Below are 72,089 nucleotides of genomic sequence, written 5' to 3'. Positions count from 1 at the left end.
AAAACTTTATAGAAAAGATGTAAGAATTGCGATATATAAACTCGCAACTGGGCGTTATAAAGTCAGAATTGCGAGATATAAACTCGCAATTGTGATATAAAAGTAGCAATTTTCTTTAAAATGTTTTATTCTGTGGCGGAGGAAACAAGCTTCCTTAGTTTAGTGGCCTCACACTGAATTGCATAAAAAAAATACCATTTTCATTTAGTTCCTTCTGGAATTTCCCTAAATATCCGTTGAAAAGCCTTTTGTTTACTTTACAGCATAAATAGCTCTTCAATTTTCTTTGAATTTTCTTGTTTTCAAGCACAAACTTAATGATAATTTTTTTCAAGAAACAGTGCTTGATATCTAAGTAATTTTGTTGGTCGTCAAACACAACCCCTAGTTCTCGCGCATGCGTCCCGTGAACTCACTCAGAGCAAAAAGTATTCTCATCGCTTGATAAACTTAAGGTTGAGCCACTGTAGTCACTTGGACTATTTTAACGATGTCTTTACTAACTTTCTGTCGACTATCGATTACAGAGAAGCCTATGGAGGAGTGAGACAGCTCTCAGATTTCATCAAAAATATCTTCATTTGTGTCTGAAGATGAACGAAAGTCTTACGGGGTTGAACAACATGAGGGAGAGTAATTACTGACAGAGTTTTCATTTTTTGGGTGAACTAACCCTTTAACTCTTTCTTCGCCACTGATGGAATTTTCCGGCAATCCGTGTTTTCACTGTTAGACGGTAGGGGGCGCTATTACACATCTTCTGAAAGAGTACTGAATCTCTGGATCAAAACACAGGTTAAGAAGCAGCAGAAACGAGCGACAGAAGCATTGCTGACGCACATGTAAAATAACACGATTCAACAGCATATAAATCAAAACTGCGTAACGTTACTGAATGAAATGTTCAACCCATGAAGAGGAAACGACTGTGAAGCTTTTGAGGGACTCGATCGACTCCATCTCTGTTTGATCATCGCTCTGAATCCCATCCGGAAATCAGATAAAGTAACAAGTATAAGTACTAAAAGTATGCTGTACTATACTTCACATATATAGCATACAGCAGTGTGTTGTGCAGCACGGCTCCCCCGTGGCTCCTCGTGTTTCTGGGACTCTCCAGAGACTTCATTAAAAGGATGTGCATGGAGGGCAAAGTCGATTTACTCTCGTCAGAAGCTTTCTAGTGTCCCGAGCCCCTTCTGCAGATCTCAAAATATCAACAGAGTTAGCTTTATGGCCAGAGAGGTTTGAGAGTTTCTGCCCAATTAAAATCGGCATTAAACAGAAGTTGCAATCTTCTTTTCTTCCCTATTGTGTCTGTCATATATATACAGTACTGGGCAAAAGTCTTAGGCATGTTAATACCCCCCCAAAAATGGTTTTAAGTCAGTTATTTATATCTTTTGCTGTAGTGTGTCAGTAGGAAATATCAGTTTACATGATATTAACATGCCTAAGACTTTTGCACAGTACTGTATATATATATCTGAGTGAAACGCTTCAAGAACAAGAACAAATGTGGGCGGGGCTTGATTTTGTCTGTGGGGAATTGATTGGATGGTTGTGGTTTGCTATTGGCGGATCTCATTTGATTGACAGGTTCTGAAGACAGAAGAGAAGAGATGTTGCAAGAGTTTGAAGCACATGAATATAACACAATAATGATGTGCACGGATAAATAATCCTGCAATATTCCATTAAAAAAAGATTTGTCCATTTTGATTCACTTTACGTTTGTCTTTATATGGCATTTCGTGACATATATACAAAACTCTTGAGACCACACAGAAAATGCAACTGGACAAATGGATGTTTGACCTCCAATAGAACAAATCTCTCATTGTCAAAATGTTGAGTCAGATTAGGAGTGACAGTCTTTATTTTACAAGAAATATTTATAGGCTACATAAAACCCTGAAGATCAGTTTAGCTCGATTTAAAAGGCCATGGCCTCATATTACGCTACTGTGTTTTATTGTTTCTAAATAGACTTGATCTTCTTAGGTATTCATATAAAGTGTGATTGTAGTGCACGTTTGCAAAGACACCGAAACACATGATCAACGACAGCATCTAATAAATAAAAAACCCTTTATGTACGACTTTAGGATGTGAATGTTTCAAACATGCATGTGTAACACTGTTCGTGGATGAGCGCTTGCACTTCTTTTACTCACTCCACTGCTGAATACTTGATGCAAGTAAATCTCTCCAAACAGATTTAGTGCTACATAAGCAATTCTAGAACAAACACAAGCGCTCAGGAGTTAATTTGCAAGCTAATAAGGAAGGCATTGCAGATTCCTTGTATCATCATAAAGCCGAATGGATTTTTGGCTTCCAGCGAACAAAAAGAGGACAGAAGCGGCTGATAAATGAACGCAGGATCTGCTCTTTCAACACTTCGTACGCATTAAACCCGAAGCAGGACAGAGGATCCTGATCCATTTGGATGAAAAAGCGCATGAGATATTTCAGACCATAACGGGATCGTTCCCATTTTAAAAGTGTGAGGGGACATTAATTTGATGGTCTAATTGAGGTTATGCAAATCTGCATTTTTAAATGTGAAGCCGATCATGCAGAACAAGTCTTTCCTGCAGTTTTCTTTCATTAAATGCTTCTTTTTTTTTTCACTGCGGAGGATGTTTTAATCTGCAGTGTTTTACCTTAAAAGATCATGCAAATGATTCCTGACGATATGAGCCGCTTAAATGAAATACCGTGAGAAAGAAGAATCGCTTTTTAGTGAAGTTTGCCGCGCACAATTAAAAGTCTCTGCAGAACGATGTGAAGTATCATTAGCATGGGCAGTCGTGCTTTAAATTGAAAATTCATCCTCCCAAGTCATTATTAAAGAGACGCTTCTGCAGAGGGAGACTTTCCGTAACATTCGCCCATGAATATTTAAAAGGAGAGGTGGCCTATTATTTGTTATAACGTGTCAGACTGTAATACAACACGCGACAATTATGTCCCTCCTGAGAGCAATTAAATGGGGAAAATGGATTGGAGAAAGACATGCTCAGATCTACAGTGAAGGATAAAGACCAGTGCGTGCACGAGTTAAAGTAACACACCTACAGTATAGTCAGACATGAGGAAAAATAGTAATTAGTGTCTGTATGTAACCTGTATTATTTGCATCTCCACATAAACACACAGCAGAGACACACAAACACATTAGATCAGGGGTTTACAGTAGATACAATGCTGAACGCAAATAATGAAATATGCATGCATTGTAAAATAATTAGACAGAGGTCAAATGTCTGATTTTTTAAGCAAAATAAGTACAGTAAAAATTGTGAAATATTATTCTAATGTAAATCAGCTGTTTTCTATGTGAATATATAGTAAAGTGTAATTTATTCCTGTGATCAAAGCTGAATGTTCAGCATCATTACTCCAGTCTTCAGTGTCACATGATCCTTCACAAATCACTCTAATATGAGGATTTGATGCTCAAGAAACATTTATGATTATTATCAGTGTTGAAAACAGTTCAGATTTCAGTGTAAATTGTGATACATTTTATTTCTCAGGATGCTTTGATGAATAGAAAGTTTAAAAAGAACAGCGTTTATTTGAAATAGAATCTTTTGTAACATTATAAATGTCTGTACTGTCACTTTTGATCATTTTAATGTGTCCTTGATGAATAAAAGAATAGCTTTCTATAAAATGATTGTTTTCTTCCTTGCATACAGCTTAAGATCCATGTAAATATTGCATAAATATGAATGTCATATGACTGTCGGCTGAATAACGATGACACTCTTTATGGCAGAGTTTAATTCTGTCTGCATCATTGATCATTACTTTCTTCTTTACCACGGTGAAGCTGCTTTGAAGCGATCTGTGATGTATAAAGCGTGTAGAAACTCTCAGGATGACTGTTCTTCAGTCGGTCAGGGTCACAGAGACATGTCTCACTGGTTCTTCTGTACAGCTGATGTCAGCAGGGGGAGATGTGGCTCCTTCTGCATACCGTAGTTTTACCGCAGTAAGATTTCTCCTCCAGAGAGTGCATGCGAACGCTGACTGAATGACTGAGGGATGGTCTTGTTTTATGATGCTTGTCTGTTATTAAACATAAATTGATTAGCTAACAGTAGGTATGAAGTCAAACATTAGGATGCTACATTGTTGTCACATGACCTGAATACTCAAGTTTAATCTCAGTGAGCAGCATCCAGTAATCTCAGAGAAATGTATTCATTTTGCATAAAAAAAAAAAAATATTACTGTTATTTGATCAAATAATAAGACAAAGATGAAAAATGTCTGGTTCCATCACACTAGAAATGTGGTCATGGTGCACTGCATTGTGGGAAACTATTCTGTGCACATTTTGGTCATCTGGATAGTTACGTAAGAAACGATAAGAGTAAGATGATATTAAGATGACACTAGCCCTTATTATTGCAATTCATGTCTGGTGACGCAAGTAATGAGAGGTTTTAATTAGACAGCTTTCACCGCGAGTAAACACTGATCACGAGTGACACAGCCGACCGTACACTGCCATTAAACCAGGAGACGATCATCTCACACATGATGGACCAGTGAAGAACTGACAGCAGTATTACAATAAACACAGTTCAACTGTCTGTCTGTCTGTCTGTCTATCTATCTATCTATCTATCTTATCTTTCATTTCTCTGCAGGAACAGATGATCGAGAGCTTTGACAGCGTCTGCTCGTCCTCCTGCACACACACACACACACCCACACACACACACACACACACTCTGGCTTTCCATCATCTCTCTCCTGACAGCATATTAACCTCTTTACAATAAGGTTCATTAGTTAACTACATCAGTTAGCATGAACTAATAATGAACTGCACTTATAGCCTACAGAATTTATTAATCTTTGTTAATGTTAATTTTAACATTTACTACTTTATTAAAATCTTGTTAATATTAGTTAATGCACTGCGAACTAACATGAACAAACAATGAACAGCTGTATTTTTATTAACTAACGTTAACAAAGATTAACAAATTTACAGTAACAAATGTATTGCTCATTATAAGTTCATGTTAGTTAATGTATTAACTAATGTTAACTAATGAACACTTGTAAAGTGTTACGGAGATCTAGAGTCCAATTCGACTGGTTAAATTCAGCTAAATATGGTGTATTTTTAACCAGACCTCAGTTCATGGGAGAAGAGCATGTTAATAACCCGCTGTCGTCTGCTCGTGTTTCTGAGGAATTATTGTAATTTGTTAGTTATTGTCTCTGAATGCAAGACTCGTCTTCGTCATCAGTGTCTCTAATAACTGACCTGATAACTGTGTCACAATACTCTTATTCATCGGTCAGTTATTAATCTTAATCATCGGTCAGTTATTACTCTTATTCATCGGTCAGTTATTAATCTTTCACTGCCCAGAGCGCCGGAGATGACGGATGTGTAGATGTGTCTCCTGAATCTTTAAAAACCGACTATCTTTGCTGTTATGCAGGTCAGCTGAAGTCCATCTGTGATTGCATATATATGATTTATATTTAATATCAGCGGGTCTCTACTGGATCGCAGCACAATAAAAGGTTCTGAAGGCTGTTCTGATAGAGGACAGGTTTCTCCTGGACATTTCGCACCAGCGTATAATCTGGATCCTGACGCAGAATCAGTCTGAGTAAACTGTTTATATCATCGTTTTATTTATTCTTTATAGATGTTTGATTCTGTCAGTGTTCTGTGATCTCATAATCAAACCAATCAAATCACTCACCTGTCAATCAATCAATCAATCAATCAATCAATCAATCAATCAATCAATCAGTCCATCCGTCCGTCCGTCCGTCCGTCATTCCATCTATCTATCTATCTATCTATCTATCTATCTATCTATCTATCTATCTATCTATCTATCTATCTATCGTCTGTCATTCTATCCATCCATCCGTCCGTCCATCCATCCATCCATCCGTCATTCTATCTATCTATCTATCTATCTATCTATCTATCTATCTATCTATCTATCTATCTATCTATCTATCTATCTATCTATCTATCTATCTATCTATCTATCGTCTGTCATTCTATCCATCCATCCGTCCGTCCATCCATCCATCCGTCATTCTATCTATCTATCTATCTATCTATCTATCTATCTATCTATCTATCTATCTATCTATCTATCTATCTATCTATCTATCGTCTGTCATTCTATCCATCCATCCGTCCATCCATCCATCCATCCGTCATTCTATCTATCTATCTATCTATCTATCTATCTATCTATCTATCTATCTATCTATCTATCTATCTATCTATCTATCTATCTATCTATCTATCTATCCATCCATCCATCGTCTGTCATTCTATCTATCATCCATCCATCCATCCATCCATCCATCTATCTATCGTCTGTCATTCTATCCATCCATCCATCCATCCATGCATCCATCGTCTGTCATTCCATCCATCCATCCATCCATCCATCCATCCATCCATCCATCCATCCATCTATCGTCTGTCATTCTATCCATCCATCCATCCATCCATCTATCGTCTGTCATTCTATCCATCCATCCATCCATCCATCCATCCATCCTTCTATCGTTTGTCATTCTATCCATCCATCCATCCATCGTCTGTCATTCTATCCATCCATCCATCCATCCATCCATCTATCGTCTGTCATTCTATCCATCCATCCATCCATCCATCTATCGTCTGTCATTCTATCTATCATCCATCCATCCATCCATCCATCCATCCATCCATCCATCTATCTATCGTCTGTCATTCTATCCATCCATCCATCCATCCATCCATCTATCGTCTGTCATTCTATCTATCATCCATCCATCCATCCATCCATCCATCCATCCATCTATCTATCGTCTGTCATTCTATCCATCCATCCATCCATCTATCTATCGTCTGTCATTCTATCCATCCATCCATCCATCCATCTATCGTCTGTCATTCTATCCATCCATCCATCCATCCATCCATCTATCGTCTGTCATTCTATCCATCCATCCATCCATCCTTCTATCGTTTGTCATTCTATCCATCCATCCATCCATCCATCCATCGTCTGTCATTCTATCCATCCATCCATCCATCCATCCATCCATCTATCGTCTGTCATTCTATCTATCATCCATCCATCCATCTATCTATCGTCTGTCATTCTATCCATCCATCCATCCATCTATCTATCGTCTGTCATTCTATCCATCCATCCATCCATCCTTCTATCGTTTGTCATTCTATCCATCCATCCATCCTTCTATCGTTTGTCATTCTATCCATCCATCCATCCATCCATCTATCGTCTGTCATTCTATCTATCATCCATCCATCCACCCATCCATCTATCGTCTGTCATTCTATCCATCCATCCATCCATCTATCTATCGTCTGTCATTCTATCCATCCATCCATCCATCCTTCTATCGTTTGTCATTCTATCCATCCATCCATCCATCCATCCATCCATCCATCTATCGTCTGTCATTCTATCTATCATCCATCCATCCATCCATCCATCCATCCATCCATCGTCTGTCATTCTATCCATCCATCCATCCATCCATCCATCCATCTATCGTCTGTCATTCTATCCATCCATCCATCCATCCATCCATCTATCGTCTGTCATTCTATCTATCATCCATCCATCCATCCATCCATCCATCCATCTATCGTCTGTCATTCTATCCATCCATCCATCCATCCATCCATCCATCTATCGTTTGTCATTCTATCCATCCATCCATCCATCCATCTATCGTCTGTCATTCTATCTATCATCCATCCATCCATCCATCCATCCATCGTCTGTCATTCTATCCATCCATCCATCCATCCATCCATCTATCGTCTGTCATTCTATCCATCCATCCATCCATCCATCTATCGTCTGTCATTCTATCTATCATCCATCCATCCATCCATCCATCCATCTATCGTCTGTCATTCTATCCATCCATCCATCCATCCATCCATCTATCGTTTGTCATTCTATCCATCCATCCATCCATCCATCGTCTGTCATTCTATCCATCCATCCATCCATCCTTCTATTGTCTGTCATTCTATCCATCCATCCATCCATCCATCTATCGTCTGTCATTCTATCTATCATCCATCCATCCATCCATCCATCCATCTATCGTCTGTCATTCTATCCATCCATCCATCCATCTATCGTTTGTCATTCTATCCATCCATCCATCCATCCATCTATCGTCTGTCATTCTATCCATCCATCCATCCATCCATCTATCGTCTGTCATTCTATCTATCATCCATCCATCCATCCATCCATCCATCCATCCATCCATCGTCTGTCATTCTATCCATCCATCCATCCATCCATCTATCGTCTGTCATTCTATCCATCCATCCATCCATCCATCCATCTATCGTCTGTCATTCTATCTATCATCCATCCATCCATCCATCCATCCATCTATCGTCTGTCATTCTATCCATCCATCCATCTATCGTTTGTCATTCTATCCATCCATCCATCCATCCATCCATCCATCGTCTGTCATTCTATCCATCCATCCATCCATCCTTCTATTGTTTGTCATTCTATCTATCATCCATCCATCCATCCATCCATCCATCGTCTGTCATTCTATCCATCCATCCATCCATCCATCCATCGTTTGTCATTCTATCCATCCATCCATCCATCCATCCATCCATCCATCTATCGTCTGTCATTCTATCTATCATCCATCCATCCATCCATCCATCCATCTATCGTCTGTCATTCTATCCATCCATCCATCCATCCATCTATCGTCTGTCATTCTATCTATCATCCATCCATCCATCCATCCATCCATCGTCTGTCATTCTATCCATCCATCCATCCATCCATCCATCTATCGTCTGTCATTCTATCCATCCATCCATCCATCTATCGTCTGTCATTCTATCTATCATCCATCCATCCATCCATCCATCCATCCATCTATCGTCTGTCATTCTATCCATCCATCCATCCATCCATCCATCGTCTGTCATTCTATCCATCCATCCATCCATCCATCCATCCATCGTCTGTCATTCTATCTATCATCCATCCATCCATCCATCCATCTATCGTTTGTCATTCTATCCATCCATCCATCCATCCATCCATCGTCTGTCATTCTATCCATCCATCCTTCTATTGTTTGTCATTCTATCTATCATCCATCCATCCATCCATCCATCGTCTGTCATTCTATCCATCCATCCATCCATCGTCTGTCATTCTATCCATCCATCCATCCATCCATCTATCGTCTGTCATTCCATCCATCCATCCATCCATCCATCCATCGTCTGTCATTCTATCCATCCATCCATCCATCCATCTATCGTCTGTCATTCTATCCATCCATCCATCCATCCATCCATCCATCGTCTGTCATTCTATCCATCCATCCATCGTCTGTCATTCTATCCATCCATCCATCCATCTATCGTCTGTCATTCTATCCATCCATCCATCGTCTGTCATTCTATCCATCCATCCATCCATCGTCTGTCATTCTATCCATCCATCCATCCATCCATCCATCCATCCATCCATCTATCGTCTGTCATTCTATCCATCCATCCATCCATCCATCCATCTATCTATCTATCGTCTGTCATTCTATCCATCCATCCATCATCTGTCATTCTATCCATCCATCCATCCATCGTCTGTCATTCTATCCATCCATCCATCCATCCATCCATCTATCGTCTGTCATTCTATCCATCCATCCATCCATCGTCTGTCATTCTATCCATCCATCCATCCATCCATCTATCTATCTATCGTCTGTCATTCTATCCATCCATCCATCCATCCATCCATCCATCCATCCATCCATCTATCTATCTATCTATCGTCTGTCATTCTATCCATCCATCCATCCATCCATCCATCTATCTATCTATCTATCTATCTATCGTCTGTCATTCTATCCATCCATCTATCTATCTATCTATCGGCTGTCATTCTATCCATCCATCCATCCATCCATCCATCCATCCATCCATCCATCCATCTATCTATCTATCTATCTATCTATCTATCTATCTATCTATCTATCTATCTATCTATCTATCTATCTATCTATCTATCTATCTATCTATCTATCTATCTATCCATCCATCTATCTATCTATCTAGTGCAGTGCTGAAAGTTTAGACTCAGTTCAGAGTGATTTATATCTCAGTCCTCATGAACAACACTGACAATCCTGAGGGCAGTTCCCTGCTCCAACATTCATGAACATGTTTTATTAATCAGGGCAAAGCTTTAAAAATTCCCTTTAGTTACTCAGATTTTGTGCTGAAATTAATCAGCATATTTATCATTAAATGCGTCCTAGAAGACAATAATCTCTTCACAGTGCAGAAGAATCTAATGTCGGCTGTGGAAAAGCAGAGGATTCAACATGTAATTTCACTCTGGATGTGATTAACAATCAGAAAATGGGAAAGAGAAACTCCTCATGAATCTCGAACAGACTGACCCCGACTAATTTCAGGTTTAGGCTTGAATGATTCTGTCTGTCAGTCGTCTTATGAGATAAATGTGAAGGTTTGAGGGATTCTGGTAATCTGCAGCAAAAGCATTAAAAAATAAATTACAGTTACAGATACGACGACTAACCTCTATTACCCTGATTTGCATTTTTCCCCGTTGGGAAGATTGACGGCGTAAATCATTCAGGTGTCGTCTCACTCATAATTAGATCAAGCACTGAATGCTCGATGAAAAGCACAGAGAAAGACACTGAGAAATGAGCCAGATATGCGTGAGATGAAGAGGGGTCAAAGGGCAGCTTTTGCAACTCACATTTACATTCAAGAGATGGAAGGAAATGACAGATTCCTGAGACACGAGACAAAACATATCCTGTATTTTATACCAGCAACAGCCAGAAGGTTCTTTTAATAAATGTTCTCTATATTTTATAAAAATGATCAAATATCATAAATCACTGCACTACAAAAAAATGATGTATTTCTGTCTTTGCTTTCCAGCACAAATATCTAAACATTCTTAAATCAAGATACATTTACTGGAGAAACAATATGACTGAAGATATTAAGACTTGCTATAAGTGATTAAAACTTGATCAAATATCTGCCAATCTTAATTCAAAGAGAAAATAAGATTATTTTTCTGACCACATTTTCATTTATTTATTTTAAGCATAAACAAATTTTTCAGTAAACGAGTCTTAATATCTTCAGTCATTTTGCTTCTTCTCCAGTAAATGTGTCTTGATTTAAGAATGTTTAGATATTTGTGCTGGAAAACGAGACAGAAACACTGAGGAAGAACATTGTTACTGTCTCACAGTAAAAATCAATACAAAAATATATTCAGAAATATGAATATGTATCTTAAAAGAATATTATTCTACTGTGCCTTGACTGAAAGAAGAAAACACATGGTTTATTCAGTTTGTGCGTCTACCATGTAAAACTCAGATAAATATTAAAGTCATTCTTCATTATATATATATATATATATATATATACAGTGCTATGCATAAGTGAATACACCCATGCTAAAGTTGACTAAAAAGAGGAATAAAAAATCATATTTTGGAAATTGAACTTAATGCCTTAATTTAAAAAATTAGGAAAAATCCAACCTTTAAGGACACCAATTTTCTTTGTGAATGAATAATGTATCGTAAATAAATAAATGTTCTTCCTTAAAATACAGGGTGCATAAGTGAGTACACCCCTATGTTAAATTCCCATAGAGGCAGGCAGATTTTTATTTTTAAGTATTTAAAAAAAAATAAAAATTTAGGATACTATGCATCCTGATAAAGTTCCCTTGGCCTTTGGAATTAAAATAGCCCCACATCATCACATAGCCTTCACCATACCTAGAGATTGGCATGGTTTTATTTCAGTTAGCCTAATAGCTAGTTTGATTTGCATTGAGAGATGATCTTATGGAAAGTACCCCATGCCAATCTCTAGGTATGGTGAAGGCTATGTGATGATGTGGGGCTATTTTAATTCCAAAGGCCAAGGGAACTTTATCAGGATGCATAGTATCCTAACATTTTTTTTTTTTAAATACTTAAAAATAAAAATCTGCCTGCCTCTATGGGAATTTAACATAGGGGTGTACTCACTTATGCACCATGTATTTTAAGGAAGAACATTTATTTATTTACGATACATTATTCATTCACAAAGAAAATTGGTGTCCTTAAAGGTTGGATTTGTCCTAATTTTTTAAATTAAGGCATTAAGTTCAATTTCCAAAATATGATTTTTTATTCCTCTTTTTAGTCAACTTTAGCATGGGTGTATTCACTTATGCATTGCACTGTATATATATGTGTGTGTGTGTGTGTGTGTGTGTGTCATTTTTATTAGTTATTGCTTTTTTATTGTTTTCTTATTAGTTATTTATTGTTTTTTTAAATGTCTATAAAGCATTTATTATTGTTTTTATTTCAACTTTACTGAATGAGAAAATGAGAAATGTTGCTGAGATAAAATATTTATTTATTCATTTATTTTGGCTTCTACATCTAATACATGTGTGATTAAACAGAAAATATAATTTGTCAACACTGCAAAATTCTCTGTCTGACTCTGGTGACGTAAAACTTATAACTTAAAAACAGTGATTTATTGAAATGAATATAAGATATTTTAGTTTCTGACAGTAACAGCACATTTTGTTTGAAAAAGAAAGAAGCAGGAGGTTCATTATATCACTCATGTATTTCTTCCATTTCTCTGAAGCAGTTGTGACGGATCAGCTGGAAATATCAACTATTAGCCTGCAACTATTATTATGACGTGGACGATGAGATATTAAGATAAATCAGGAGCAGCGTGTGCTGGAAAAAACCTCAGAAGACATCTCAGCAAGAGCACTTCATTAGAAGAAAGCACACAACTGCCTGCGGATAGAGAGATGAGATCGTGTTCATGCGGCCCTGCAGGTCGAACTGATCAAAATGACCTTATTTCAGCACGACTGCTGCGGCGGGGGTCCTCATTCCCGCGCGGCTTTATGGAGCGTGCTTTTTCATTTTAGCCCCAAAAAAATGTCATTTACAGTGTTTAATCGATTGATTTGTCCAATGTTTTTGAACTGACAAAATGTAAAAAAAAATATATATATATATATATAGGCCTATATATATATATATATATTATCTCTTCGGTGGTAAGTAAAACTCAAAAAGCCTATGCAAAAAAAAATTTTTTTTTTAAATAATAATAGAAAATAAAATAAAAGAAGTTGAGACTTTTACAGTGCAGCATAAAAACTTTAAGGGCCCTATCTTACACCCGGAGCAATGCAGCGCCAAGCGCGACGCAAGTGTGTTTTGCTTGTTTCAGCCCGACGCACTTTTCATTTTCACGTCCTGCACCGCAATGTTTAAATAGCAAATGCATTTGCGCCCATTTGTGGCCCATGAGCTGCTGGTCTGAGAACAAGTGTGTGTTCTGGCGCATTTTTGGAGCGTTGCTGTTTTGAGGAACTGAATTAGACTGAGACATTGACCGACTGAAACCTGCTCTAAAGTGGCGCAGTATTTTTTTGTTATTTAAAGACCGTGTTAGTAATGTGCGCCTATAGGCGGGTCCACAACACACACACTCTGCTTATTAAACACACAGGGCAAACACACACAGCAGCAGCACACAAACATGCCAAATATTAAAATTAAAAGGATTACAATGTAAAAGATTATTATTGTGTGCATAAAGATATGGTGAATCCGGTTTGTTCCGTAGATGTTCTGCTTGCGCACTTTGACCTCGTGCACGAGCAGATCCGTTTGCGCTCTGGAGACGCGTTCAGTCTTTCCACTATCAAATTCCGTCATGTAAATAGCGAATCCGCCATGGCACGAGCGCAACTGGCATTTAAAGGGAATGGGAGATGAGATCTGATTGGTTTAACGCACATAAATCCTAAAACACACCCATTACTCATTATGAGAATAGGGATGACGCTTTTAGACCAGCGCCGGGAGCACCGACCATTTATCCCGTCGTTAAACTAGCAAAAGTGGATTCAGACACGCTCTAAGTGAACTTGCGCTTTAGACCATGAGCTTAGATCGTTAAAATAGGGCCCTATGTAATCAAGTTTATGTTTAATATTTATATATATATATTATTTCAAATCAAGTTTATATCTAATCAAATATGCCATATATATTTGCAAAAGCATTGTAGTATTGCAAAGTTTTACAAAAGAAAAAAAATATATATTGAAAAAAAAATTAAGTATCGCAAAGAATAAAAAGATTAAAGATTTGAGAATGAATTGCGAAAATCAACGACTGTAAAAAAGGTCTGTTGTGCTATATGAAAAGTGTAAAATAAATACACACTGCTAAGGGGACGTTCAGTTATTGAGCGCTCATGATCTCGGCCCAGACAGGAACATACAGTAGTGTCGGCCCAGATCCGGCCCACATCTGGTACACGTGGATTATTTGGTGGTTGCTAGGGTGTTCCAACTGGTTGCTATGGCTTTGTTAGAATGTTGCAAGGGTGGTGGTTGCTAGGGCATTGCTACAGTAGGCAGTTGCTAGGGTGTTCTGACATCTAAACAGAAAAGTGAAGTCTGATGCTGTAAGGGTGGATTTCCTGCAGGGGTTCAGGCTGCAAGACTGCCGAATGACTAAAGAAACGTTGTCAGCAAGATGGTAGAAAACTGCACATTTCTTGTCTATTCCACCCACTGCTACTTATACCAGCGACGGAAATAAGTGCAGAGAGAGATAGGGGGGGGGGGGGGGGGGAGATGGGGGGGGGGGAGATAGAGAGAGGGGGGGGGGTAGATGGGGGGGAGAGGAGGGGGAGATAGAGAGAGAGAGAGGGGGGGGAGATGGGGGGGGGGGGTGGGGAGATAGAGAGAGAGGGGGGGGGTAGATGGGGGGGGAGAGGAGGGGGAGATAGAGAGATAGAGAGGAGGGGGAGATAGAGAGATAGAGAGGAGGGGAGATAGAGAGAGAGAGGGGGGAGAGAGAGAGAGAGGGGTAAATAGAGAGAGAGGGGGGGTATATATATAGAGAGAGAGGGGGGGGGGGGGAGAGAGAGAGAGAGAGAGAGAGAGAGAGAGAGAGAGAGAGAGAGAGAGACCTAAGCAAGGGACCCAGAGAATAAAAGAGCGAGAGCATCAGCTACAATCTTGTTTTATCCTTTCCCTGACCATGTGACTAAAACCCAAATGTGAGACGTTCAAACTGACCAATCAGATCATGACCACTTCCCCCACCGTACTAAAGGTGTGACAATTCATCGACCCCGAAGTACACACATCTTGGCCAACAGGCCTTGATCCCCATCAGCCCCTCTGTGCCTTTGGGAACTCCAAATGGTCCTTGTGGAAGAAAGAGGGGGAGGAAACCATAAAAACAGCTGTCTTTGTTCATTTTCAAATATCTTGGATTATTTTCAACCCTACAATGTTGTCACTGGTCTGCAACTGTATCCAGATCAGCCATTAATAATGGAGCACTATATTAACAGAACTAGAGCTTTACACATTATTTCAGTCTTTAGCAGAAAGTGTCTGACGCCAGTTTAGTGTTAATGTGTGTTTCATGACACTGAAGACTTGAGTAATGATGCTGGATATTCAGTTTTGATCACAGGAATAAATTACACTTTACTGTATATTCACATAGAAAATAGATGATTTACACTGGAATAATATTTCACTATTTTTACTGTATTTATGATCAAATAAATGCAGCTTTGGTGAGCAGAAGAGACTTTTACACAAAAAGTTTTGAACAGTTTTGACAATGAAACCCAATTCTTGATCCGCTGAACATACTTTGAATTTGCATCTTAACGTTGACAGGAATCAAATCTCGATAATAGCACATACTGTTAGAATAAAGGTGATTTCTTGTGTTTCACACACAGTTTGGCGAGTACAAGCACCTTTCGTCTCCGAACGCCCTGTTCCATACGACAAAATGTCAAGGATATTTCCAGGAAAGACAGAGTAATTCCTCAGGCTAAACGACTCTGGCAGGTTCTGAGTGTCCTCTGAATGAGAAGAACAGCAGAGCAGAGTCTCTCAAAGGTCACACACACACACACACACACACACACACACACACATCTGTGAGCGTAAACGCTGAGACTGTAATCGAACAGGTGAACACAGTGACAGGATGATGGCCTGATCGTGACGTCCAGTGCGGTGATTCACATCGATCTGTTTGATTCTCCGTTCTGCAGAAAAACAGTTGATGTGGAGGAGTATTTTCCTCAGACATTTACATTCCCAGAATAGGATCTCTCGACATGTGCTCGGACGCTCTCAGCTCGTGTTAGTCTTCCTGAGACGCAAGTTAGAGGTTAGGTAAGATAATGGCCATGTCTACCTCTCTCTGGTTCTCTAATGCTGCCTCACACACACACACACACACACACACACACACACACACACACTAATAACAGCTCAGCACCGGATGCGTGTTAATTATAGAAGCCCTCATCTGTCATTTTAGTGCTCACTAATGAGTGTTGGTCTGCTGAAGACTGGAGAGGAATGAAGCGCAGTGTGTCGCACACAGGAGAAACAGCTGTCAGGTGTGTGTCCGGGTGACTACATGCGGGAGAGAAACTGGTCAATATGACGAAAAACATCTGCTATAAGTGTACTGTGTAAATGTCCATGTAAAAAAATAAATAAATAAATACATGCAGTTTGGAATTATTCGGATTGTTTTATGGAAAAGTCTCTTCTGCTGCACTAAGGCTGAATATATTTTATAAAAAAAACTATATATATAAAAATAAAATAAAAACAGTAAAAATTGTTAAATATTATTACAATTTAAAATAAATGTTTTCTGTGGAAGCTTGTTTCCGCCACAGAATAAAATTAATTAAAGGTTATTGCGACTTTTTATCTAATAATTGTGAGATATAAAGTCGAAATTGTGAAACATGAACATGCAATTCCGAAAAAGTCAGAATTGCGAGTCTATTTCTCGCAATTCTCGAGATATGAACTCGCAATTGTGAGATAACCTTAAAAAAAAAGTGTGGTGTAAACAAGCTTCCATGGTTCTCTATGTGAATGTATAGTAAAGTGTAATTTATTCCTGTGATCAAAGCTGAATGTTAAGCATCATTACTCCAGTCTTCAGTGTCACATGATCCTTCACAAATCACTCTAATATGAGGATTTATGATCAAGAAACATTTATGATTACTATTAATGTTGAAAACATTTGTGCTGCTTCAGATTTTTGTGAAAGTCCTGATATACTATTCAAAGCTTTTGGCTAAGTAAGATTTTAAAGAAAGACAGAAATGAATACTTTTATTCAGCAAATAAACGCTGTTCTTTTGAACTTTCTATTCAGCAGAGAATCCTGAAAAATAAAATGCATCACAGTTTCCTCAAAAAAAATATGACAACAATCATAAATGTATCTCGAGCATCAAATCCTCATATTAGAGTGATTTGTGGAGGATCATGTGACACTGAAGACTGGAGTAATGATGCTGAACATTCAGCCGTTTTAAATTCAGAATTTTTACTGTATTTTGGATCAAATAAATGCAGCCTATAATATATATTAATGTGCTCCGCTCATAAAATGACTCTTCACCGCCATCACTTCCTCATATTTTAATGTTTATTTTGCATCATAATATGCAATATTGAAAGAAGTGCCTCGATCTCTGCTTCGAGACCCCGTGCGTGCAGAGAGAGCCCAGATAATGATGGCTGGATGACAGATGATGTGTGTGTGTGTGTGTGTGTGTGTGTGTGTGTGTGTGTGCGCGAGCGCGCGCGCGTGTGTGTGTGTGTGTGTGACAGCATTCAACCCTGTGAACTCTGACAGATAATGATGGCTGGATGACAGATGATCAGTGTGTGTGTGTGTGTGTGTGTGTGTGTGTGTGTGTGTGTGTGTGTGTGTGTGTGTGTGTGACAGCATTCAACCCCGTGAACTCTGACAGATAATCGATGAGAAGTGCTGATCGCTTCTGTTCAGGACTCACGGTGAGGTGAAGCGCTGCATGATGCATTAACACACACAAACTCACAAAAACACAGAGGATTTAAAGCAGTCGCTCACCAAAAATTCCCTCATTATTCCCTCGTGTAGTTACTATTTCTGGAGAATCTGAAACCCTTTCCATTCAACAACAGTTAAGTGACCGCATTTCTCTAAACCTTTAAACCTTAAAGTCTGAAGACGCCTCGTTTAAGTATAAATGAGTAACGTTGTGTCTTGTCATGTAGTTTAATGAAGGATGATTCACACTGTCATGATGGCTGAAGATCCTCTGAATCATGATTGTGTGGACAGTGAGATGTGTGTATCGTATCGTCACATATTGTGTTCCCAGCACCCTCTTCTCTCAAGGTCCAAGCGCTTTGTTAGGCTACTATTCACAGAAAACTAATTAAATAGCTTTTGCCAGTGTTTTCAGCCACAGAAAATCATGCATATTTAATCAGGGACGCTCTAATCGTGACGGGAATGAGAAAAACAGCAAGATTCTGCCGTATCACGCTTACCGTTTCTGCCGTATATCTTTACATGAAGCATTGTGATATTGGTCTGAATTAAGAGACTCGCTTGTTTCTTTCCTCAATGAATCAGCTGTTTCTGAGCAAACGGTTGAATGAATGATTCAATTACTCACTCATCGAGACATTCGTTTAGTTTATGAACGGACCAGCATTTTAAACAAACCAGTTCAATGTGTCACTCATAAAGACAGACACTTGTGATCAGCATTTCTGAACCAATCGGTTAAATAAATGATAAACAGTTATGTAATTATGTAACCCGCACCTTTTCAATGCAGAAGCTTGATCCGATTCTTAAGTCACTATAGGTATATATCTAAGAATAACAGAGTAAGGTAAACAGAAAACTATTTATACTGCGAACCAGTTTGTTTATGATTATGATAATGAATTAAAATAATATAATAAATCCAACTCACATCATCATGGCAAAGCTTTCATCTACATCTCATTTTTTCAGCAATATTTCAAATATAACTGTCTGTGAATGTTATTAAATATTAAAGGTCATGATGACACACTCATTGCTGGACCACCCAATAATAATAACTGCAGCTCCAGTAATAAGCAGAGATTGTGAGCGTGACCTTCCTCGCTGGAGCTTCAGCTTCGGTAAATTGGCCAGAGGGGAAACGGTCACTATTTTAAAACCTGCAGCGAGATCAGCATCTCACATTAAAAGTCTTGCTTTGCTGAATTCGGAGGCTCGACAAAAGTCAGACCGAGAGATGATGCATGTGCTGTATCTTCTTTATCATAAGCATGCAACGCTGTCCTGGATAGTCCAGGAGAACATGCATCTCATCTGACAGTGTTTGAACTCTCCAACTGGTGTTTGATTTGGGTGTATAACCTTAACAAATGCTCATATTGACATACTATAGCAGGAATAAACAAAGTCAGGCCTGTCACTAGCCGCGTTTCCATTACCCTTCAAATTGCGCAAATTGAAATTGTGAAATGAAAATACAAAATTGCAAAAACTCCCATTTATCGCAAAAAAGTTTTTGCGCTCGCATGAGGAGGTTTTTCAGGCAATTCGAAAAAGAAATATTTCGCAAAACTGCAATGGAAACCGTTTTTGCGCATTTACAGTCAGCTGACTTAGAAGGCGCGGTGTGTTCGGACAGAATACGAGACAAAAAATAAATAAATAAATTTCGCAAAAGTTTTGCGCAAATCTTTAATGGAAACGTGCCTACTATCGCAAAATTATCATTGAGACTCCCACCAGCTAACAGGGAATGTTCTGGCAAAGTTATGAACAAATGTTTGCACAAACATAGCATTTCTGAAACATTTAAGTTGGACGTTTGTCTAACATTTTTTAAACGTTCCTACTTCTGTTCAGAGAACATTCAAAAGTAACTCTAGTAATTCTCATAATGTTTGCAAAAAAAAAAAAGAAATGTTCTTTTAATATTTGAAGTCCCCTAGTCAATCATTTATTAATCCCTTAAAACTCATCTTTGAACCCCAAATTACATATTTACATTTTTTCCTTTAAAAAAAAAATTTCTTCATGCCTTAAAATGTATGTAACTCGACACCCTCGCCTCATTTAGTATACGTGGTTCTATGAATATGCAAATTCACCCCGCCTCCACTCACTCACTCAGCTCAGAGATCCACTGGTTGACGATCACACGTTGATCTGATTGGTTACAAGGTAGTTTGTGACGTCAGAAACACCAGCGATTTCAAAGCGTGTGTTTGAGACTGTCTTTGGTTCACTGCAGTTTTAAGGAGGAAATACTCAGCAATGCTGTCGACTTATGAATGTACACATGCTTTGTCTTAAAGCGTATTAAAAACACCACATAGACACATAAACAACATTAAAAGCTGGATTTTCACCACAGGGGGACTTAAAAAAAAAACAACCTAATTCACACATAACCTTTTACCTGACCTTCTAATTATCAAATAGAACATATTTTTTTTTTAGCTGGTTAATTTTTAATTAACGTGAAGCAAAGCATCCAAATATCGGCTATATGACACTTGCTGCATGATGAGATAAATGCAAATGCTAAAAGCTTAAATTATATTTGTTTACTTGAATATGAAGTATAGCATGTGAAGACAACAGTTGAGAATTTAACATATACAGAATATGATTCTTTTAAAGAGTCAATTTGTGTGCACGTTTAAATTCACTGTTCTAAAATCGAGCCACACTTTCTGTTGTAAACATGAGCTGGTGAAACACATCGAGTGTCAGAGTCTGACAGGGAAACACACGAGCTGAAGAGAGACTGACTCAGTCCGTGTAGGCGGACGTGATCAGAACAACTTCAGTCACAAAACACGGATGAATCAACCGACGCACATCAAACTGAACCAGCAATATGTTTTACCATCAGTGTTCACGAACAAACCAACAGCACAAACACTCATGAATTCGTCAGATCAGTTAATGATACTCACTGATGTTTGCCTGCCAATGATGATGTCACTTCCTGCAAGATGATGTCATTCAGGAACTGGCTTTTATTAATGTGCAGGGGTTTTACAAAAGACAGAATATATTTTAAAAAAAAACTATAGTTGTTTCAAATATGTTTGTGTATTTCTTAATTTAACTTGTAGTGAAATAATCTAAATGACTATATAAAAATGACAACAACACTGAAAATAAAGAATTTTGTGAAAATAAAGAAAATCTAAAATCTTAAAGTCCCCCTGTGGTGAAAATCCAGCTTTTAATGTAGTTTATGTGTCTATGTGGTGTTTATAATACGCTTTAAGACAAAGCATGTGTAAATTCATAAGTCGACACCATTGCTGAGTATTTCCTCCTTAAAACTGCAGTGAACCAAAGACAGTCTCAAACACACACTTTGAAATCGCTGGTGTTTCTGACGTCACAAACTACCTTGTAGCCAATCAGATCAACGTGTGATCGTCAACCAGTGGATCTCTGAGCTGAGTGAGTGAGTGGAGGCGGGGCTCATTTGCATATTCATAGAACCGCGCATACTAAATGAGACAAGGGTGTCGAGTTACATTCAAGATATTTTAAGATGTAATTTTGGGGATCAATTATGAGGGGAAAATGATTGACTTCAGGAGGACTTTTTTTTTTCTTTCAAATTCTCCTTTTGTGGTCCATAAAAGAAAGAAGGGTGTACGGCATTACAACAACAGCAGGGTGAATAAATTATTACTTAATTTTCATTTTAGCATAAACTATCCCTTTAAAATCTTTCCCCGCCATTGACGGAATTTTCCGGCAATCCGTGTTTTCACTGTTAGACGGTAGGGGGCGCTATTACACATCTTCTGAAAGAGTACTGAATCTCCAGATCAAAACACAGATGAAGAAGAAGCTGAAACAAGCCATAGAAGCATTGCTGATGCACATGTAAAATAACACGATTCAACAGCATATAAATCAAAACTGCGTAACGTTACTGAATGAAATGTTGAACCCATGAAGAGGAAACGACTGTGAAGCTTTGAGGTGTTGATGGAAGCGATCAACTCAAAGGCCCCCTGAAATCAAAATGTACGTTTTGTTAGCTTTTAGTATGAATATGTGAATATGTAAGCCTTAATGTTATGAATAAGCTTCCAAAACAATGACAAAATTCTCATTTAGGAGATATAAGCATTCAAAACGTACAGTCTCTCACTTCCGCTAAAACAGATCACAGATTATGACATCACCGCGACTCATCACATCTTCTGTCCAATCAAATGCTCTCTAGAATCTAAAGCTCCGCCCCCTCTACTATAAATACCACCTGGCTGAAGCGACCAATGACACGTCACGGAGCAAGATGTGTTGGAAAGTGTGTTCGGTTGCTCAAACGCTCTAGTTTTATTCCGTTTTCCAACTGGTTAACTTGGTTAAGAATGAAATGTAAGCTTAGCGTTAAGTTCTGCCAGGAAGACTCAATCAGCGCGTTATGAATTAACTCACTTCTAACCAATCATGTGTTAACACTCTCAGTATAAAAGAATGGTACTTACATCCGTCTGAGTTCGCAGATACTGACGGCGCCAATTACCTCCATCCTCCCCAACCACCTCCAAGATGGTCCTTTCCCTCCATCCTCCCCACCACCACCAGGATGGTCCCTTCCTTTACCTCCAGGGGGTCGGCTGCGCCCCTGCCTTCATCTTCAGGCGGGATTTGCAGATTCCGTTACCCTCGCATTGCTTGCTAAGGACGGGGCCTACGCCAAAGACTATGCTTGCTGAGCTATTAATAAATTTACTCTTGTTATATCATTTTATCTCCCAAGTCTTTCTGGTAGAAATGGCTAGAGAATTTATTCACCTCTACTATTGAATCCAACATTTCATCAACGCTCAAATTCACTTCCATGGTGTTGTCAAGTACGACTTGCAGTCTGTGAGGTAAACTAAACGCTATTGGCTATTTGAAAAGGGGGAGGAGCCATTCAATATGTCCCGCCTTAGCTTCTTGTTTCAGTGGAAATTGAGTTAACGAATCATACACAGCTGCGCAATCCAAGACACTTAAAACATTTTTTTTTTAAAACACTGCCAGGGAAAGAGTTAAATGCATTAAATAGCAAGAGCTGAATCCTCCATACATCCAGCCTGTATGCTTTCATGCTCCATTTGCAAACCTTCAGAAGTATTTGTGTGTCTGTGGTCCATGAGTGACCACAGATGGTTCAGTGCCACAGACTGAGCGAGACCATGCAGTTAATGCTCCTGTCACTGGACAAGCTGAAGATCCACCATCTGTCGTCAGGAGCCGTCCAATGTGATGAGGACATCAACATTTACCTGCACAACACACACTTACACTGACCTGGTTATCTTCTCCCCTGAAAACAGCTGCTGTGTTTAATCATAAACACTGAAAAACACGCGTGCATTCTGTCTCTGTTTTACAGGACTTCATGTAATCTCCACATGAAAAGTGTTGGAGGATCACAGATCAGCGATTCCACAATGTAGACATAAAGCAGTGTAAACATGTATCAACAGAAGATTAAAACTACTATTTATACACTAGAGCTGCATTAACTAAAATATCACATATATACAAACATGAAAAGTGAGTGAGCAAATGAGTAAAATCTAAGTTTATTTAATTTTAGAAAAAGCAGCAAAAAGTCTCTTACATATACAAGCCTTTCAATGAGGCAAAACCAAATCATATTCACGTGTTTCATACAGCGTAAAGTATGAGGAAAGATTTAAAGAAGCAACATGATCGAAACATGTACATGTCCATCAGTACCCTGTTACGCAGATGAATGAGTAATATGATTCATATATTTACAGACCAATGATAATTCATAGTGTTTATGGATCATCTGGTGAAGTTTCACTGGAGCTTTTTGCTACAGGAAAAGTAAAAAATAATGTCTGTGTACATTAATAATTTTCAAAACCATTTTTTTTTTTCATAAATCATTATGCAAACGAAATTTACAGTAACAGACAGTATTCAAACTTCCTGTTTACAAATTACAATCACAGGAAGATGAACATTGAAATTTCAAAACAATGACCAAGAAAACATTTAAATCTGTAACTCATCTTTCTGGAAAACACCGAAATCACTTTAAAGTTGAAGTGCGTCATTTCTTAACGACCTGACGTCAACTTCTGACTCAACCAATGGCATGGTTTGGGGGGCGGGACTATATGTTTGACTGACCAATGGCAGGTGTTCAGGAAAGCACTCATTACTTTTGCTGTTCCATTTGATGCAGTTTCAAGCAGAAGGACATGATGGATCTACAGAACTATTTTTTATGTTTATGGTTTTTATCAAATCTGTTTCACGTTATGGAATAGTGACTGAAACGGAGGACTAGACAATCCACTGTCACATAAATAATGTTTTGTAATGGTCAAACACACACAGAGGGATGGAGATGGCAAACGTACATTCAGAACTGTACAAGAGCCAATGAGAAAAATTTATTGAAAGCAATATTACAAGCTGCAGATGTTATTTTTACAATTTATTCTATATGCTATATACACTAAAATAACACTATTTAGGCTGAGAGGAAGAAAACTGTCAGATGAAGGCCATCGCCAGACTGATACAAGCTCTTAAAGGTGCTGTAAGCAACAGTTTAAATGGAATAATACATAGATAATCTCACATCAGCCCAGTAGCATAGCCACGATTCCTGACTGCTTAAAGGAGTAGTTCATTTCAGAATTAAAATGACCAGATCATTTACTCTCCCCCAAGTCATCCAAGATGTTCATGTCTTTCTTCAGTGGAAAAGAAATGAAGGTTTTTGAGGAAAACATTCCAGGATTGTTCTCCATATAGTGACTTCAATGGGGTCCAACGGGTCGAAGGTCCAGATGTGAGTTTCAGTGCAGCTTCAAAGTCTCGACACGATCCAGCCGAGGAATAAGAGTCTTATCTAGACAAACCAGCGGACATTTTAGAACAAAATACACATTTATATACTTTTAACCACTAATGCAGGTCTTGCACTAGCTGTGATGTGACACACATTACGTAATCAGGTTGAAAGGTCAAGCGTGACGTAGGCGTAAGAACAGATCTAGTGTTTACAAAGAGAACGTGCAAAGACTGAGACAAACGCCATTTACAAAAAGAAAGGTAAAATAACGATATCGGACGATTTTGAAGTCGGAGGAGAAAATGAGAACGCAACCGCGTGACCTTTCAACGTGATCACGTAATGCGTGAAGTCGTGGACATGCAAGATGAGCATTTGTGGTTAAAAGTATATAAATGTTTATTTAGTTCTAAAATGTCCGCTGGTTTGTCTAGATAAGACTCTTATTCCTCGGCTGGATCGTGTCGAGACTTTGAAGCTGCACTGAAACTCACATCTGGACCTTCGACCCGTTGGACCCCATTGAAGACACTATATGGAGAAACATCCTGGAACGTTTTCCTCAAAAACCTTCATTTCTTTTCCGACTGAAGACAGAAAGACATGAACATCTTGGATGACGTGGAGGAGAGTAAATTATCAGGAAATTGTGAACTAATCCTTTAAAATGGAAAATTAAAGAGTTCATTAGCATGCGGTGACAATGGCGGATGCACAAAGTTCAATATTACGCTTTTTACTCTGTCATTTATGGTCATACAGATAAGAGTAAGACATCATTCGAAACTGTAATTTGTGTAATTTGTACACTCGCAATAAAAACAAAACATTGTGCTTTTGTAAAATAAAGAACACACACACAGCCGCTTTCTGCCGTCTCGGTTTCCTTTCCGTGAAGTTTTGTGGAACGCGTCACAAAATTCAATCGAATCTCAGCGTATAGGCTACTACTTGTCACGCAGTTTTTAAGTGAAATATATTTCATGTATATTTATTCATTTTATATATATATATATATATATATATATATATACACATATATTTTTTTCACTTTTTTTTTTTTATTCTGTTTATCTCCATTCACAGAAGTGCTGCATGTGACAATGTGTGAATCCTCATGTTATGTTGTTTATTTGCACATGTAAAACTGAACAAAACACATTTGGGTATTTTGAATGGGTCACAAACACATCCAATTTCTAATTTAACATATTAATTTTATATATAGCCTATATATATTGTGGCTCCCTCATTTTAAGCCCCGCCCACCACCACCACCACCACCAAAAATGTATTTCACTGCTACAGCCTGACAGATATGAAAGAAACGTGAAATCAGAAGAAAAGAGTATAGCCAATCAGAAACACTCGTCTCCACCTGTCAATCATTTGGCGTGTTGTGTTATTGTTCTGTTATTGAGTTTGCAGACTGGCTGAAAGCACCTTTAAGATCTGACAGAAGATCCTCTCAGAGTTTCACACTGCAACCTGATCTCAGGATTAACATGTGAGATGTGACACGTGTGGCTCCTCACGCAAGGTTTTTCTTTTCTATTCAAGCACTTTTTGAGTCGCACCAGAGAATGTCTAATATGGCGAGAAGTTTCACTCTCACTACACTTCCGGCTTCTGAACTGGTTGCAGTTCCACTCTGATTCCATATGAGGGCGCTCACAGGACGAGTGCAGAATGAATGGAGGTCAATGGCGGTATACCCCTCAAAATCCACTTTTCTCAGGATATAATTTTTTGTCTAGTAATTTGAATGTTGTATTCGAAAGGAGATGCAAAGAAATTACACATTGCTGGGTGTTAGATTTTTTAGAGTCACTTATTTGCTTTAAAAAAGTCTTTCAAAATGTCAATGACGTCAGAATGCTGACGTCATTAGCAGAATGCTAGCGTGTTATGGGCAACAACAACTCAACCTGTAAGAAATCAAAACGACATAAGTACTCGTTCATTCAACTTTCGACCTAAAACCCATGTTGAACTTGCCAAATCTACAATCACATCTGAGATTTCTCAACGGCAATCGGGTGAAAGAGACTAATTTAGCCGTCTAGCCCCATTGACTCCCATTCATTTTGCACTCATGGCGAGCGCCCCCAGTGGAACTCTGGTGGTACTACAACCAAAATTCGGTACAATAGGGCTTAATAGGGAGTGGACAGGCTCTCCGTAGACGGGCTCTGGTCGCACTTAGAAAAACACTGGGAATGTGGTTACTGGTTAATTAAAGTTTAATTTGGCACAGGGACTAAATCTTCTTTTTAATAAATCCTCTTAAAATCACCACACAATGCTCCCATAATGACAGACAGAACTCACTCTAGAACATTAGAGGGAAATTCAATCTATCCATGTCTGTTTGTCCGTCTGAAAGACTGCAGGCTCTTAAAGCCTTCAAATCTCAAACTTTAAGGTCTTTCTACAGCCTTCATAATTATGAATGTATTTCGGTGTGTTACTATGATCTGAGTTTACCAGCATAATTCCACCGCTGCGATTCACACACCTAAATCTGCATATACGCCTGATCCTCTCCATCACTCGTGAATTACGGCTGTCACGATCAATAACATGTTCACACATTCACCTTTCACAGGCAGTTACATGAGTCAAGGCCCGTACACTCCAGGCACGATCACTGCTAGGTTGCTAGGCGGTTGCTGGGCTGTTCTGGGTGGTTGCTAGGTGGTTGCTGGGGTGTTCTGGGTGGTTGCTAGGCGGTTGCTGGGGAATTCTGGGTGGTTGCTGGGGTGTTCTGGGTGGTTGCTAGGCAGTTGCTGGGGAATTCTGGGTGGTTGCTAGGTGGTTGCTGGGGTGTTCTGGGTGGTTGCTAGGTGGTTGCTGGGGTGTTCTGGGTGGTTGCTAGGCAGTTGCTGGGGCATTCTGGGTGTTTGCAAGGTGATTGCTAGGGTGTTCTGGGTGGTTGCTAGGCGGTTGCTGGGGAATTCTGGGTGGTTGCTAGGTGGTTGCTGGGGCGTTCTGGGTGGTTGCTAGGCAGTTGCTGGGGTGTTCTCTGTGATTGCTGGGGGATTCTGGGTGGTTGCTAGGCGGTTGCTGGGGTGTTCTGGGTGGTTGCTGGGGGATTCTGGGTGGTTGCTAGGCGGTTGCTGAAGCATTCTGGGTGGTTGCTAGGCAGTTGCTGGGGTGTTCTGGGTGGTTGCTAGGCGGTTGCTGGGGTGTTCTTTGTGATTGCTGGGGGATTCTGGGTGGTTGCTAGGCAGTTGCTGGGGTGTTCTGGGTGGTTGCTGGGGAATTCTGGGTGGTTGCTAGGCGGTTGCTGAAGTGTTCTTGGTGGTTGCTGGGGCATTCTGGGTGGTTGCTAGGCGGTTTCTGGGCTGTTCTGGGTGGTTGCTAGGCGGTTGATGGGGTTTTCTGGGTGGTTGCTGGGGAATTCTAGGTGGTTGCTAGGCAGTTGCTGAGGCATTCTAGGTGGTTGCTAGGCGGTTGCTGGGGCGTCCTGGGTGGTTAAAAATCTGACATGTCTGAATATGATATCTTTATATAGTTATATAACGATAACTATATTAGCATCCACACCAACAAACAATTCTATTATAAGAGCTCCAGTTTGGTTGTCTGTTGCCTTAAATGCTCACGCTCTTTAAAGCAGGATGGATTCTGATTGGCTGTCAATGTTTTTATCATTCATCAGCTGGAAAAAAGTCGTTCTGAAAGTGATTCCATTGATATTGTTCCTCTATGCCGTTACTGTTCATTTACATTTAAAACAATCTATATTTTTATCGTTATCATGCTTCATGTGAACGAGCCTTGAGATGCAGGTATTTGTGCTGCAATGCCACGATAAATCGATAAATCGATAAATCGTCTCACACATTAATCAGGAAATCAGGATGCAAATAATATTCCTTAATTTACGTGATCATATTTTTTGAGTGCTTCAGTCGCTGTACCATGAATGCGAAAAATTATTACATTCACTGATCACATTATACAGTTTAATAAGTGTAACGTTACTTAATTCATAAAAGAGTCCGTAGCAAAATAACACCCTCAGCGTTTGGGTGCGCATCGAAGAGTCCGTTATACTCGCGTGGTGGAGTGTCCGTGAGGGAGACCCGTGCTGCTCGGAGTGCTGTTCCCGAACGCGTTAAACGGGTTGTGATACGACAGCTGCATTCCCGCGAAAGAGCTGGGAATCATCATGATGGTGTTCAGTGCCATTAGCGGCACGTCGTCGGGCGACCGGCGCAATGTGGGGTGCTGGGGTGTTCTGGGGGGTTGCTAGGTGGTTGCTTGGGTGTTTGCTAGAAGGTGGCTGGGGCATTCTGGGTGGTTGTTAGGTTGTTCTGGGACGTTCTGGGCGGTTGCTAGGCGGTTGCTAGGGGTGTTCTGGGTGGTTGCTAGGCGGTTGCCGGGGGCATTCTGGGTGGCTGCTGGGTGGTTGTTAGGTGGTTGCTGGGGCGTTCTGAGTGGTTACTGGGTGTTTGCTAGGCGTTTGCTGGGGCTTCTGGATGGTTGCTAATCGGTTGCTAGGCGGTTGCTGGGGCGTTCTGGGTGGTTGCTAAGCGGTTGCTGGGGCGTTCTGGGTGATTGCTGGGCAGTTGCTGGGGCGTTCTGGGTGGTTGCTAAGCGTTTGTTGGGGGCATTCTAGGTGGTTGCTAGGTGGTTGCTGGGGCATTCTGAGTGGTTAAAAATCCGACATGTGTCTGAACATGATATCTATGCGTAAGGCCTGAAGGTTTGACATCAAAACTATAACGATAACTATATTAAGATCCACACAAACGCACAATTCTATTATAAGAGCTGCAGTTTTGTGTTCTGTCGCTTTAAATGCTCACGCTCTTTAAAGAAGGATGGATTCCGATTAGCTGTCAATGTATTTATCATTCATCAGCTTGAAAAAAAGTTGTTCTGAAAAGTCGGACTTTTACATTTAAAACGATCTATATTTTTATCGTTATCGTTATCATGCTTGGTGTGAACGGGGCTTAAGATGCAGGTATTTGTGCTGCAATGCCACGATAAATCGATAAATCGTCTCACACGTTAATCAAGAAATCAGGATGCAAATAATATTCCTTAATTTACGTAATCATATTTTTTGAGTGCTTCGGTCGCTGTACCATGAATGCGAAAAATGATTACATTCACTGATCACATTATACAGGTTAATAAGTGTAACGTTACTTAATTCATAAAAGAGTCCGTAGCAAAATAACACCCTCAGCGTTTGGGTGCGCATCGAAGAGTCCGTTATACTCGCGTGGTGGAGTGTCCGTGAGGGAGACCCGTGCTGCTCGGAGTGCTGTTCCCGAACGCGTTAAACGGGTTGTGATACGACGGCTGCATTCCCGCGTAAGAGCTGGGAATCATCGTGATGGTGTTCGGCGCCATCAGCGGCACGTCGTCGGGCGACCGGCGCAACGTGAGCGCGTAATCGGGCGGACAGCTCAGGTGGATCATGTCATGGCCGTGCAGCGAATCGCAGTCGTGATCGTGATCGTGGTCGTGGTCGAGTTGTTTCATCTGCAGGGACATCAACTCTTCGCTCGGCACGCGGGGAATGTCGTTCGCTAGGTTTCTCGGAGGACTGAGCCTGCGACTCGACTCTAGCCGGTGTTTGTCCTTTTTGTAGTAAAGCGCTGCGAACGCGAGGATGTTTAAGAAGAGAAGCGAAGCACCGACGGCGATCGTCACGCTCAGTTCGGTGGAGTAATCCCGCGCTTCGATGATGACCGTCCCGTCGGCGTGCTCCGATGTTTTCTGCTGATCCGACATCTGTTTGGTGTTTGCTGGAGGAGCGGGAGGATGGCGAGTGGTCGAAGGCCAGAGTTTATTGGACAAGCGTTTGGTGTAGGAGAAAGGCGTCGTGTCTTGCGGTGGGATTTTGGTCGTTGACGAGACGTACTGGAAGAGTTCGTTGATGTTGTGCAAGTGTGGCACTAACTCCAACCAGAAGGCGATTTTAGTGGCTCTGTAGTGGTCGCGAACACGAGGCTTCAGGCCGATGTGAAGGTACAGCTGGTCTTTAGGGTTGTACTTCGACCAGGCCACCTCCTCAAAGCGGTTCGGTTTAGTGTGGATGAACTTTGTGTCTTGAGGAACTGGTTGATTTGGGTCTCTGTGAAGTAGAGCAATACAATATGCCTTTAATGTGCAATACACACTACCAGTCAAAAGTTTTGGATTGGTACGATTATTTGTGTTTCTGAAAGGCTCTTCTGCTCAGCAAGGCTGTGTGTATTAGGGGTGTAACGAGACCCTCATGTCACGATTCGATATTATTGCGATACTCCAAGACATATGATAAAAGGTTAACACAAAAATGTACTGTTGATTAAAATGCTAAATTTGGTTTTACATTGTGTGTAAATGAATAGGCTTGGACTTGGTGCTGAAACCCAAAGCACAGGACAATAGAGACACCAGAATAACAATATTCATGATTCTGAAGCTGAAAATACAGAATTATTTTAGATGAATATGCTTGCACTCTTTCACTGACTAGATATATTTAAAATAATCTAGGCCACTTTTTACTGGTAACATCAGACATTTGGCATTATCAGGACACTCAAATATTCCCCCACTGCATTATTATACATTATATTCAACATTATATATAGTAGCTTAATGTAAAACTGACACTTAAACTTGAAATTTTCTTGAAAACTTGAATATTGTGTATAGCAATATGACTACAAAATATAATATTTGAATAAAGGGTGAAGATGTACATTTTTGCGGACGTCACTTTTGGCCACAACTGTACATCTCAATATGCATTTTATATTTATATCAAGGCAATACTGTATATTGTAAAAAAAATATATCTTTTTTTTTTTCTGCTCAATATTTTAGTCTTGTTTTCCAGCACAAATATCTTCTTAAATCATAACATTTATATTTTTCTTCCAATATCATAATTTTTATGTGAAGCCAAAATGGACTTTGCCTATGAAATACTATAGGGATTTAAGCATAGTTAAAATAGACAGGTCACAGATTTAATTTATTAATTCATGTTTCATTTGATTCATGTCAGTGTACTGCACTAAAATAAGTCAAACTTTGACTAAAATTCACTTCAGCAATGTCTATTATTTCTTATTATTATTTCTAAAATAATGAAACAAAATAAAGGTATGTGGTAAAATAATTGAATATATTAAATATGTTAAGTTTATTTATTTATTGATTAAAAATAGATATTTATTAATTAAATATATTCCATGAAATAACCATGAATCATTTTTTGATTCTAGAAGTTATGTATGTTCTTTAATAAAAACAAGTACATTTTTTACATTTTAATATAGAATTAGGTTATTTTAATATATTAATAATAATCTATTCATACTTTTAAAATTAATATCTTGATTTACGAATATTTCGATATCTGTATAGAAAAACAAGAGTAAGACGATATTTTTTGCAGTGAGGTGCTTATGTATTTTCTCCACTAATTAATTTAGTTCATGTAAACGCATGCGTCACGTACTCACCCAGTTTTGGCAAAGTTAGTCCAGTACGTCATGACCACGGCGCTCAGCATAATGTCATTCTTGGAAAAGTTGCAGTTGAACAGATCCGTGGGTCCGATCATTGGAATGCCGAAGACATAGGGAAGTTCGTCTCCGTGTGCAGAGTCGGCCCAGGCCGGTTTCATATCGCTCTGGCAATGGTGGTAAAACGCGTAAAAGTAGGTGGGCGACCCGTATTGAGCGTGCAGATCCGCTGTGGCCACGGCCGGCGCCACCCACTGGTGATCCGTGAAAAGCGCAACCAACGTTTTCCTGCGCATCTCCGGGTTTTCCCTGTCCGCCCAATCCGTGTACATGAACTTTATGGTTTCCCGCAGGGTGTCTTTTCCTTCCGGATAGCCGTACAAGTGGTCGACGAATTCTGAAATTGCAAACTCAAAGTCGTTTCCGGTTATTCTGTCCTCGCTGTCTAAGATCCCGTCCACGAACTTGTATCCCTCGCCCTGGTTGACTCCCAGCATGATGTCGTAGTTGAGGAACTCTCCTTGCTCCATGAGGATCTGCGGGTCGTCGGGAATGACGTCTCCGTCGATCACGGGTCCGAATGCGATGTGGTATTTGGCAGGGGTGATGTTTTGTTCGATGAGCTCCTTGTAGTTTTTGTTTTGGAGGCATTGGACCAGCTCCACCGTGTCGTCCTCGTTGCAGCCGACCTTCTCGGCCAGCATGCGCGTGTATTTGGCCGGCTGGTAGTTGACGGCCCAGCTGGAGAGAGCCGTGCCACTCTGAATGATTGCTTTCTGAAACAGATCTGAGACACAAACACTCAGTGTTAGAGAGTCATGAAACACTTCATTTAAGGATTTTTCTGATGACTCTTTTTTGAAAGAAAAATGTTTAAAGTCCCCCTGTGGTGAAAATCCAGCTTTTAATGTTGTTTATATGTCTATGTGGTGTTTTTAATACGAGTATTCTCTCCTTAAAACTGCAGTGAACCAAAGACAGTCTCAAAAACACGCTTTGAAATCGCTGGTGTTTCTGACGTCACAAACTACCTTGTAACCAATCAGATCAACGTGTGATCGTCAACCAGTGGATCTCTGAGCTGAGTGAGTGAGTGGAGGCGGGGCTCATTTGCATATTCATAGAACCACGCATACTAAATGAGGCAAGGGTGTCGAGTTACATTCAAGATATTTTAAGGGATGAAGACATTTGGTGATCAAAGATGAATTTTAAGGGATAAAACGATTGATTACAGGGGGACTTTAAACATTTACTGGCAGGGCTGTAGTACTCGAGTCCGGTCTTGGACTCGAGACCGTTTTTCTATGGTCTCGGACTTGTCTCGGACTCGCTGGTATTCGGACTCGGACTTGTCTCTGTCTCAGCCACTGGTCTTGCCAAATACGGCTTTTGGTCTCGACCGAGTCCAGGTTTTTTTTATTATGTTCCCAGTAATAACCTATTATTGTAGTATGCTTCCCGCAGACTTCCGCAGAAACCTCCGTAGATGATGACCTGCGCGTGTTATTTATTTTCTACTATTTGCTACTGCAATACCGGCGCATAGCTGAAATAACAGATCCGTCTATTCACTGCCGATCATAATATCAAATTGCTATATGGACTAGTGACTGTGAATATTAAAGACTGCTATCAAAGTCTGATTGTTCAGCGAGTCTCTGCAAATGAGTGCAGGTTCATCATGTACTACACATACTCAAGTACACGTTCATCTTCAGCATTTCATCGTCAGATACGCTCAGAAACCCGTCAAAATAAAAGTTCGGTTTAACGTGAAGAAATTATCACAGATATATTTTACTGGAGTGAAGCTATTGTCATTTAGTTGCTCAAATGCTCAGTACTAGTACCTAGCAGTGGTAATAGTAGTAGGTTGGTGTTTGTATATCAGTTCTAACACTGCTATTATGAGGTATCACCATATGTCATCATTCTGTTTTCTTTAGATTAGAAGATTATATGATATCAAGGGGAATATCTATACTTAAAAATCCTGGGTGTTGTGACATTGTTTTTGCTTTTAGATCAACAAATAATAACCCAAAATGACTGTCTTGATAATGTCATGCATAAGACTTTTTTTTCCTGTCCTGTCCTGGACTCGGTCTTGACTCGGACTCGAACCTTTTTGGACTCGGTCTTGTCTTGGACTCGAACCTCTTTGGACTTGGTCTTGACTTGGACTCGACTAGTCCTGGTCTTGGGCTTGTCTTGGACTCGACAAAGGTGGTCTTGACTACAGCCCTATTTACTGGAGAAGCTAAATTACTTATATATATATAAAGTCTTGTTTTCTGAAAAATAAAGTGAGTTTATGCTTAAATTAAGAACAAATATCTGCCAATGGGGTCAGAAAAATCGAATTAATTCAAAAGGAAAACAAAATTATGCGGCTTACTGACCCCATTGGCAGATTTTTGTTCTTGTTTTAAGCATAAACTCACTAAAGTTTGATACTTTTTTCAGCATAAAAGACTTTATATCTTCAGTCATTTTGCTTCTCCAGTAAATGTATCTTGAATTCGATACAAGAATGAAGAAAGAAGACAAGAAAATGTCATTTTTTTTGCAGTGTAATATGTCACTGTAAAATGAAAAACCTCGTGCACAAGCAGATCCGTTTCCTCGCTAGAGAGGCATTAAGTTTTTCTGTTTGTAAATTCCTCCATGTAAACAGTGAATCCTCCATGGCGCGAGCGCAACTGGCTTTTAAAGGGAATGGGAGATGAGACTCTGATTGGTTTACCGCACGTTACGCCCAAAACACACCCATTACTCATTAAGAGAATAGGGACAACCCTTTTAGACCAGCGCCGGGAGCACCGACCATTTTTCCCCGTCGTTAAACTAGCAAAAGTGGATTTAGACACGCCCTAAGTGCACCTGAGCCCTGCGCTTTAGACCGTGTGCTTAGATCATCAATCTTCAACAGACCTTCAGAATAGTGTGAGAGGGTCAGCAGACTGACACACGAGGCTCCTGCTCCCGAGCCGAATATCGTCACTCGCTCGGGATCCCCGTTGAAGGCCTGGATGTTCTCCTTCACCCAGCGCAGAGCCTGGATCTGGTCCAGCAGACCATAGTTGCCTTTCGCTGCCTGATCTCCAGTGCTGAGGAAACCTGCGACACAACAACATCTGGAAGATCAAGAACTGGAGAACTGGACACACGCTCGGATGTTCAGAGGCACGTACACACATTCATAAGAGATTTTATTTGGGATGCTGCATATTTCACTACAGACACAGCCATCTTCTAACCGTAGACATACTGGGAACTATGATCTCAGAAGGCGAAGCACTGCTACTTCTGCAGAGTGATTAACTCCAGCTCTGAGCGAACTCTCTGCTTTTAAAGGAACACGTTGACTTTTTGGGACTTTAGCTTATTCGCCATATCCCCAGAGTTAGATAAGTCCATACATACCCTTCTCATCTCCGTGCGTGCCGTAACTCTGTCTGACGCACCCACCGCTAGCCTAGCTTAGCACAAAGACTGGCGGTAAACGGCTCCAGCTAGCATTCTGCTCCCAATAAGTGACAAAATAACGTCAACATTTTCCTAGGCGAAGCACTGCTACTTGGGCGGAGTGATTTGCTCACGGCTGCTGAGACGCCCCGTGGTGAGGAGCAGAGAGTTCGCTCAGAGTTGGAGTAAATCACTCTGCAGAAGTAGCAGTGCTTCGCCTTCTGAAAATATAGTTATAGTATGTATACGGTTAGAAGATGGCTGTGTCTCATGTGACCTTGTTATTTGTACACGCTGTGACTATACAAATCCCAACATGTAAATAGGAAAATGTTGGGTTATTTTGTCACTTATTGGGAGCAGAATGCTAGCTGGAGCCGTTTACCTCCAGTCTTTGTGCTAAGCTAGGCTAGCGGTGGGTGCGTCAGACAGATTTACGGCACGCACGGAGATGAGAAGGGTGTGTGTGGACTTATCTAACTCTGGGGGATACGGGGAATAAGATAAAGTCCCAAAAAGTGTTCCTTAAATCTAAAATAACAGTTATTTATTGTCATCAATGAACCATAAAGATTCCTTATAGTAGAAAAAGGTTCTTTTAAATTATTAAAATGTTTTAAGAAAATGAAAATGGTTATTTTAAGAACTGATCTCTGAAAAGTGGTTCTTTTATGGCATTTCTAGGGGGAAAACACTTCATTTTTTAAAAGTTTCAGGTCCTCAAACTGTATATCATGAATTCACACAGCAAAAAAATGATGTTCTTCCTCAGTGTTTCTGTCTTGTTTTCCAGCACACATATCTAAACATTCTTATATCAAGACACATTTACTGGGGATATTAAAGATATTAAGACCTATTAACTGAAAAATGTATCAAAACCTTCAGGTATTTCTTCAAACAAAACATGTAGGTAAACATTAGCACTTTATTTATGTTCATTTCGCTAGTCTTCAGTGGTTATGTCACTTCCAGCAGAACCTTTAAAGCGTTTTCAATCGTTCTCAATCTACGTATCAGGATCAGCTCAAGATATGAAACGGCAAACTCAATTTCCCTTGAATCTGCCCTTGAGGATCAACACTATCATCTATCATAAACGCGTGTGTCGAAGCATTAGCGCAGCACTAAACACCTGTTAATGCTTCTTCACCGAGCCTTTCGCTCGCATTAAAAAATAAAAGTGCAATGAATATACAAAAGGTGGATTTTGTGTGTGTTATTTATTGATGAGCTTTCTGAAACGTATACAAGCATCTCTGAGGCCGTTGCATTATTAATTCCAGCGGTGCACAAATAAAAAACACTTTGGCTGACCTTCACCCATGATGCATATATCTCCTGACTCCAGGCCAGCGCTTGATAAAGGTTAATTGAAGTCCTCTTCAGTGATGTAGGACTTTCAACTGGGCAATTTATTCCTGAGCAATAAACACTTCGCCTCGTCCTTCAATGAGCCGTGCAAACATTAAGACAAAGCCTTGGCTGTTACACACCTAGAGAAGAGCCTGGTTATCTGTGACGGCGAGGAGCTAAACGAGCTCTTTAGCGCCTGATGTCTAACGAGAGGGTTCTGATGTCATCGGTTCATTTTGTGGCAAAATGCCGAGAGGGAATCAGCATTTATCACACGCTAAACGTGCCTCGTTTTCCCGTCACAGGGTCTTATCCGGGCCGTTTGCTTCAGTTACTTACACTGTAAACATTATATTGTGCAGAAGACTTTTATCAGACTATCATCGGTGACTAAAACTAAAACCAGAAAAAATGTGTTGCATGAAAGAAAATAAACACATATAACAATATATTAAAATACAATATAAATACATTTTATTTCAGCAAGTTTCTAAGGATTGAATTTGAAATACACACACAAAAAAAAAATACAAAAACTAATAAATAAAAATGAACAAAAACTATAAAGACATGAACTAAAATTAAAGTGAAAACAGAAAATGTAAAAATATAATAACACAGTTTTCCTCGAAGAAACGAGAGATGTTCAGAAAAATTATTTACACTATAAAATGTGAAAACATTACAGGCTCTAAAGATGAACTTTAGTGCTTTGAATCAATATGTCAAGCATTTACAGACAGAGTTCATTACAAACAATGGACAGACACTCTAAACTGAATACAACGAACAAATGAACACGGTTTTATTCACTGACAACAACAAACATGATGTTCTTCCTCAGTGTTTCTGTCTCGTTTTCCAGCACAAATATCTAAACATTCTTAAATCAAGACACATTTACTGGAGAAGCAAAATGACTGATATTAAGTCTTGTTTACTGAAAAATGAAGTGAGTTTGTGCTTAAAACTAGAACAAATATCTGCCAATGGGGTACGTATTTTCACTTTGAATTAAGTTTATTTTTCTGATCCGATTGACAGATATTTGTTCTTGTTTTAAGGAGAAACTCACTTCATTTTGATACAATTTTCAGAAAATAAGACTTTATATGTAATTTTGCTTCGGCCTTCTTTAAGAATGTTTCAGTTAAATTTGATAAAGACAACCCAATATTTACTTAAATTGTGTAAAATAATGGCATATTTTACCGCCTAAGAGATACTCTACCATTCAAAAGTGTAGGATTTTTTTAAACACTTTTGTTCATCAAGGACGCATTAAATTTATTACAAATGTCAATAAAGACATTTATAAAGTTTTCTATTTCAAATAAATGCTGTTATTCAAGCTTTGTTCATCACAGATACCTGAAAACAGACACTAAATCACACAAATATGAACTGGTTTCAACCTTGATAATAATCATAAATGTTTCTTGATCATCAAATCCTCATATCAGAATGATTTCTGAAGGATCATGTGACACTGAAGACTGGAGTAATGATGCTGAACATTCTGCTTATTGTTTTTGGCTTAAAAACATTTTACTATGTTTAAATCCATTCCATATTTTGCTGCCTCTGCTTTTTTGTTGCTTTCAGAGAAATACTTTATATAAGCGAGATGCTGACACACTGTTTTAAAATGAAGATCTCTGCAGAAGAAAGATGACAATAAGCTGTATATTACTGTACAACATTTGGGGTCAGTAGGTTTATTTTTTAAAGAAATGAACACTGTTATTCATCAAGGACGCATTAACTTGATCAAAAATGACAGTAAAGACATTTATAATGTTACAATATAAATGCTGTTCTTTTGAACTTTCTATTCATCGAAGAATCCAGAAATAAAAATGTAAATAACTGTTTTCAACACTAATAATCATGGGATCATGTGACACTGAAGACTGGAGTAATGATGCTGAAAATTCAGCTTTGATCACAGGAATAAATTACACTTTACTGTATATTCACATAGAGAACACAGATGATTTACATTATAATAATATCTCACCATTACTGTATTTTGATCAAATAAATGCCATCTTGCAGAGCAGAAGAGCCTTTCAAAACATTAAAAAATCTTCCCAACCCCAAACTTTTGAACGACAGTGTATTTCAAATCAATTAAGTTTTTACTATGTGGTTTTGTTCCAAAACAGCATTACAGAAATAGAAAGTAAAGAATATAAAAAGAAAAGCTTTAATTGAGCTCTGTTATCTGCAGACGACAACATCTTCCCCATAGATCAGTGAATTATGCCCCCATCTTTTTTGACATAAATATTTTGACTTGCGATGACATAGTGTCAGAAGAATTTCTCTGTGAGAGGATGAGACGCTGCAGAAGGAACATGAGACGCAGCTTGTTCAAACACACTGTCAGATGAAGACGGGTCTTTAGTTTGCTGTGTCGATTCTCCTTGGACCTCGAGTCTTGATCTGCTACAGCGTCAGTCAATCTGTCCCTGCTGGAAAACACTCCGAGTCTCTGAAGTACTGAACACTCAGAAACATCTTGGGTTATTTTTTCTACCCAAATCCTGGGTTGAGCCTTTTGGGTAAATTTTTTCAGTGTTTGAGTAGTTTTTGTGTAACCCAGATCCTGGGTCAGACGTAACAACCCAGTGTTTGGATAGTTTTTGTGTAACCCAGATCCTGGATCAGACGTAACAACCCAGTGTTTGGGTAGTTTTTGTGTAACCCAGATCCTGGATCAGACGTAACAACCCAGTGTTTGGGTAGTTTTTGTGTTACCCAGATCCTGGGTCAGACGTAACAACCCAGTGTTTGGGTAGTTTTTGTGTTACCCAGATCCTGGGTCAGACGTAACAACCCAGTGTTTGGGTAGTTTTTGTGTAACCCAGATCCTGGATCAGACGTAACAACCCAGTGTTTGGGTAGTTTTTGTGTTACCCAGATCCTGGGTCAGACGTAACAACCCAGTGTTTGGGTAGTTTTTGTGTAACCCAGATCCTGGATCAGACGTAACAACCCAGTGTTTGGGTAGTTTTTGTGTTACCCAGATCCTGGATCAGACGTAACAACCCAGTGTTTGGGTAGTTTTTGTGTAACCCAGATCCTGGATCAGACGTAACAACCCAGTGTTTGGGTAGTTTTTGTGTTACCCAGATCCTGGATCAGACGTAACAACCCAGTGTTTGGGTAGTTTTTGTGTTACCCAGATCCTGGATCAGACGTAACAACCCAGTGTTTGGGTAGTTTTTGTGTAACCCAGATCCTGGATCAGACGTAACAACCCAGTGTTTGGGTAGTTTTTGTGTAACCCAGATCCTGGATCAGACGTAACAACCCAGTGTTTGGGTAGTTTTTGTGTTACCCAGATCCTGGATCAGACGTAACAACCCAGTGTTTGGGTAGTTTTTGTGTTACCCAGATCCTGGGTCAGACGTAACAACCCAGTGTTTGGGTAGTTTTTGTGTAACCCAGATCCTGGGTCAGACGTAACAACCCTGTGTTTGGGTAGTTTTTGTGTTACCCAGATCCTGGATCAGACGTAACAACCCAGTGTTTGGGTAGTTTTTGTGTTACCCAGATCCTGGGTCAGACGTAACAACCCAGTGTTTGGATAGTTTTGTGTTACCCAGATCCTGGATCAGACGTAACAACCCAGTGTTTGGATAGTTTTGTGTAACACAGATCCTGGGTCAGACGTAACAACCCAGTGTTTGGGTAGTTTTTGTGTTACCCAGATCCTGGGTCAGATGTAACAACCCAGTGTTTGAGTAGTTTATCCTGGGCTTTTTGCGACCTCTTCAGGAGAGAGCAGTGCAGCTCCGTCAAGTTGGTGCGTGTCTTTGGTAAAATACAGGTTTGCGTACATTATTTTATCTATAAATATGTTATTTTTCTGTCCCGTCGATCTTTACGCGTGGAAATGGAAATTGATGGAAATATTTACTTCAAATATTTGTTAAACAAGCTTAAATGTATGCAATATGTATTCAAAACTATATCAAATATGCTGTAAAGTAAAAAATACAGGAATTATCATGCAAACCAGTGGTTGTGTGGAGTAATTTCTTTTAAACGTTTAGAGGATTTAAGTTAATCCGTAAACAGTAATACAAATAAATATTTAAAAAAGCTAGTACTAAAATAAAAATGAATCAACCCAGTATGCTGGGTTAAATAAATACAAAACAATTTGCTGGGTAAAATTAACCCAACATGTGTTCTGTCCTATATTTACCCAGCCCTTGGGTTGTTTTTAACCCAGTGTTTTTTAAGAGTAAAACCAGGAGATAAAGAGGGAATTTCTGGGGCCGTTAATGAGAAATATTGTCCATCTAAAGCAGTGTTTCTCAACTGGTTTGGCCCAAGGACCCACACTTTCCCATCGACCCAAACTCCAACCAAGCAAATTTATCTCTCAAAAATGGTTGACACACACAAGCTCGTCCCACTTTACTTATTCAATAAAGACTTATTTAAAAAAAAAAATCATAATCTTTCCAAACTATTGACCGGTAGTGTATATTTGGAAAATATTTGATGACTTTGAACCGTGAACTTAATGATAGAGTCAAGAGACGTCAATCTCTTTCATCCAGATCATTCTGAACACACTCAGTAATAAGGGAATGGCTTGTTCAAAGTATCACATCACAAAACGTCTTTATCATAATGACCAAAAGAGCATTAAGACTGAATCTGATGGATCTAATTCCTCATGGAAAAAAATCACATGTTCTCTTCTTCCATAAAGACAGATGATGTCACACAGTGGGATTCTAGGTCTTTGTTTCAGTGCAAAGAACCTCAAGACCTTTAAACTAAACTGCTTCAATATCTGGATGAGAAGAGCCAGTAACAGCCTCACGATTGGCTGAACTCATCAAGGTCGCCACATTCAAAACTGACTGATAGCAGATGAGAAAATTAAATATGTTCTGCACCAGAAATATAAATAATACAAACTGGATTCAACATAAATAAATCACGAACAAAAGCAATTCTGCACACTTAGATCGCAAACTAGTTGAGTTGCTTTGTGTTTGTGATTATAAGTATTCCTAGTGTCTGAATGTGCTTTCTAATCCTCACTGTGTTCTTTTGTTCAAGAACAATGAGTTTAAGGAATGAAATGTTTATTTTCAGTGAAGAATCTATTTTTGGCAGAACTTTTAATGCCACCTTCATGACGCAAATAAATAAAAGATCCTTTAATGAAGGATCTGAAGGTTTTCTCTTTCTAACTTCATGTATTTATGCACTGTGAGTAAAAGTGAAGCTTAAACAGGTTTCATAATCTAAAGTTTTAATGAGCACATATGCAGAGCAAATATTTGTCTGTTCATATTTCATGTACACTACCATCCAAAACCTTTTAAAATGTTTTAGAAGTCTTTTCTGCTCAGCAAAGCTGCATTTATTTGATGAAAAATACAGTAAAAATTGTGAAATATTATTCCAGTGTAAATCATCTGTTTTCTATGTGAATATACAGTAAAGTGTAATTTATTCCTGTGATCAAAGCTGAATGTTCAGCATCATTACTCCAGTCTTCAGTGTCACATGATCCTTCAGAATAATCATTCTAATATGATGATTTGATGATCAAGAAACATTTCTGATTATTATCTGGAAACAGTTCTGCTGCTTCATATCTGTGAGGAAACCATCATACATGTGCTATACATTATTGTTCAGGATTCTTTGATGAATAGAACGTTTAAAAGAAACAGCTTAAAATATAATCTTTTGCAACATTATAAACGTCTTTACTGTCACTTTTGACACATTTAATGCGTCCTTGATGGATAAAAGTATTAATTTCTGATGCTCTTCACGTGGCTAACTGGGGCTAACTTGAAATAAATGCATTTTAAATACATTTTAGTATAGGTTTTTTTGTCACTAGAAAATGAAAATGAAATTTCCAACTTAAACTTTCATAAATCTTAATGCTTTTGATCAAAGACTAAAGTTTTGTGTCTTAAAGACTCTTGCAGATTATTGCTGAAGGGAAAAAAGTTCCAAAATTACCAAAATTATAGAATTTTATTGTTATGAAAAATGCACAAAAAATACTGTTTTAAATTTGTATTAATCCCCCCCGCACAAGTGTGACTATTTTTTTCAGGACCATTTAAACCTTTTCGAATCATGTCCATGTTTCTTTGTGTTCACACAGCAAGTGCCACAACCTTTACCAAGTTTTGTTCCATTCCGGTGAAGTAAAGAAACACCAGAGTGTTAAATCAAATCACACTGACCCCTAACTTCTGAAAATCAATGTAGAATAAGAAGTTGTGGGATTCAAGGACTCACCTAAAACTCCTAACCTGTAGTTGACAGTGACGACGATCACGTTGCCGTAGCTGGCGAGGACACTGCCATCGATCATGTTCCCGGTTCCCTCCACGTACGACCCGCCGTGAATATAAACCATGACCGGCTTCAAACCCGAGTCATCGTGTGTATCTGAAAGAAGACAATCACTTCATACAAACAACTGATACAGTCTTTACACACACTCTCTCTCTCTCTCTCTCTCTCTCTCTCTCTCTCTCTCTCTCTCTCTCTCTCTCTCTCTCTCTCTCTCTAGCTCTCTCTCTCTCTCTCTCTCTCTCTCTCTCTCTCTCCTCTCTCTCTCGCAAGGGAATACAGTACTGTAATAAAAAATGATGTTCTTCCTCAGTGTTTCTGTCTTGTTTTCCAGCACAAATATCTAAACATTCTTAAATCAAGACACATTTACTGGAGAAGCAAAATTACTTAAAATGTTAAGTCATGAAAATTATAAAAAACATAAAAATTAAGTGAGTTTGAGCCTAAAACAAGAAAAAAATCAGAAAAGTAATCTTGTTTTGCCTTTGAATGTAGTTTTCTGACCCCACTGGCATGGGTTTTGTTCTTGTTTCCAGAACTCAATATCTTCAGTCATTTTGCTTAAATGTACCTTGAGTTTGGAATGTTTCGATGGAAAACGGGACAAAAATACAGAATACGTTTTTTTTTTGACGGAATCTTTGGTGAATTATTCCATGAATTGACCTGATCTCAGTCTGTGATCTTCTGTGCATTTAGAGGAAATGTTTTGAAGATTTTGCACTTAATCGAAGACGACTGAGGGCATTACTGAGCTTTTAGCTGCCAGTGTTTTATATTACATCCATTAAGTCATTATGGTCTCCATTAGGCAGAAGATTTAGGCCAAAACAAACTGGAACTCTGTAAAACGGGATTTTTGCTGGACAATTATGAAAAACTGCTGACTGTTTCCATTAAGCATGAAATATGAACTAGTGTTTAATGAGAGGATGTTTACCGTTATAAGTTACCATGTTTCCCAAGAGCATTATTGAGTTTTGCTTCAGTTTCATAAAGCCATGCAGCTGCTCGTTCTCATGTTAATTTAAATAAACTGATCTTCATATAAACAGCATTAAATGAAATATTTATATAACTGCTGGTGAGTGTGTGCAGTTATACTGTATATATACACTCACCTAAAGGATTATTAGGAACACCTGTTCAATTTCTCATTAATGCAATTATCTAATCAACCAATCACATGGCAGTTGCTTCAATGCATTTAGGGGTGTGTACCATATGCAAACTTTGTTTTAGATTTTGTCTAAAAGTTCAATAAACTTTTCCATTTAAAAAAATAAAAATAAAAATTATATAGTTTTTTTTTTTTTTTATGTATCAAAATGAATTGAGTTTGTGCTTAAGAAAATAACAGATATCTGCTACTGGAGGCAGTTTTGCTTTTGAATAATTTTTTCTGACCCCACTGCCATGATTTTTGCTCTTGTTTTAAGTATAATATTTTCCAGAACTCAATATCTTCAGTCATATTACTTAAATGTATCTTGAATTAGGAATGTTTAGATGGAAAACGGGACAAAAATACAGAATTTTTTTTATTTTGTCTAAAGGTTCAATAAACATTTCCATTAAAAAAAAAATATATATATATATATATATATATATATATATATTTTTTTTTTTTTTTTATATATATATATATATCGATTTTGAGCTTTGTTAATGATGATACAATTTTTTTGTGGATTTGAAGTAAACATTGTAAAAAAATATATATATCTTATATAATCACTCAATTGTATTAATTCTGTATATAATATAGTCCGTTATATGGGTAAACATCCATAAATCAACCACAATTACATGAACTCTGAGAAAACCCTAAAAACATAAATGCATTTTTAATTTACATCCTTTGTAAAGTCGGCAAACAGGCATGTAGATTCATGTGAACTCTTAAAGCAAACGTCAAATAATACATTTGAGACATTCTGCTAACTAGAAGTCACTTTGCATGTCAACTAACTTCTTCATCTTTAATAATAACCTTTAGAATAGATATGGGTTGGTAGAAAAAGTAAAGTGGACTATTGAAATAGAGAGTAACTCTAAACACGGAGAGAGAGAGTCACTGAGAGCAATATTTGCATGACTAACACTCCAGAGTTTTAGATTTAATGTTTTCTGGCATCACAGTATTTCATCATGTGATTCATTATGTTCTGCTCCTCGAGGCGATGAATCTATAACTAAAACGTCTCCGCAAATCCAACAAACAGCATATTTTGTTTTGGTTTATGTGATAAATAAGAAACAACATCCACTGGATGCGCACACATAAGATCGAATACACTGATATAATGATGAGCATGTTAAGGGTTCATACACACACTTCTGATCCACATTTTAAAGCTGAATTATTGAGTCAGTCCCTTACTGAGAAATAATCAATCCTATCAATCAATAAATAATCAATCAATCATCAATCCTAATGAATCCAATATTTGTGTGCAAAAAAAGAACGTTCTTCCTCAGAGTTTCTGTCTTGTTTTCCAGCACAAATATCTAATGCTGATTTCATCTGATTGGTAACAACTCTATAGTGTCTTATTATTCTAATTTGATTGATTGATTAAATATCAATATCGCACACCCCTGTGTGTATACATATATAAATATATATTACACTTGAATTACTTAATTTTTACTTCTCATATTTGCTAAACGAGCTTAAATGTATGCAATATTTATTCAAAACTATATAAAATATGCTATACTGTAAAATATGATTATTATCATGCAAACCAGTGGTTGTGTGGAGTATTTTTTTTTTTTTTTAGTTCATGACTCAAAGCAGTGTGCTGGGTTAAATGAACAACCCAATTTGCTGGGTAAAATTAACTCAACACACGTTCTGTCTTATATATTTATATACAGTCAAACCAAAAATTATTCAGTAATGATATTTATTCACTAGTGTGATCAGGACACTATAGTTCATTTCTGTAAGTGAGGAGAGCAAAATAAAGAAAACTGTGACATATTATACCCAATAACTCTTCATACAGAGACTACCAGTGACATGTAGGACTAAAAATGATTGGGACACTTTGAGCTGATCATGTTTTGCTGAAGTGTGTTCTCTTTAATTGCTAATGCTCTTTTTACACACAGACTGAACACAATGAAGCATTGCTTGGTGATTGGTTGAGCTAAACTGGTATTATCTAATTGTGTAGTTAAATTTAACAGCTGACAGATATTCAACATAATTCATGTGTGAGACAGTCTAACAGAAGGACGGACAAAACCAGTCAAATATCAACTGAGTTCTGCTCAGATTTCATTACCGTTTTCTAAACTATAGCGAATAAACTGTGAGAAATGTTGAAGGTGTGTGAATAACTTTTGGTTTGACTATATATATATATATGTGTGTGTGTATAAGTAATATAATGTAATACCTTCCTCTGTGGGCACGTAGATATTGAGGTACAGACAGTCTTCGCTCTGGTCGTGGACGTACGTCGCTACCGTGTCCAGGTTTGCGGTAAACCACACCGGGAGCATGTCCGTGAGCAGGAGCCGGTCCTCCAGGAACTGTGGACACACCGGAGCGAAGTGTGTGGCGTTCCTGATCCCGGGCCACGACGAGGGCGGATCCGGGGCCTGAAACCGGCGTTCTCCAGTAGGGGGCGTCGCGTACGGGACCCCCAGATACTGCTCCACGGGGCCCAGGATCTCACTGGCCAACGACACCCGCAACCCGCGCAGCTTACCGTAATTCGTGGTCACCGTCGTGTATTGTGCTTGCTGGCAGACGACGAGCGTAACTCCACAAATCAAAGCGAGAATCTGAAGGATCATTCTTGCGGTGAGCGAACGTGCAAACATGCTGAAAGAAGTCGTAATCCTCACAACCGCAAATCTGTTAATCCGAATGTGTCACGGATCCTCAGGCGAGCTCTTCCCGGGCCTCCTGGTGGCCTGTGGGAGCTTCGGCTCTCGTGTTTACCGTATCTTCCATGTTTACCGTTTTCCTGATTTAATTCCGGTCGGATGGATCGGCCTGTGGGAGAGAGGAATCATGGTTTACTGTACGTACACCGGAAGCCCTTTTTACAGTATTTGTTATCAAATAAATGCAGCTTTGGAGAGCAAATATCTTCAATATCACAAAATTAAGTTTACTTACTCTGAGATTTCATTAGCTAGTCTAGACCAACTCAGCTTTATTTCTTTTAAATATATTGGTAACACTTTACAATAGGGTTCATTAGATAACATAAGTTAACATGACGGAGAATGAACAATACTTCTACAGCATTTATTCATCTTAGTTAACATTCATTTCAACATTTACTAATACGTTATTAAAATCAAAGGTTGCATAGAAATTTTTACTGTATTTTTTATCAAATAAATACAGCTTTTATCACAAGAATAAATTACACTTTACTATATATTCGCATAGAAAACAGCTTTTTTACATTGTAATAATATTTCACAATTTTACTGTATTTCTGATCAAATAAATTCAGCTTTGATCACAGGAATAAATTACATTTGACTATATATTCAGCTTTTTTAAATTGGAATAATATTTCAAAAATGTTACTGTATTTTTGATAATAAATAAATGCAACCTTTGGTGAAAAACTTCTTCCAGATATCTTCAAGATATTAGGCTATTATTAAGATCACAAAACTAAGTTTATTCACTCTGAGAATGTATTTAAAAAGCCTGACAACCTTCATTTCATCTCTGGCTGATCAAAATTCAACAAATCAAACTGGACACACAAAAAGCTGGATTTGAATGTCTCTGTCATTAATAAACACCAACCAGATGTTTTAATATCCTGTGAAAGAAAAACCACAGATGCAATCTCTTTAATATCTCAAAAAAGACCACAGGATCTCAAAACGAGTGCGTCCGCTAATATTCACGAGTGTCTGTGAGATCTCAGTGGATTCACTCCTGCATTTGTACAGTAATGCCAAGTCATAGTACTGTAATTTCAGAGGTGTTTGTGCGCCGATGAACGGCAGTGACGACGCCGTGAGAAACACAACAGGCTTTGTGTTTTCCTTCCATTAAAATGAATGAAATGTTCAGAGTCTCGGCTGGCAGGAGAAAGTCCAGGCTGTCGTATAACACGATAAATCTGGCTCACTCATTCAGCATTCGTCTCTGAACACTCAAAGCCATTAACAGAGCTGTCAGACACACACACACACACACACACACACACTTCTGCAGGGTTAGCAAGATCTCATCTGTGGGCGGCCACTCGCCGAATGTTGAGCAACATGGCAAAGGCACTCAATATATTCTTCATGAAGAACTTTCAGTGAAACATCCTTAAAAGCAAGACACATTTACTGGAGAAGACAGATATTAAGGCTTGTTTTCAGGGAACGACTCTGGAATATTAAGAGAAAACTAGTGAAATAATTTAATACAAATTCAATGCAATAACAAAAACACTTTTTCAGAACATCCATCTTGAATATAAAGATATTAAACAAACAACAAGAGAAAGAAAATGTATACAAATTAAATGCAAAGAGAAAATGCATTTTTCATCAAATGCATCTTGAGTATAAAGATATTAAGAGAAAACAAGTGAAATAAGATTAAATAAAAATTAAATGCAATAAAACACTTGTTTCAGAGACTAAACCTTGAATATAAAGATATTAAACAAACAACAAGAGAAATAAAATTAAACGCAAAGACAAAATGCATTTTTCAGAAAATATATCTTAAGATAATGAGAGAAAACAAGTAAAAATGTAATTAAATAAAAATTAAATGCAAAAACAAAATACACTTTTTCAGAAAATCCATCTTGAATATAAAGACACTAAACATAAACAAGAGAAAAAAGTGAAATAAAATTTAAATTAAAAAAATGCATTTATTTAAAATAAATTCAATGCAATAACAAAATGCACTTTTTCTGAAAAAATAAATCATCTTGAGTATAAAGATATCAAACATTTAAAAACAAGTAATATAAAACTAAATAAAAATGAAACAGAGACAAAATACATTTAAATTCCAGATAGATTCTCTTCCAAGCATTAATATCAAATCCGCTTCTCTGGGAAACGTCTTGCTTTAAGGATGTTTGCACAAAAAGACAAGAAACAAGAGAGAGAAAAGTCTTGAGAATTTGACTTTTTGCAGTGTAAACTGAAGCAAAACCTCAGCAGAGTAACTCATGAGTTGAGCATTAGCATTAAGCTTTGAATAGGAAAAAATTTAAATTCATTACATAAACTGAGTTTAAATGATCCAAATCAAGGCAGAATTAAAGAAGGTGCCGTACAGAACATCGTGTCTCAGTGAGCTGGTGTTAGAACACATCAAACTCTACTATTCTCCCCTTCACTTCATCATCAGTAGAGGATTCAGGCCCAACAAACACAAAACTTTAATTAGTTTTCACACAAAACCTTGACAATCACAAGCACATTGTTCCTGGCGAGTTGGAACGTGTCGCAGTTTTCACATTCACAGCTAATTCCTTTCAAAACTCACAACGTTGCTTATTTGCAGTGAATCTGCAGCACGTCACAGTCGACCGAGCGAAACCAGGAACAAGCCTGTCCGGCTTTAACTACAAATGTTTGATCAGGCCGTTTCTGTAGCTCAAACAACCAGCGCTCGCAACACCGCAGTCATGGGTTCCATTCCCAGGAAACACGCAAACCTTGAATGCAATGGATAAAACCAAATGTGTAAATGCAAATGCATTCCAGTTGAGATGAACTTTTCCATGCCTTTTCCAGTTGAGTGTGATTAAGGGATTCACTGTACATTTATACTTCATTTCTAGCCAAAGCTGCCATCTTTTCTCAGAGTCCATCACCTGATCCATAAATCTTACAGCATCTACCAGCAGGAGACTCTCCACAACCACACTAACCCTTAGAAATAAATAACTACATGCAAAACCTTCATATGATGATCATACCTGGCATGCAACACTAATTAATATGCATTTGCTCAAAAACCAAACCTATTCTGCATGTTTATCTTCAGTGTGTAATGTTGCTGTTAGAGCATTAAAAAGTGAGTTATTCTCTATATCAGTGTCAGTGTTTCTGAACTCCTGAAACGCCTCCATTGTAGTCTTGAGTTTCTTCCGGGAACGAACACGTCACAATATTCCTCATTATAATAATTAATGCGCAGAATAAAGGGGCGGGGCCTGGTTGAGTTAGTTAGTAGTGTGTTAAACTGGCGGTTATGGTAAGGGGCGGGACATTTCTCAAACACACTCGAAGCGCTCGACCAATCACAAAACACTGCTCCAGCCGACCAATCAGAGCACAGTGTGCTTTTCAGAAGGAGGGGCTTCATAGAGACAGGAAGTAAACAGAGCGTTACTGACAGACTGGGAAGAGAGGAGCCGCAACAATAGAGAATATGAGGAGAATAATCAACATTCAAGCAGGAAAACCTGTTCTAGAAGAGCCTGAAAACTACATCAAGACTGTAGCAATAATAGATGCTCTTTATAAATGTCCAGATCTGCTTTGTGAACCTCAGTATTTTTTCCTTTGATTATTATTATTTATTTATTTTTCTGTGGGAAGCAGAGAAATTCTGAAGACTGTATTTTCTAATAAGTCATTTTGTGGTTGACTGTGGCAGCATGTGGTTTAGAATGACATTATGAAGAGAGAATAATGACAGATCTTTCATTTTTTAAGGTGAACTTTCCTTTTAAACCTTGTGGCTGTTCTTGTGTGATGCTTTTAGAAGTGACTCCCAGCGGGTGACTTTTAAACTCTATTCTCGTCTGCCGAAGCTATTTGTCCATGATTTTTGAGGCTGTTTCTCTCGACACATTTAATAATGATGCACATGTCATTCAGACACTGACTATAGCGTCATCATTACCTCATGTTGCAATGCAAATCATCAGACCTCATTTACTGCTGACAAATGCTGCTGATTTCCAATCAAACTAATGCATCTCAGCCAGTTTAAAGGATATTTAGTCCTCTTTCATATAGCATTTCTATTGCTTTGTGCACCATACTATCACCTGGTGGTTCACTGATGAATAAAATTAATAATACTCACATTAATGGCAATGCATGCAACCCATGACATGACAGTGTATTTAATCAGCTGAATAGTGTTCACTCAAATGCTCAAACCTTCAAAAGCCATTTTAATCATCTAAACCACCCTGGGCGATTGATTACCAATGACTCTTTCCCATAATTCTATACGACTGCCTTCTTTTTAATGACAATGTCTTTAATTTTTCTTGAAAACAGCTGAAAAAGTGGTGATGCACCAACAAGCATCTTGTTTTCTATTGCAGGATAGATGTGCAACTCTCTCAAACATCCTTAATGATTCTATTATTATAACATATTAGTCATTCATGCATCAGAAGGTTGATATAATTGGGTCTCTTTGCATTAAAGCACAGGCCGTTCCATACAATCACCACTGACAGTTATTATTGGGGTTCTCAAGCATTATTAATGCATGAAATGAGCTGAAGAGCCTAATATTTAAGATTTCTGCCGAAAACCCAAATGCATTCAGACATTAAATCTGTGCAATCGGTGTGAACGTGTAAAGTAGGTTATTAAATCCCCCACAGATCTTACCTGCTTCACCCGGTTACTGTCCTGCGACTAACAGCCTGAATAAACCCAATCACTTCTTTACGAATGACAGAAACATAGCCATGTTTTCGACTAGATCGCTATATTTTCCATCTATCATGCTGTTTTCGTGACGATCGTCCAACATCTATATGATGATATATAGAAAGTCGAGAAAAATCTGATAGGGGGGAAAAAAAAGACCGTCTTCCTCATACAGACATAGCCTATGCAACCTGCGGGTACATTTAATATGCATAATCAGGCACAGCTGCTTACCTTCACAACAGCACAACCTGAGGTAAAAGAAATCTTAAATCCGAGAGATCAAGAAGAGAGAGCGAGCGAAAGATGCGGACACTGACGCCAGCGCGGAAAATCTCCAGAAAACAGCGCGCATATTCATCGATTCTTTAAAAGGCAGGGAAGAAACGTCCTTGCATCAGTGAAAACCGCACAGATAATCCCGCACACAATAATCTCAATGCTCCGGTCGATCCCAGCGTCTTCATGTGTGTGTGTGTCCCTCGATTCAGCTCTGCTGGGGTTGTGTCGAAGGAGAATCTCAGTGGCTGCGGACTGACTGCATTAAACCTCAACGAGAGATTTACATGAGAAAAATGGAGAAGTTCAGAAATGACAGGACACTCTGTCAAACGGAGCCTTCAGAGAACTGCGAGACACACCTAATATCAGGCTGTGCACCATTCACGATATAGGATGCGTTCTTCTAAGAACGTTTAGCTAACGTTCCCATTAACACGTTATTCTTAATGTTCTCAGCACGTCCAGTTTTGACGGAACATTCCATTTTAGAATTTTGCAGACGTTATCGCAACGTTACTTTTGAACGTTCTCTGAACGTTCTAAATTCCATGAACAACGTGTAAATAAAGTTTTTGTGTTAAGTAAAACGTTGTGAGAACATTACTAAAGAACAGATAACTGACTGTTTGCGTCACTGGAAAAACGTTTAATTATAACTTTTATTAGCGTAAATTCTGTGGACGTTCCCTGCATATACATCGCAACCAGCCAAACTGAATTGGAATTAAGTTTGCAATTTACATTAGAATTACCATGAAATTAATGTGTTTTTAGTTTGTTTTTTAGGATGATGATGCGCGCCTTACTGTTATCTATAAGCTAGTGCGCTCCAATACAATGAAAAAGTCTCTCACTTCCAGCAATATGGGTCAATGATTTTGATGACATCACTCTGCACTTCAGCTTCTCATCAGATTTCCTGTCCAATCAAATGCTCTCTAGAATCTGAAGCTCCGCCTCCTACATTATGAACAGACGCTGAATCTGTGGCTGAAATCGGTCACTTGTTCACACTATTTTCTTCATGCTGAAGGCACATAGTGCACTATATAGGGGACGATTCAGACAAACGTTTTTTAAACGGAAACGGTGATGCGTTGAACACCCTGTTCTGATGACGCAAGAGTTGCAACTACGGCAGCTGAGAAGGCCATTCTGTGTGTTCTTTTTGAAGAATTTTCAGAGCCTGATGAAATCGGTATAAATACATGTTTAATACTGCAAAATACGCTCGATGTTACAGTCACTGCCCTTTCCGTCCAGAAGAAAAGAGAACATCCCAATCGAGTGAAGGGATTTGTGGTAACTGTGGTTCCTAATTACTGTGATCCAACATTTGCCTCACATTTCAGGATGAAAAGACAGACATTTCATGTGAAGGATGATCCACTTCTCACCTCCGAGACTGTGTTATGATCTATATGACCTTATTGTTTTTACTGTGAGTATTAGGCTTATCATTATTGCTGATCACTGTTGATATTTTTACTATAAAACTCGACACACAGAGCGGATCATATGACTGATTCGCCGCAGATCAGAAAACATATCGTATCATTTGAATTCTGCACAGAATGCTGTATTTTAAAGTGATATGGAGGAGATTAGGAGGCTGAGCTGTGATATAAACTAAACGCTATTGGCTATTTTTTTTAAAGGGGAGGAGCTTATCCATATGCCCCGCCCTCTCTTCCTGTTTCAGTGGAAATTACATCAACACACTGAATAACGCTGCGTTTCAAGGCACCTCAGTGGGACTTTAAATTTAAATAAGTTATTTAACTGCTGTAAGTGTAGTATTTAAGGCATAATTCACCCCAAAAATGTCTCTTTTTTTATCAAATGATTTTTTTATTTTTTCAATGTCATTTTTATGTCATTCAGAACCTGTACTTTCTGCTGTGCACACAAAAGAAAGGGCTTTTTGCCCATACAAAGAAGGTTCAATGGGACTCAAACTATTGCTCTAATAATACATTTTATTTTCAATAAGAATTAGCCATTATCCTGATCTCAGACACACAACATATTAAAGCAATAGATGGATAGTTGAAATGCCACCCATACAAATGTGTGACCACTCGTCTCAACCGAGGCTGAAGATTGGAAAAGCATTGCTGGTCTGATGAGTCTGGATCTCTGCCCCTGATCTAAGGTCAGAATTTGCATGGATCGTCCTGCCCCGTATCAGTGGTTAGGCTGATTGTGGTGGAAGGGATTCTTCTTTGGGCCTCTAGAACCAATTAAAACGCCACAGACCTGAGTATTGTTGCTGACCATGTCCATCTCTTTATGTGGACCATCCTCTGATGGATACTTCCAGTAACGCACATGACACAAAGCTCAGATCATTTCAAACTGGTTTCTTGAACAATACAACAGGTTCACTTAACTAAATCAGATCTCAGTCCAATAGAGCAGCTTTTGGAACGAGAGATTGACTTCATGGATGCAGCAACTGCTTTCATGACAATATGGACTAAAGTGTTTCCGACATTGAAACATGCTTGTTGAATCTCTGCCATATATATATTAAACTTACACAGCAACTGCAGAAGAACAGTCGGTCTGTCGTTTTATGAGATTTGCTGAGATGACCATTGGGACAAAACCAAGTGTAGTAGAGCACTTCCATTAAACCCAGCAGCGTCATTCTCTTTCTTCTTGTATTAATGGTCTATATGCCGACACCAACACCACGCAGGAGATTCAGGAAGACTTTCTTCTCTTTCACAGGCTGATGCAGATTGAGCTGTCAAGAAGACTAGAACACCAGATACTTGAAGTTCACGACATTTGTGTGCAGATATTATTTAATTTAATTCAATTCACATTTATTTGTGAAGCGCCTTTCCCAATACACATCGTTTTAAAGCAGCTTTACAGAAAATGCATGAGTCCACATTACAATTTACAGTGATCTGTTATTAACTGAGGAAACTGTATTTCAGAAATGTACATTTACAAAATCACAGTTAGATAAAAATTTATTCATTTAAGGCATAAACAATAAGCTCATTGCAGTAATGAATACTTGTTTGTTAACCATTGATTATGAAATTTAGATATTATGACCTACACCCTTAAAAAAAAGGTCCCATATTGTCAAAACTGAAATTTCCTGGCTTTTTTCATGCTAACTTTTTTTCATAAGTTTCAAAACAGTCGATCCACAGACAAATGCACACAGCCTGGATAAAGTAGCTGTGCCTTTTCACGAGCCGTTGTGACTTCCGTATAAATGCGATGTCAGAACTACTCAGTTACCACCTTCACTCACTCGGAAAACAAAACAGGCCAATCAGAAGAGAAGCTCATGAATATTAAGTAGACAGGCCAGAATCAACCTGTTCTTGGCAGAGCTCCTGAGAAAGGGGCTGTAAAATATATATTGAGATGTTTTTTGGTGCTTATACAGCAAATATATATTCTTAAGGACATCAAAACCTAAAATAAAACTTCGAGAAAGATGTACAATATGGGACCTTTAAGTGTCACTACTTGCTTCGGAATGTTCAGAGAAAATTCAAAAGTAACTTTTCCAAAAGAAATTCCACATGGAACGTTCCCTTAACGTTCGCATAATAAAAAATACAAATAAACGAATGGATGTTTTGAACGATCAGAATGTTTTTATAACTTAGCAAAATGTTTTAGAACATATTTCTGTTAGCTGGGAAGAACCGGTTTTGGTTCCCCAAAGAACCTTTCAGTGGTCAGAACCATTTTAATTTTTTAGTGTAAAGAATGTTTAATTAATTATTGGAACCACTGATGTTCTCTAAGGAACCATCAATGCCGGTAAAGAACCTTTATTTTTTAAGAGTATTTTTTTTTTTTTTTGTACATTGACCAAAAAGTCTTATTGTATCAATTCAGAATAATTGGGAAATTTTTTCTCAAAAAGTGTCCCAATTTCCCCGAATTCACCCGATATGATTACTGTATATTATAGAAAATGTGGACGGGCAAACCCACTCGTGCTGAGATGAGATGAGATGATCTCCAAATGACCCCGAGTGGGACATGAGGACAGAAAGCCCTGGCTGATATGCCATCCCTGACATTAGGAGGTTAAATTAGATATTGAACAGCTTCCGGCTGATATCATCTGTTCATCAGTCTGGACAACCAGACATCATACGACCATCCTGATTCATCAAACTGCTTTGTATTGTATGAGTTTGGAGAGAGATCATTTGATACTATACTAATCCCTGTTTGTGGTGTGAATGTGTTTTTGTGTAAGCGTGAAAGAACAATGTGTGTATATTAGGGGTGTAACGTAACGCATTATCAGGACACACAAATATTCCCCCATTGCATTATTATACATTATATTCAACATTATATATAGCAGTTTAATGTAGAACTGACACTAAAACTCTGTAAACTTGTAATTGTAATTTTTATTTGGGGTGAATTATACACAATACAGATTGTCACTATCCACAGAACATATTGTTGCATTTTTGTATTGCAAAATATTGTGACACAATATATAGTTACACCCCTCGTGGATATACACCTGTGTTAGCATGTAGAAGCGTGACTGTCTCTTTAAATGTGAGTGTGAAACCCATAAACCACTGCTGTGATTCTGAGACACAATCCTGAGCTGTCAGAGAGTGACTTCACTGCAAACACACACACACACACACACACACACACACACAGAGACAGACTCACTCTCTCTCACACACACACACACACACACACACACACACACACACACACACACACACACACACACACACACACACACACACACACACAGACTCACACTCGCTCTCTCTCTCACACACACACACACACACACACACACACACACAGACAGACAGACTCACACTCTCTCTCACACACACACACACACACACACACACACACACACACACACACACACACACACACAGACTCACACTCTCTCTCTCTCACACACACACACACACACACAAAGACTCACACTCTCTCTCTCTCACACACACACACACACACACACACACACACACACACACACACACACACACAAAACACAGATTTAACATCCCTAAGGAATAATACACTGCAAAAAAAAAAAATGATTTTCTTAAATCAAGAGCTAAGACTGTCTGTCTGTGAGGTGCAGAACTCTCTTCACAGGTCTGATGTTTTCTCTTTTACCCTTGACATCTAGATTATTTTGCAGCAGTGACAGGTAAGCGTGATCTCCTGAATTCAGAGATGTTGGTTGTATTATCGACATACACTTGTGTTCCCTCAGAACTATGGAAGCTTGTTTCTGCCACGGAACAAAGAATAAAACAGGTAATTACTGTCATATTTGCCATTTATAAACACAACTGCTAGAAATAAAGTCTGAACTGTGAGTTTATATCTTGCAATTCCGAGTTTATATCTCCTAATTATGACTTCATTTCTCACAATTCTGAGTTTATAACTCACAATTATGACTTTTTTCTCTGATTTGTTAGATATTGGGCCATATTGACTAACAGCACAAACCTTATTTTGGCTTTAAAATACTACTGTCAGGATTTACTAAAGACACGCAGTGAGAAATTAGCAATGAAAAGGCACGGACATTTTTGCGACTGACCTTGTTGCATTAGGAGTTACCCATTCAGACACAAAATGTATGGGAGGAGAGTATTTACTACAAGGTGATTTACTAAGGCTTGCGCTCATCAGTTTACTGGTATTTGCATCATTATTTAAAGGTGCAGTAAGTGATTTCTGAGAAACACTGTTGAAAGTGGATCAGACCGAGCAGCACAATACTCTTGTAGCCAATCAGAATTAGGGGGCGTGTCCACTCATGATGGGAGAGGAGAGAGTGAGCCAATCAGAATTAGGGGGCGTATCCACTCACGATGGGGGAGGAGAGAGTGAGCCAATCAGAATTAGGGGGCCTGTACACTCACGATGGGGGAGGAGAGAGAGTGAGCCAATCAGAATTAAGGGGCATGTCCACTCATGATGGGAAAGGAGAGAGAGTGAGCCAATTGGGGGGCGTGTCCACTCATGAAGCAGGAGAAGAGTGAGTGAGCCAATCTGCATTAGAGGGCGTGTCCATTAATGATGGGAGAGGTGAGAGAGAGCCAATCAGCATTAGGGGTTGTGTCCACTCATGATGGGGGAGGTGAGAGTGAGTCAATCAGCATTTGAGGGCGTGTCCACTCATGATGCTGGAGAAGAGAGAATGAGCCAATCAGCTTTTGGGGGCGTGTCCACTCATAAAGCGGGAGAAGAGTGAGTGAGCCAATCTGCATTAGAGGGCGTGTCCATTAATGATGGGAGAGGTGAGAGAGAGCCAATCAGCATTAGGGGTTGTGTCCACTCATGATAGGGGAGGTGAGAGTGAGTCAATCAGCATTTGGGGGACGTGTCCACTCATGAAGCGGGAGAAGAGAGAGTGAGCCAATCAGCATTTGGGGGCGTGTCCACTCATGAAGCGGGAGAAGAGAGAGTGAAACAATCAGCATTTGGGGGCGTGTCCACTCATGAAGCGGGAGAAGAGAGAGTGAGCCAATCAGCATTAGGGGGCGTGTCCACTAATGATGGGAGAGGTGAGAGTGAGCCAATCAGCATTAGGGGGGTGTCTACTCATGATGGGGGAGGAGACTGAGCCAATCAGCATTAGGGGGTGTGTCCACTCATGATGGGGGAGGAGAGAGAGAGAGTGAGCAAGCGGGAGATCTGAAGAAAGACTGTAGAGAGAGAGATGGCTGAGAGACATTAAAAAAGAGGAATATTCGAATAGGTTACGATCAGGCAAGAGCTTTAGGACCCGTGTTAATATCAGAAAAGCTCTCCAGCGCTGAGCAGAAAGGCCTGAACACGAACACAGAGGTCGAGTTGTTTCTGCTCATACATGAGTGACACTGGTTTGGCTGTTTCACAGAACCGAGATATGCTGTGGTTGTAATGTGAGCTCTAGTAACACCACAGGTTTGAGCGTCTGGTATATATCTTGCTGTTTTAATCGAGACAAACATCCCAAATCTTCAAAGACGATCCTGTCTGCAGAGAATCAAAAGCTGTTATTTATAAAGCGCAACAAAACATATGGCAAAGCAACTTTTTAAATTCTTAAACATAGTGACTCTTTCTTCCTTTGGACGCCATGTTTGTGTCTCTGATCAGTAGTCTGAACACACGGCGTGTCCAAGGTGCCTTTCCTGAACACACACACACACACACACTGATCTCGCTCCACACACTGAAGCACCTCGGCAGGAACACACACTGGCTGCTTTTAAACATCTCAACAGCTTCGTCACATCACATCATATCATGCTCTTCAGATAAAGATGATATTTCTTCTGCACTTCACTGCAACGGCAGAGGATTTGCGCACAGAGACGTGAGGTCTTTCCTAGCACCACGCTTTTCAACAAGCAGAACAGATCAACATTGTATTACAGCGTTGGGAAACACAGACATGTTTTACTTTGCTAGAGTTAAAGCTTAGCTTATATTGTGGGACTCTGTTGTTCTGGAATAAATGAAGCCAGTAAAGACACAACACGCCTCGAGTTATTATTAGCCGTATTCATGTTATTTTCACACACAGAGTCGGTGACACTGTGAACAAACTGTTTCATTAAGAAACAATATTTCCCCCTGGAACTGCTTTTCTGGGGCATTTTTTGAGCATCATATACCAAACTAGCTGTAAATAATGCACAAGATTTCAGAACACAATAAATGCTCTGCGAGAACACTTGTTTACAGAAGCACTAAACCACCACTATAGAGGCTTAAAATATAGAGTATATTAAAATATGTGTTAAATATTGTGTCAGAGTTTATTCCTAACCTTTGTGTGTGTGTGTGTGTGTTTATATACAGCATATATATACATATGATACAGTATAGTATATGATAATAATCATAAATGTTTCTTGATCCTCAAATCATCATATTAGAATGATTTCTGAAGGATCATGTGACACTGAAGACTGGAGTAATTGATCACAGGAATAAATTACACTTTACTATAAAACAGTTATTTCAAATTCTAAATAATATTTTACAATATTACTGTTTTTACTTTATTTTTGATCAAACAAATGCAGCCTTGGTGAGCAGAAGAGACTCTTTCAAAAACATTTAAAAATCTTACAGACCCTAAACTAGTACTTCATCATAAGGTAATTTAATCAGAAAATGACTATTGTTTTGCATTAATGTGCAGTTATAGTACATGTTTATTTTTGTAAATGCACATTTGACAGTAAAGCACTGAGCTTAATAAAAGGAACTTTTATGCAAAAAAAAACCTTAATTTTTATTGGGAAAAATCCCCATCATGAGTGGACACGCCCCCTACTGCTGGTTGGCTCACTCTCACCTCCCCCATCGTGAGTGGATACGCCCCCTAATTCTGATTGGCTCACTCTGTCCTCCCCCATCATGAGTGGACACACCCCCTACTGCTGGTTGGCTCACTCTCACCTCCCCCATCATGAGTGGATACGGCCCCTAATTCTGATTGGCTCACTCTCTCCTCCCCCATCGTGAGTGGATACGGCCCCTAATTCTGATTGGCTCACTCTCTCCTCCCCCATCATGAGTGGACACGCCCCCTACTGCTGGTTGGCTCACTTTCTCCTCCCCCATCATGAGTGGACACGCCCCCTACTGCTGGTTGGCTCACTCTCACCTCCCCCATCGTGAGTGGATACGCCCCCTAATTCTGATTGGCTCACTCTCTCCTCCCCCATCATGAGTGGACACACCCCCTACTGCTGGTTGGCTCACTCTCACCTCCCCCATTGTGAGTGGATACGCCCCCTAATTCTGATTGGCTCACTCTCTCCTCCCCCATCATGAGTGGACACACCCCCTACTGCTGGTTGGCTCACTCTCACCTCCTTTAGCTCACCACACCTCTTTACTTGCACTCGGTGTAATTCAGGCGCAATTCGATTTTTTTCCAATTTGCGCAATTTCTTCGTAGTACTAAAAAGTGCCAAACTTTGACAAACTTTGACTTCTTCTTCCACTGTTGACCATATCCTGAGACAATCTTCTTACTAAACAGATTAAATTGGATGCAAAGCCTATGATTAACTTCATTAAGTTTTCTATTCACACGTATAATGACTGAAAACGCTCTTTCTGAAGACGCTGCTGTAGTTTCTTCATGTCTTTTGTAATGCGCCGAAAACTGGGAATGGTTTCCATTTGATTTGTATCTTGATTATTTCAAACCACTGAGCAACCAAATCTCATTCAGGTAATTGGAAAACAGCACTCATGTAGTCTCTCCTATTCAGAGCGTTGACTTGATTTTATCAATGTGGAATTAATTGGATGATGAAATTGGATGGTCTCTAAATGACAGGTGGTTATAAAACAACACAAAATACTAATAGTTTTCTTCAAAATAACCACAATAACACCATGACTGTGCATTTGAGTAAATAGCACTGATTTTAATACCGTGTTCATTTTAAACAAATCATGCATCTTCCCAGTTTATATTTCACTGGCACTATAAGCCAGTAATTGGCCTTTAACTAGTGCTTCCACACAAATGTTCATCAACAGTGGAATTTAGAGGATTAGAGGAATAATGTTACATTTGCAGGGAATCTAATTTTAAATAGTCGAGGCTTTAAAGCCTTAGGAGCCTGAAGGGAGATGACGTGTGCTGACTTGAAACTGAATTTTTTCTTTCGGGATCAGTTCACATTAAAGAAAAAGCCTTTATTTTATCACCCAATACATGCAAGAAGATTACAGATGCTTTAATGTGTTTGAATCCACACGATTGCTCATTAAAAGACCTAAATAGGAAACGCCTCAGGGACGAATGAATATAAACGACTCGGGGAGAGTTCATTCATTCTCTCACATTCACTCTCGACTGAGGCTTTAAATCCAGGCGTTGCAATAATGGCACTTTATGCGTGTTTCCATCCTTACTGTGAACGATCTGATGCAGGTTATAGACGAGAGAGGGAAAGAACATGTTATGTTCCAAACCTGTATGAGGTTCTTTTGTTCTGTTGAACACAAAAGAAGATATTTTGAAGAATGTTGGCAATCGAACAGTTTCTGCTCTCCGTTGGCTTCCATGGAATTGTTTTTTCCAAGTCAATGGGGAGCAGAAACTGTAAAGGTTTGGTGTAAGTATTATTTCCACTAGTCAGAAACAACACATTGACAAAGGCAAATATTCAAAAACCTGAAACTATCATTCATATCGTTTTCAGAATTATCATTTTTGCATAAACTATAATTTTTATTATTCATATCACTTTCAGAATTATCATTTTTGCACAAACTCTCATTTTTATTATTCATATCACTTTCAGAATTATCATTTTTGCACAAACTATGATTTTTATTATTCATATCACTTTCAGAATTATCATTTTTGCATAAACTATCATTTTTTATCATAGCTTTCAGAATTATCAGGTTTTCACAAACTATAATTTTTTATCATTCATATAACTTTCAGATTTATAATATTTTGCACAAACTATCATTTATATAATCCAAATCACTTTCAGAATTATCATGGTTTCACAAACTATCATTTTTATTATTCATATCACTTTCAGAATGATCATTTTTGCTAATTTCTTTCTGAATCTGTATAATGCTGATGCTTTGATAACAGCTTACAAATCTGTTAACAAATTTAAATTCCCTTTTTTTATATATATATATATATTTTATTGATGAATAAAGGCTCAGATATCGCTGATATCGATAACCTCAAACTATTCAAATACTGCAGATTAATTATTCAGCTTGGCCAAAATATATTGGTGTGTCACTAGTGCAAACATAAATATTCCTCTTGCATGTGTCTGTGTGTGTGTGTGTGTGTGTATGTGTGTCATAGTGTGCGTGAGTGTGCATGTGTGTGTGTGTGTGTGTGTGTGTGTGTGTGTGTGTGTGTGTGTGTGTGTGTGTGTGTGTGTGTGTGTGTGTGTGTGTGTGTTCATGCTCTGCTGCCTCAGTGGGACACACTGTGTGTATCAATTAGACGCCGGCCCGGTCTGGCCTTGTAAAGCCTGAGGAAAACGTGTTTGACATTCATAAAGCATCCTCTGCCATATGAATCATTCATAGTTACCTCAATGTCACCTTCACAACAGACCCAAGCAAAACACAACATGAAGACACAAAGAGTTTTCCAGCAACAGCTCAAGTGCATATAAACCTGTAAATAAGAATTGAATGCACTAGAATGAGCGAGACAGAGTGAAGCTGATGCTGATGTTGATGCTTACTCTGAAGCTGATACTGAAGCTGATGCTGATGCTGATACTGATGCTGATGTTGATGCTGAAGTTGATGCTGATGCTGATACTGAAGCTGATGCTGAAGCTGATGTTGATGCTGATGTTGATGCTGAAGTTGATGCTGATGCTGATGCTGATGCTGATGCTGATACTGATACTGAAGCTGATGTTGATGTTGATGCTGATGCTGATACTGATGTTGATGCTGATACTGATGCTGATGTTGATGCTGAAGTTGATGCTGATGTTGATGCTGAAACTGATGCTGATGCTGATACTGATACTGAAGCTGATGTTGATGCTGATACTGATACTGAAGCTGATGTTGATGCTGATGCTGAAGCTGATGTTGATGTTGATGCTGATGCTGATGCTGATGTTGATGCTGATGTTGATGCTGATACTGAAGCTGATGCTGATACTGATGCTGAAGTTGATGCTGAAATTGATGCTGATGCTGATGTTGATGCTGATGTTGATGCTGATGCTGATGTTGATGCTGAAGCTGATGCTGATACTGATGCTGATGCTGAAGTTGATGCTGATGCTGATACTGAAGCTGATGCTGATGCTGAAGCTGATGCTGATACTGATGCTGATGCTGAAGTTGATGCTGAAGTTGATGCTGATGCTGATACTGAAGCTGATGCTGAAGCTGATGCTGATACTGATGCTGATGCTGATGCTGATGCTGAAGCTGATGCTGATGCTGATGCTGAAGTTGATGCTGAAGTTGATGCTGATGCTGATACTGAAGCTGATGCTGATGCTGATGCTGAAGCTGATGCTGATACTGATGCTGATGCTGAAGTTGATGCTGAAGTTGATGCTGATACTGAAGCTGATGCTGAAGCTGATGCTGATACTGATACTGATGCTGATGCTGATGCTGATGCTGATACTGAAGCTGATGCTGATGCTGATGTTGATGTTGATGCTGATGCTGATACTGATGCTGAAGCTGATGCTGATACTGAAGCTTATGCTGATGCTGAAGCTGATGCTGATACTGATGCTGATGCTGAAGTTGATGCTGAAGTTGATGCTGATGCTGATGCTGAAGCTGATGCTGATACTGATGCTGATGCTGATACTGAAGCTGATGCTGATGCTGATGCTGATGTTGATGCTGATACTGATGCTGAAGCTGATGCTGATACTGAAGCTTATGCTGATGCTGATGCTGATACTGAAGCTGATGCTGATGCTGATGCTGATACTGATGCTGATGCTGATACTGAAGCTGATGCTGATGCTGATGCTGATGTTGATGTTGATGCTGATACTGATGCTGATACTGAAGTTGATGCTGATACTGATACTGATGCTGAAGCTGATGCTGATACTGAAGTTGATGCTGATGTTGATGCTGATACTGATACTGATGCTGAAGCTGATGTTGATGCTGATGCTGATGTTGATGCTTTTTGGTGAGTTACCGGTGCATCTTTTGTCCATGCATTAACCGCCACTTCAACCATACAGTAAAAAAAAAAACTTGAAAAAAAATCTCTCTTGCCATTTGTTGGTTTTTCACGGGGAAGTTCACTACTGTAAATGGATTTACAGTAAAGAAGAATTACAGTAGTGACCATATATTTTCCCATAATCCTTTGCTGTTTACAGTAACATACTGTATACACATTTTACAGTATCTTACTGTACATATTACAGTAAAACCTATTTTAGTAGAATAGAACTATCTATTCTCAGTAGAGTCTATTTTACACTCTTGCGCATTCACTGTAGCGCATTCAAATGACTTACTGGCTTTAAATGCATATTGCCCGTTGTGCACCCTGTAGTTATACTGAGGTGACGGTGGCACCAGGGCTTGGGCCCATCATCGCTGCTCACGGCTATATTTATTATTGTTGTTGTTGTTATTATAAAGTCATTCTGATATATAATCACAAAACGTTGGCTGAATTCTGCAGCCCGGCAAACAAACACAGCAAACCTGGATTTTTTAAATCATATTTGATGTGCAATTGCCATTTTTAACAGACAATAAGATTTCTTCCCCCAGATTGTATTTATTCCAATTTTCAACTTTTTGATTTTGATCTTAAGTTGTGAAAGTTGCTGTTAATGAAGAAGCGTGTTCAAGCTTGCCATAAAACTGGCTGTTAGACAACTCTTGAAGACGAGTCAACGTGTTAAAAGCTCAAGTGCAATCTGTAGTGGCTAAAACTGAACAAAACAGTATAATGTACAGAAAGCTCTCGACTCGCTCAGCAAACAAACACAGTTGTGGGCTGGTAATATTTTTAGCAACTTTTCCCGACGAATGGCTGAAAAGCAGAGCTGTTAATTGACTGCTATCATAACCTCTCAGGGCTGCTCACGTTAACTCCAAAATCTAATTAAATGTGAGGAAACTAGCGCCTTGACATCTTGCAAATGAATCTGAGTATGTTCTCATTTGCATGATTATAATAATAGCAATCTCTGACACTAATGCATGTGTGGAATATTTCAAGGCAGTCATTAGTCATTATTTGAAGAACAGAGCAAATTAATTTTAAAGGAGGTAAAGGATTGGAGAATAAGACGACGACGACTGTGAGAGTTTTTATGATCACGTTTCTGTCAGCATGAAGTCACATTTTATTAAATGGAAACAAGGACCAAAGAATTAGTGCATAAAACATGCTGAAAGCAGAATTGTTAAAACTTTAATATTGATGGACTTTCTTTTACTATTCTTCATTAAAAGACTTTAAACCCCACAATTTGTATTTTACCAGAATGATGAGTAAAGCAAAAGACAATAAAGCAATAAAGCTAAAGCAATCTCTCTCCATCCAGCCCTCGTTCAGACCCAAACTCAATAAACATGCTGGAATTGCACACTGTAAAACATTATCGTCATTTTAACGGTAAATCATAGCCTGTTAATTGGTTAGGGGGTTATTAAGCTAATTGTAGTGGTGTACTTTTCTCTTTACCATCTGTTATAGAGGAGGTTGTTAGTATTGTAAAGGTAAAAAAAAAACAGATTAGTAATTTGGTATTTTAACATTATTCTAATTGATGAAAAGTTTCTTGTACTGTACATTTAAAGGGACAGTTCACCCAAAAAGGACAATTCTGTCATTAATTACTCACGCTCATGTCGTTCCAAACCTATAAGACTTTTCGTTCATCTTCGGAAAACAAACGAAGATATTTTCAATGAAATCTGAGCGATTTCTGTCCCTCCATTGACTCCACAAAACTCCACCAGTTTGAGCTTCAGCAAGAACCAATGAGATTCATTCTCATTCTCACTTCAGCACATTTCATAAAAAAATATCTTAATTTGTGTTCCGAAGATGAATTAAAGTATTATGGGATTGGAACAGCATGAGCATGAGTAAATGATGACAGAATTTGTGTTGTTTTTTGGCGAACTATCGCTCAATCTGTAAAACCTAAAACTTTCTGGCAACCGCAGCTCCCTACCGTATTTTTTTTTTACAGTGCATTTAATCATTCAGCTGTGCTTCATCACCATCATCATCTTCATAATTCCACTCATAAACATTCTGAACAGCCTCTGCGGTCTGACGTGGATCGAGCTTCTGCTCCTTTAGAAACCAGCAGACCGGTGATTGACTTGTTTGTCAATGAAACACGCTCATAAATATTTAATCAATCTTCATATATATCTATGGTAGGATTTGGATTTTCTTCATGTCAGACAATGTAAATCTATCATATGAGTATTTGTATGATTTTTCCTTGTCTGTTGTTTCATCATCTGTCAAACAATGAAATGCTTTAATAATAATAATAATAATAATAATAATAATAATAATACATTTTATTTCTAACGCGCTTTTCTTAGACTCAAAGCGCTAAATGCTTTATGCACTTAAAACTTAAAAGCCCAGAGCACTTTAAACACGACTGCGCCCCAAATACCACTTACACTGCAACTTGGTCAAAGAGTAGAAATGAGATTAAGAGGAAATGGGTTGTTCAATTCTGGGTTTCCAGGATGTTCCACAGCTATTAGTTTGATCATGTGCTTCATTATAAGTATACAACAGGCTCCTTACATGCATTGAGCTGTGTCATTACAACACATAACATTCATGTCTAAACACTGAAAAAACTGGTATACGATTTACTTTTTCCACTCAGAAATTGCAAGTTAATTTTACAAACAATTCCAAAGAAACTGCAAGTAACACTTTAAACTAAATGGGAAATTTTGAAGACTAATTATTTTATTGTAAAACATATTTCAATCATTTTTGTTTTATTTACAATTTGAAAAATCATAGCAACACCCTAGCAACCACCCAGAACACCCTAGTATCACCCAAGCAATGCCCTGGCAACCACCAAGAATACCCTATATCATCCTAGCAACACCATAGCAACCACCCAGAACACCCTAGTATCATCCTATCAACCCCCAGAACAAAAACCACCCAGAACTCCCCAGTATCACCCTAGCAATCACCCAAAACACCCTAGAATCATCATAGCAACACCCTAGCAACCAGCCAGAACACCCCAGTATCACCCGAGCAACCACCCAGAACACTCTAGTATCAATCTAGCAACCACTCCAAACGAAAACCACCCAGAACAGTATCACCCTAGCAACCACCCAGAACACACTAGTTTCATCCTAGCAACCACCCAGAACTCTACACTACCACCCTAGCAATCACCCAGAACACCCAGCAACACCCTAGCAACCACCAAGAATACCCTATATCATCCTAGCAACACCATAGCAACCACCCAGAACATCCTAGTATCATCCTATCAACCCCCCAGAACTAAAACCACCCAGAACATCCCAGCAACCCCCCAAGCCCCCTAGAAACATCCTAGCAACCACACAGAACACCCCAGTATCACCCGAGCAACCACCCAGAACACTCTAGTATCAATCTAGCAACCACTCGAAACTAAAACCACCCAGAACAGTATCAGCCTAGCAACCACCCAGAACACCCTAGTTTCATCCTAGCAACCACCCAAAACTAATACCACCCAGAACACCACAGTATCACACTAGCAATACCCTAGCAACCATCCAGAACACCCCAGTACCACCCTAGTAATGCCTTAGCAACCACCCAGAACTAAAAACCACCAGGAAAACCCCATTATCACCCTAGCAACCACCTAGAACACCCTAGTATCATACTAGCATCACCATAGCAACCACCCAGAACACCATAGTATCATCATAGCAACCACCCAGAACACCCAGCAACACCCTAGCAACCACCAAGAATACCCTATATCATCCTAGCAACACCCTAGCACCCTAGTTTCACCCTAGCAACCACCAAGCAACCACATTTCAACTACCCAAAAAATCATTAAAAAACTGGCGTTTGCAAAAATAATGTTTTACATTTCTACACTGAAAAAAATTTTGAAACAATTTACACTCAGAAAGTGCTAGTAAACTTTACAAAGAATTACAAAGAAACAGCAAGAAACACATTGAATTATACGTGATATTTGAAAGTAGAAAAAGTGAAATAGTAGTTTCTCTTAAAACAAACATACTCACAAAAAGAAATGTTTTTACAGTGCACTGGATAAAATATTAAAACGTTAAAAAACTGCACAAGTTTTGTACCAATTTGAGCTCTTGCTGTGAAAAACATCCTCATGGATACACATCAGTAAATTAAAATCAATTGTCATGATAAGCAGTGAGAGTGCCCGTCATTCCCACCAGAGGGCGCTCCACCCCGGACTATTGTCATTCCCTCACAAACTACATTTCCCATAACTCTCTGCCCGGACTCATCCCTGACTGCATCCACCTGTGTCTCATTACCTACTCAGTCTCAGCCTATTTAAACCATGTACACTCGTTCATTCCCTGCAAAGTCTTGAACGTGTAACACTGCATTTCCACTGTTTTCCATGTTCCTGGTTTTTGATTTCGGCCTGTGTCCTGATTTTCCCATTCCTGTCTCACCCTCTGGATTTGCTTGTTTGACTGGATTGACTGTGCTCTGACCTTTTACTACGATTGTGGATTTATCCTTTCATTAAAACACTGCATTTGGATTCTCAACCTTCATGTCTCGGAGCAGTTCGTTACATTAAAGGGCTGGTTGATTATGATTTGACTTTTCTAACTTTAGTTAGTGTGTAATGTTGCAGTTTGAGCATAAACAACATCTGCAAAGTTACAACGCTCAAAGTTCAGAGCAAAGGGAGATATCTGCTTTTACAGAAATCACTATTTAAGGACTACAACAAACGGCTGGTAGAGACTACACGAGCTTCCTCCCGGGTTAGTGACATCATTGACCCTCAAATTTACATAAACCCCGCCCCGGGAATACGATTTATAGATTATCAAGACAGAATATGCTAATGACTAGAAGATAACTACACATCAGCTACATAAACTCACCAACTAACCATTCAGAAATGTTGTATTCTACCTGTTGTCACTTCTTCTTGGGTCTCTCCATCACTGTCTGACTCCGGTTTGAACATAAAAGGCTAAATGTTTTTGAAATGTTCAGTGCATGTGTGTGTGAGGTAAATGGACACAAGCTGTTGTAGCTCCGCCCCCTGTGCCGGGAGCAGCAACTCATTTGCATTTAAAGGAACAGACACAAAACGATGCATTTTTGCTCACCCTCAAAAAATGACACTTTTAACATGCTATATAAAAATATCTGTGAGGTATTTAGAGCTAAAACTTCACACACACACTCTGGGGACATCAGAGACTTATTTTACATCTTGTGAAAAGGGCATTTTACCACCCCTTTAATATTGCATAATAATGTCGTACTGTTACAGGGCTAAATGTTCTTCAGCACAGAAACGACCGTCTCATCTACTCTTCGAGTGAAACTCTTACTGGTCTGAACACTGAAGTTCAAACGGTTGGTTTATATCAAATCAATCCGAGCGCCAGACGTTTGATTAACACCCGAAACATGCTGCTTTATTTTGATCTCAGATTGATTAGAGGCCTTTGCTTGAGAGAAACAGACCCTTAAACCCACATCACTCACCACAAATCCAGGAGCGCTTAGACACGTATGATTGATTAAAAGGAACTATAGCTTAGACTGGAGGAAGGTTGATAAATCTCTCCTGTATGTGAAAAATATGCTGAAAATGTACAAATAGTCTTAAGCAATATTCAACACATCAATCAAAGCTCACCTGTGTTCAGGCTTTTTCATCCGAGCAAAAGCTGATCATCTCAAAAAGCGCTTCATAATCGTGAATTTAAAATAAATGAAGAGGTTTATTTCTCCGGGAAGAAATAATACAACCACGTTACACTGCAAAGAATTATGTATTTCTGTCTCGTTTTCCAGCACAAATATCTAAACATTCTTAAATCAAGATACATTTACTGGAGATGCAAAATGAATGAAGATAAAAGAAGTGAGTTTGTGCTTAGAACAAGAACGAGTATCTTCCACTGGGGTCAGAAAAATTATCTTTATTAAAAAGGAAAAGAAGATTATTTTCTGACTCCACTGGCAGATATTTGTTATTGTTTTGAGCAGAAACATTTCATTTTAATATTTTTTTCTTCAGTTTTGCTTCCCCAGAAAATGTGTCTTGATTTAAGAATTATTAAATGCTGTAAAAACATATTGCTCATTGGTAGTTCATGTTAGTTAATGCATTAAACAATGTTAATGAATGAGACTTTACTGTAAAGTGTTATCATAATAATACATTCAAAGATTGATGAAATATTTAATGCTTACCTGCAAAAAATATTAATTTAAAAGTCTCAGAGTAAATATTTGGCCTCTAAGTGGTTCGGCTGACATCATTACGGGAATCTTTGTGTTAGAGAATGCAATGTCCTTATTCACAACATGCATTTAGAATGGAATTGCAAGAATGGCATGAAATGATGACAGTTATGATAACAAGTCACGAAATGACTAAAGCGTAGACATAAATGCAGCTGGCCCTTTGTTCGTCTCTAAAATGCCATCAAAAGTACTGATGTTAACATAAAGTTAATTTATCACCCAAGCAATGCCCTAGCAACCACCCAGAACACCCTACTATCAATGCCCTAGCAACCACCAAGAATACCCTATATCATCCTAACAACACCCTAGCAACCAGCCAAAACAACCCAGTATCATCCTAGCAACTACCCAGAACTAATACCACCCAGAACACCCCAGTATCACCCTAGCAATGTCCTAGCAACCACACAAACCACCCTAGCATTATCCTAGTAACCACCCAGAACACCCCAGTATCACCCTAGCAACTACCCAGAACACTCTAGTATTAAACTAGTAACCACTCAAAACTAAAACCACCCAGAACACCCTAGTTTAATCCTAGAAACACCCTAGTAACCACCCAGAACTAAAA

At 38.9% G+C, this 72,089-nt stretch overlaps 1 protein-coding gene across 1 annotated transcript; it reads right to left on the bottom strand.

The window, feature by feature from the left end:
• Positions 1–26,170: 26,170 nt before the first annotated feature.
• nlgn4xb (neuroligin 4 X-linked b) lies at positions 26,171–52,689 on the bottom strand. Its single transcript, XM_084420849.1, has 6 exons — positions 52,423–52,689; positions 46,965–47,569; positions 43,495–43,647; positions 35,305–35,490; positions 32,365–33,154; positions 26,171–30,980 (listed from the first exon to the last, which is right to left on the bottom strand). Exons 2-6 carry the CDS (start codon positions 47,392–47,394, stop codon positions 30,113–30,115), a joined length of 2,427 nt encoding a protein of 808 aa, XP_084276975.1. The 5' UTR covers positions 47,395–47,569; positions 52,423–52,689; the 3' UTR covers positions 26,171–30,112.
• Between the last annotated feature and the right edge of the window lie 19,400 nt (positions 52,690–72,089).

This window comes from Rutilus rutilus (genome assembly GCF_951802725.1).
Source record: "Rutilus rutilus genome assembly, chromosome: 10".
NCBI classification, from domain to species: Eukaryota; Metazoa; Chordata; class Actinopteri; order Cypriniformes; family Leuciscidae; genus Rutilus; species Rutilus rutilus.
Note: the sequence above shows the minus strand (reverse complement) of the source record. Positions and strands in the feature narration are given on the sequence as shown.

Excerpts from the sequence above, each read along its gene's own strand:
- nlgn4xb (XM_084420849.1), bottom strand. The coding sequence starts at position 47,394 with ATGTTTGCACGTTCGCTCACCGCAAGAATGATCCTTCAGATTCTCGCT. Across the intron at positions 43,648-46,964 it reads CTACGTGCCCACAGAGGAAG|ATACACACGATGACTCGGGT; the intron begins GTATTACATTAT and ends GTCTTCTTTCAG. Across the intron at positions 33,155-35,304 it reads CCTCTCACACTATTCTGAAG|ATCTGTTTCAGAAAGCAATC; the intron begins GTCTGTTGAAGA and ends TTTGTGTCTCAG.